Source organism: Triturus cristatus, chromosome 8, assembly GCF_964204655.1.
Source record: "Triturus cristatus chromosome 8, aTriCri1.1, whole genome shotgun sequence".
NCBI classification, from domain to species: domain Eukaryota; kingdom Metazoa; phylum Chordata; class Amphibia; order Caudata; family Salamandridae; genus Triturus; species Triturus cristatus.
The window spans coordinates 1,156,059,608-1,156,131,696 of record NC_140591.1 but is presented as its reverse complement, the minus strand read 5'-3'; positions in this window follow the sequence as shown (position 1 = coordinate 1,156,131,696).

Sequence of the window (72,089 nt, the reverse complement as noted above, 5' to 3'; positions counted from 1 at the left end):
GGTGCATAAAGAGGCAAGAAAGGTGCATAAAAAGAAAGAAAGGTGCAGAACAAGGCAATAAAAGTGTAAAAAAAAGGGAGGTGCAGTCAGAGAAAGAGAGGTGCAGAAGAAAGAAGCAAGAGGTGCAGAAAGAAGTAAGAGAGATAAAGAAAGAAGGGAGATGCAGAATTTGGAAGAGAGGTGCAGAAAGAAGTAAGAGAGGTACAGAAAGAAGGGAGGTATAGAAAGAGAGGTACAGAAAGAGGCAAGCGAGGTACAAAAAGTGACAATTTTAGAAAGAAGGGAGATGTAGAAAGAGCAAGAGAGGTGCAAAAGAATGAAGCAAGAGGTGCATAAATAAGCAAAAAAGTGGCTGAAAGAAGAGAGGTGCAGAATGAGAAAGAGAGGTGGAGAAAGAAGTAAGAGAGGTGCAGAAAGAAGGGAGGTGCATAAAGAGGTAGGAAGGTGCAGAAAGAGGCGAGAGGGGTGCAGAAAGAGGAAGAAAGATGCAGAAAGAGGCAATAGAGGTACAGAAGGAAGACGAAAGGCACATAAAAAAGCCATAAATGTACAGAAAGAAGCAAGAGAGGTGCATAAAGAGGGAAGTGAGGTGCAGAAAAATATAAGAGAAATGCAGAAAGAGGCATGAGAGGTGCAGAAAGAGGCAAGAGAGGTGCAGGATCAGGCATGAGAGGAGCAGAAAGAAGAAGAAAGGGGCAAAAAGAAGAAAGTGAGGTGCAGAAAGAGACAAGAGAAGTGCAGAAAGAGGCACGAGAAGCGCAGAAAGAGGCAAGAGAGATGCAGAAAGAAGAAGGAAGGTGCAGAAAAAGGCAAGGGAGGAGCAGAAAGAGACAAGAGAGGTGCAGAAAGAGGAATAAAGTTGTACAAAGAGGCCAGAAAGAAGATAATAGTGTGCAGAAAGAAGCAAGAGAAGTACAGATTGAGGAAAGAGAGGTGCAGAAAGAGGCATTAGAGCTGCAGAAAAAGGAAGAAGGGGCAGAAATAAGGATGAAAAGTGCAGAAAGAAGCTGTGAGAAGTTGGCCTGGCATATGCTGGTCACTAGTTAAAGTGACTAAATAATATAGTGCGTGCACAATGCTGATTTAATCTCTTGGTTTATGCAGTTCTCCGTGCTCCTGGGTATCACTCTCCGAAAGTGGAGTGTAAAAATTAGAATTGTATTTGCATCCCCATATTCGTGGGGTCTGTCCCCTGGGCACTGTTAATGGTCTCTAGGTTGAGACTTTCTTCAGGTAAACAAAATTTGGTTACACTCCTTGGTATTTTTTCAATGATGTTTATTCCATTCTGAGGAAATTACAGTTCATTTCCCTTTATGTTACAGTTCAATGAGCATTCCCCGTAACTTTCCCATATCAAAATGCATTTTGGCCAACAGCGGCCTTCATCTGGGGAATTTCTATAAATGTAAGAAAAATGCCACTCATTGTCTGAAGGCCACTTCATACTGGGTGCTTATATAAGGATCATAAACGTGATAAGTGCCAGATGGTCATTATAGTGTGAAAGCGATCATTTTTAATAAGAGACTCGTGGGTGATTTTAATGGTTTGGTTAGTAGCATTCGTCTGTATTAGAGCGTGGGTGTATAAGAATCGTGATCAGTGTCAAGTAGTTGCTATTTTGGGAAATCATAATGAATAAGAAAATATTCGTGGATGATTTTAGCGGTTTGGTTAGTAACTAACATTCGTCTGTGTTAGAGCGTCTGTATTAGATTTTGAGACTCGCCCTAGTGTTTGTTAATGTATCCTGTGAATAAGCCTGTACGCTTGAGTTTCAAATATACGCGTCAGTGTTTGGAGTGCATCGATTTTGGTGAAAAACTCACAATATATATATCGGGCGTTCGTGAATATATCATGCATTTCTTCGCTTTCATGCGATGTTAAGAGGCAACTCAAATCTTATATTCCGACGATGCGCGCATGGTTTCGGCATTTACTTGGCGAAAGCGTGAGTCAGTTCGTGTAGTGAGCATGAAACGCGGGTTCGTGTAGTGAGCATGAAACATGGAAGTTCTGTTGTGTGTGTTAAAGTGGTTACGCTTGGTGACGGTGTGTGGTAATCAAAATAGGACTGGGACGTTTGTATGCTAGTCTCAAATAAAAACTACAATCATGGAGTAAAGATTGCGGACTTCTAGAAAAGTGATTAGAAAATGAATTACACTCAATGGGACAGACTATAAAAAATGTTAAGAATCTAAATATCATGCGTTATAATGATCAAAAAAAGGTAGAGACACTGTAAATCACAATAGGTATCCTATATAGACAAACTAATGTTCACAGTTCTTACATGTGCATTAGCATGTAGTTGTCAACACTGAAATTCTCTTTGTGATAGATGATAATTATTCGGGACATAGTGCTCAAGAAAAAAGGGGGATCAATCAGAGATAACATAATCATGAGTAGTAATCAAGTCAACTTAAAGGAATCATTCAAAGATAACATTGATATTCCATGCGATCGTTCATTCCCAATGGTTTCATCGAATTTAGTAAGCGTATCCAATGATTTTCACGGTGTAACAGTGTATTATGGTTGTTTTGGCCTTCATTCCTGATGATAACTTCAAGTATGCAAAATTTAAGTTGACTGATGTTGTGTCCAGCTTCGATGAAATGGTTAGCGACGGTTGATTTAGAGTTTCTGGTTCTTATATTACTTTTGTGTTCATTAATGCAAATTTAAATTTTTCTTTCAGTCTGTCCTATGTATATTTTTCCACAAGGACACTTTAACATGTATATTACATTAGATGTATCACATGCTGCTGTGACTTTCAGGTTGATTTTATGGCCTTTCATGGGATGTGTGATGTATGAACCTGTGATGATGTTGTTGCAGTTGTTGCAATTCCAGCAGGCTATTGTTCCTTGGTATGTTGTGTTGCTTTGCGTGGTTGTCAGATATTTGATCTTTTCTCCCAAATTTTTGGCTCTAGTATAAGCAAAAACGAGTTCCTGTTCAAAAATATGATTGAAGTCTGGTTCCAGTTGTAATATTGGCCAATATTTTTTTATTATCCTTTTGTAGTTATCACTCTTGGTGGAGTACTTCGAGACTACAGTTATGCGATCTTGTATGTTTTTTTCTTTGGGTGTAAATAATGCGTCTCTGTTAATTGTTCTGCTGCGGTTATTGGCTTCTATCAAGACATTTTCTGGATAGCCTCTATCTCTGAATCTTTGTAGCATTTCTTGAATACATTGTTCTCTCATGTTTGGATCAGATACTAGCCTGGTGACTCTCAGTAATTGGGTGTAAGGCATATCGTTTTTTGGTGATGGTTTATGAAAGCTACAGTAGAGGAGGGTATTATTTCTGTCCGTTGTTTTTCTGTATAAATCTGTCACAAATCCTTCTTCTGTTTTTGTTATTCTGACATCCAGGTAATTGATCGTTTGTGTTTGAATTTCGAGAGTGAAGTGGATTCTTTCATCTATCTGATTTAATTTTATTATTTGATCAACCAGTTCTGTTGATGTTCCTTTCCACAATATGAAGATGTCATCTATGTATCTTACAAATAATTTCAAGTTATGTTGCCATTCTGGTATTGATAGTATATGTTGTTCCTCAAAATTTCCCATGAAGATATTCGCGTATGTGGGTGTGGTACAATTACCCATGGAAGTACCAGTCTTTTGAAGGAACCAATTGGATTTCCATTGAAAATAACTGTGGAGTAGGGTGTATTCTAGTAATTCCATTAGGAACACTTTAAGGTCTTCATCATAGTCACTTTGTAGTAAGTCTTGTTCCATGGTTTCAATACCCAGTTGATGAGGTATGGATGTATAAAATGATTTTACATCGATTTTGCACAGTAGTATATTTTCATCCTTGGCATGGGTTGTTCCTTTGATTTTAAGCAACCCTTGAGGACATTCTAGTGTTGTGCAGTGATGTACTACCTACACTAGTTTGTGGCCTACTGATCCTAGCTTGAGCTGTAGCAAGGGGTGTGCTATCCCTACACTCACAGCTCTAAGTTCAGTAGAACTTGTTGATACTAAGCTTGACTTTATATGTACCTTGAGTACCTTTAGTGGTTTTCAGTTAGTAATTCAAATAAAGATTTTTCTGGTAAAACAATGGCAAGCTGGAATCCCACACGCTGCCCACCAATGTGAGAAGTTGGCCTGGCATATGCTGGTCACTAGTTAAAGTGACCACCTTGCACCAGCCCAATTCGACTCTTATGGTAGATAAGTTTAATACAACCTTTTAAAGAAAGCTATCCTAGTGGTAGCTGTGAAGAGCAGCCTTCAGGCTAAGTCTCTGAGGAATGTAAAGCAGCTTGTTTTACCTTATAATCTCTTGAATTACCAAATGAAAGGACACCACACAGGTATATAAATAAAATATATATGAATTTATTACTAGACACACTCTACTAATCTCTTTATGAGATTAGAAGTCAGGAACATATGCACAAATCAATGTTTCACAACAAATTAAGCACTTATATGGCTGGGGTCCTAGGGGTGTACCAGACCATATACAAAAAAGAGGTATAAGAAGAACGACTTGAGAAGGGAGAAGGCCTAAGGTCTTCAGAAGTGCCGGGGCCTAACTAATCCACCCAAGGCAGGTAAATAAAGGACCCACGGGAGACGCATGCAGTGTGAGAACACAGCCGCGGATCCCAATAGACTTCAATGGAGCAAGTCGTGGTTGGAATTTTAAAGTTCTACGGTACTTCAGGAGAGTCTACAAGCAAGTCACTTACAGGGTAAGTAGTTCTAGAGCCAACACACACAGGAGCACCGGAGTGCACGAGTTGCCTCATCTAGGGAAGCGGGGTGCATAGGTGTCTTTTGGTGTCGGGTCGCAGCGTCGTTTTCAATGGGAGCCATAGAAGACTTGCTGCATGTGAAAACAGGAGAAGTGTCTGGTGGAATCCAAGGATGGACTCTGAAGAAAGAAGACCTGAAAGCAGAGGAGACAGTGTTCAAAGTCACTTACCAGTGACCCGGGCCCAGGAAGATGGATGCCCACAGTCGTCGGTTGATTTCAGGTGATCACGGGTGTCTTGACTCTTCAGCCACGAGGTCCAGGAGACATTGATGACAACCAGGAGCTAGATTCGGAGTGTCCCACAATGTCTGCAGCTTACTGAGGTGTCGGCAACTGGATTGGAGCAAAAAGGTGCTAAAAGAGGAAGAAAGGTGCTAAAAGAGGAAGAAAGGTGCAGAAATAAGGAAGGAAAATGCAGAAAGAAGCAAAAAAGGTACAGAAATAATCAAGATAGGTACAGAAAGATGAAAGAGAAGTGCAGAATGAGGCAAGGGAATTTCTGAGAGTGTCAGGAGAGGTGCAGAAAGAGGTAGGAGAAGTGTAGAAAAAGGCAAGGGAGATGTAGAGAGGCAAGAGAGGTATACAAAAATGCAAGCAAGGTTCCAAAAGAGGCAAGAGAGGTGTGGGAAGAGGCAAGAGAGATAAAGAAAGAGGCTAGAGAGGTGCAGAAAGAGGCATGAGAGGTGTAGAAAGATGCAAGAGAGGCACAGAAAGAGGCAAGAGATGTGCAGAAAGAGGTAAGAGAGGTACAGGATCAGGCATGAGAGAAGCAGAAAGAGGAAGAAAGGTACGGAAAGAGGCAAGAGAGGTACATAAAGAAGAGAGTGAGGTACAGAAAGAAGCAAGAGAGGTACAAAAAGGGGCAAGTGATGTGCAGAAACATGAAGAAAGGTACAGAAAGAGTCAAGAAAACTGCAGAAAGAGGAAGAAAGGTGCAGAAAGAGGCAAGAGAGTTGCAAAAAGAAGAGAGTGAGGTGCAGAAAGAGGGAAGAGACATGCAGAAAGAGGCAAGGAAGGTACAGAAAGTTGCAAGAGATGTGCAGAAACAGGAAGACAGGTTCAGAAAGTAGGAAGAGAGGAGCAAAAAGAGGCAAGAGAAGTGCAGAAAGAAGCAAGAGAGGTGCAGAAAGAAAAGAATGAGGTGCAGCATGAGGTAACAGAGGTACAGAAAGAAGAAACAGAGGTGCAGAGAGAGGCAAGAGAAGTGCAGAAAGGAAGAACGGTGCAGGAAGAGGCAAGAAAAGTGTAGAAAGATGGGGGTGCAAAAAGAGCCAGAGAGGTGCAAAAGAAAAAAACAAGAGGTGCAGAAAGAAGCAAAAAAGAGGCTGAAAGAAGGGAGGTTCAGAATGAGGAAGAGAGGTGCAGAAAGAATGGAGGTGCAGAAAGAGGAAGGAAGGTGCAGGAAGAGGCAAGAGAGGTGCAAAAACAGGAAGACATATGCAGAAAGAGGCAATAGAGGTACAGAAGGAGGAAGAAAGGCACAGAAATAAGCAAGAAAAGTGCAGAAAGAAGAAGGAGAGGTGCAGTGAGAAGCAAGAGAAGTGCAGAAATAAGAGAGTGAGGTGCAGAAAGATGCATGAGAGGTGCATAAAGAGGCAAACGGGGTACAGAAAGATTCAAGAGAATTGCAGAAAGAGGCAAGAGAGGTGCTCTTAGAGGCCTTAGAGGTGCAGAAAGATGCAAGAGAGGTACAGAAAGAGGCAAGAGATGTGGAGAAAGGGGTTAGAGAGGTGGGGAATCAGGCATGAGAGGAGCAGAAAGAGGAAGAAAGGGGCAGGAAGAAGGAAGGGGGATGCAGAAACAGACAAGAGAAGTGCAGAAAGAGGCATGAGACTATGTGTCTGAAATTGGGGATTATCTTATTTGATAGAGTTCGCCCTCTTGCATTTTGCACTTTACTTAATGTTATGTGCTGTAGGTATAGCGGGACTTGGTCCTTTGACTGACACCAGGAATGCTACAAATGTGGACTATCTCATTTTGAATCTGCTCTTTTCTGCACTTTTGCACTTTATAAAATGTGCCTGAATTATATGCATCCCAAGGCTTGATTTCTTAAGCTGACTACTGAAACAACATAAATGAAGTATCTGCACTTGATTATGTTTTGCCTGTGAGAAGTTGACCTGATATATGCTGTCCACTAGTTATAGTGGGCACCTTGTATCAGTCCAAACAACCCCTTATGGTTATAGGTTAAAGACAACCTTTATTGAAAGCTATCCTAGTGGTAGCTATGGAGAGCAGCCTTCAGGCTAAGTCTTGAAGGAATGTAAAGCAGCTTCTTTTACCAGTCTATAATCTCTTGAGTCACTAAATGAAAGATATCCACACCATGTATATATATATAAAATATATGTATTTATTACTAAACACACCCTCCTAGTCTCTTTATGAGACTAGAGGTCAAAACACATACATTACACTTCAATAATCACAGAAAAATACCACAAATACATGTCAGACCCTAAGGGCGAGCCAAACCATATACTAAAATAGTGACATAAGAACCACGACCAGGAACATGGCGGCAGCAGGCTAGCTGCCGCGGTACTCCGCCCCTAAACCTCCGGAGTGAGGAATATTGCATCGGCGTTTTTTTACGGTTCCTCCGTGCTAAACAGTGTGGAAAGAATAGTTCTACCTGATTCTTTTCTAGTCACGCTCTTTTTTTTTCCTCCATGTGTCTGCTGCTTGTGGGCGCCGAGGAATCCGAGGAATCTGTGCTGGCGTTCTCGAGTTGGCAGAGGCGGAACATTGCGCCTGGAGTCCGGCGCTGGAGTGAAGCGGCTCTGGAGCTACGGCATGGAAAGCGAAGTCAGTGGCGGGGAAGGCGAAATCAGTTGCCGTTAGCTTCTCCGTCCGGTTCCAGTGGTGGTTTGATTCTCTCCAGCGCCGAGGTGGCGGCTCCCGTAGCACTCACAGCATCAGAGGAGACGGCGCCTGACGGCGAAGTCAGCTCATCGGCTTCGGGAGTTGCTACGAGAACAAAATCCGCATTAGAGAAGCGAAGGCCTCAGGTGAAGGGGTGCAAGTCAGGGGGAGGCTTGAACAAATTGCCTGAGGGAGAGGAGCTGGGTGGTCTGCCGGGGTGTCAGCCTGGAGCCTTGGAGGTTTTGTCTTCGGAGAGCAGTCGTACAGGCGGGAATAAGTGTCAAGGAAAGGAAGGTTGGGAGGACAAGTGTGCAAAGGGCCACCCGCCTCCTGAAAGCAACGTGTCTAGTAGGGGTGTGAAGATACAAAAGACCCCAAAGCCTTATCAGTCTACAAAAAACTTGCCACTAAGGTCACAATACACAGTTAAAGCTTCTTCTTTCCTAGCGAATGAGGTGAAGGGTAAGAGAGCTTATAAGGCTGATAGGGTTGTAAGGTCAGGAAAGTCAGGAAAGTCTGTTCTAGATTCGAATTCAAAGATTACACCCTCATTGCGCTCTTACTTCAAAGCGGTCCCCCAACTGCTTAACATTGGGAAAAGCCCTGATACACTATTTGCCACTACCCTCCAACCTGAAGGTGAGGACATCCACGTGGGTAGTCAAGATTATTCTTCAGCACCGTCACCGTCACTAGAGCCTATTCCCGTTTCAGTCTCCGACCTTTCTTCTCCGCCCCCTAATAACCAGACAAATTCTACTCCCGTCTCTCCTCCAATTCTCCTGCAATTTTCCTCCCCGCAGCCTATAATGGGTGATTTGGTCTATACTCCCTGCCCTGGTCCCTTGCCCTCTGTCCCTGTACATGCCCCTACACTTTCCCCTGAGCTTATGAGGTCCTTCATCTCTGAATCGCAGATTCTGTCTGTTGACTCGACTTGCTTGGGAGCTCCCCCATTATCCTGTGTCACCTCATCTGGTAACATTGGATCTGCCTTAGTTCCCGTCCCCCCCTTATTGTCAGAGCACGGGGGGTCAGGCGGTGAACTTCAAGGACCCCCTGGAGTAGTGGGTGATGGGCAGCCCCCGCATCAAACACATACAGTCCTACCGGCTCAGGTGCAGAGCCCGTCTCGGGGGGGGGCTAGAAGTAACACTGATTGGCAGCCATCAACAGGCCTCGCATGTTTTGGGAGCCGGACCACCTCAAGAGTCCCCAGTTGTCCTTGCCTCATCTCTACCTTTTTTACCTGCTCCCTCTCTGGAGCAAATGTTTCGGTCTCTCTCAGCTGATATTAAACGTGGCTTTGAAGAATCAGCTGCAATTCAGAGAGAGATCAAAAGCTATTGTGAGGCATTGGCTAGTAAAGTTGATGGGCTCACCACGAGAACTATTGCGCTAGAAGAAGCGGTTGGCGGCTTATCTTTGAATCTAGATATTGCGAGGGATGAGATAGTGAGTCTCAAGAAGGAAGACGTTTCAATTGCTGAGAGGATGGAGACTTTGGAAAACCATGCCAGGCGTAACAACATCCGGCTTTTGAATATTCCTGAGGGAATTGAAGGTTCTGACGTCAAAGGTTTCATTGTTCCCCTGTTAGTTTCTTCTTTATCGCTGGGGCTATCTGAAGAAGAAATAGCTAATGATATTCAACGGGTCCATAGGGATCCTTTTAACCGAAATGCCCAAAGATCAAAACCGAGGCGGATCCTTGTGAATTTCCACACATACACTATAAAGGAGCAGATTCTTAGTGCAGCTTTAAAGCTGAAGTCCCTGGTCTATAAGGGTTTCACATTTCAGGTACGATCTGACTTATCTAGAGTGACACTTGAAAAGCAGTGGGAGTTGGGCAAAAGGATGGATGCATTTCGGAAACATGGTGCCACCGTTCAGCTAAGTTTTCCTGCGCTATTGAAGGTCATGTTGAATAACAAAATGTACAATATCCACACTGCGCAGGCTGCTGATGAATTGTTATCTACCCTCCAAAGTGACAGGGGCGCAACGGGTGGCCCTTCCTGAGCACATATCTATAGTTGATCTCCTTCTGATTTGTAATATAATATAACCCACTACCAGGAAAATAATAAAAAGAGATAAATGGAAGGTTAAATAAAAAAATAAAATAAATAAATAAATAAATAAATAAAAGGGAGGTGAGAGAGAAAAGAAAAAGGGAGAGGGAAGGAATGAGAGAAGAAGAGATAAATTAAAAAGAGCGGGTAAATAAAGGGTTTAAACTTATGGAGGGGGGAGGAAAAAAAAAAAAAAAAAAAAAAATTCTTCTCTATTAAAGATATAGCACAATTCGCACGTATGGAATCACGTTTTGTGCGCTCACTCCGTGGGGTGGGGTTGGGTAAGGGGTACCACAAACCGGTCTCCGGTTGGTCCTTACAAGGGTTCCTCAGGGGGCGGGGGGGTGAGGTTAGGTCACAGGGGTGTAGGGGATAGGTTAAGGGTGTGGGTTGGTGTTATTGGAAAAATTTCCTCATTTTCAGTCTGGTCTCAGATTCAGTGGTGTAAATTTATATGTAGTCACGTTTTTTCTTTTTGTGTTAGACAGGACGATTACTTTAGGAGCATGTTTAGGTTCCTGGTTCTTGAGCTTAAATTTCACCTTACTCTCTCTAATGTGAATTTGACCCATGAGTAATCTTAGGATTCTCTCTTGGAATGTCAATGGTCTGCGCACCAAACCAAGGGCTAATAGAATTTTACAGTATCTTCGTGATATTGATGCGCAGATCATTGTACTCCAGGAGACTCATCTCATTGAGGAGGAGATGCTCGATTTGGTGAAAAGGAATAGGTGGATCGATCTTTCGGTATCCACCTCCCAGTCGCTTAATATGAGGGGTGTTTCTATCTTGTTCAAAAAATCCATCAATACAAGAATTTTAACTCAGCAGGTCGACCAGGGAGGTAGGTGGGCGATCACCTTGGTGGTTATTGGTGGGGTAAAACTAACATTGGCAGGTTTTTATGGTCCTAACCTGGACGATTCATCTCCCTTAGAGTCTCTCTTTTCAAGTCTGTTGCACTTTCCAGATCCCATAATTCTTACAGGGGATTTTAATATAGTGCTGGATCCAATGTTAGATAAGACCCCCCGTAGTAGACAGTTGACCCCCTCTAAAGCTAGAGCTTTTTTATTGAGTTCCATTAAGCAATATGGGTTCACCGACATTTGGCGGGCAAGAGCAGGTACAAAACCAGGTTTTTCATTTCACAATTATAAGTACCACCATCAATCTAGAATTGATTACTTCCTGATAAGTCACGCCTTGGTTGATTCTGTTAAAGATATTTCTTACTATCCATCACACCTTTCAGATCATTCTGCTGTTCTTCTTGAGATAGTCGGGGTTATTAAACCTCTTACAACTTCCTGGTCATTTGACAGATCTCTACTGTCTTGTCCCCAAGATGTCCTGTCTATTAGAGCTGACACTCTTGAGTTTATGCGTATCAATTTTGGATCTCCAGACCCTCCGGTCATTTGGGACGCATTCAAGTGTTGTCTTCGAGGATTAATTAAAAATAAGGTAGTATATCGAAGGAGGCAATACACGCAGAAAATATCATCCATTGAAGCTGCACTTCTTCAAGTGCAAGCGGAAATTAATTTTACTAGTCAAGACTCTACAGATAGATGTCTTGCTCTCCATGAGAAACTTGCTTCCCTTAAAGCTGATCTGGCATCTGTATTAAACGAACGTATTTTGCAAAAATGGGAAGCGAGTAAATTATCGCACTTTGAATATGGAGAAGGGGCAGGCAAGCTGTTGGCCTGGAAGACCAAATCTGATAGGGCGCGTAATATAATAACCGCTGTAACATCTCCCCAGGGCACTGTCTTCTCGGATTTGGAGATTAGAACCACTTTTAAAAACTTCTTCCAGAACATCTATCAGGAGGATAATAACATAGACTTATCAGCTATTGAGAGTTGGTTAGCGGGTATTTCTCTTCCGAGATTATCGGATCTGCAATCTGAAATACTGGAAAGGGAGATAACCAGGGAAGAGGTAGAGGAGGCTGTGCGAGCTGCCAAGGCAGGGAAAGCTGCTGGTCCGGATGGTTTACTGGTAGAGCTATATAAGATCCTAGTTGAAGAAATTTCTCCTTCTCTTACATCATTGTTTAATCAAATCTTAGTAGGAGGGGTTACACCACCAGCAACTTGGAATGACGCTTCCATTACCCTTATATTAAAACCTGGCAAACCCCCTACCGATTGTGGCTCTTACCGCCCTATATCTATATTAAATGCTGATTATAACATTTTTGCCTCTCTGCTGGCAAGAAGGCTGGGTCGAGTCATTCCAACATTAGTACATCCCAACCAAAAGGGTTTCATTGCAGGCCGTCAGCTCTTCGAGCTAACATACGACCTAATAGGGGCTATCGACATGGCCACTTTGAGTGCAGCTCCACTGGCCATTTTAACACTCGACGCGACTAAGGCCTTCGACAGGGTCAATTGGTTGTACCTGTCGGGGGCCTTGACCAAGTTTGGTCTGGGAGGAAATTTTCGAAGGGCTGTACGTTTGCTATATAATCGCCCAACAGCTCGGGTACTTGTTAACGGAGGTCTTTCTGATGCATTTGTTATCTCCAGAGGGACCCGTCAGGGTTGTCCTCTTTCCCCCCTCCTATTTGATCTCTATATTGAGCCTCTCGCTCAAAAAATACGCGAAGAACACTCCATCATACCTTTCGCATGTAGGGGATGGGAGAAGAAGGTTGCGTTATATGCGGATGATCTCATGGTTATGACCTCTGACATCGATTCTGCCTTCCCGGCTGTCATTGGGCTGGCTGTGGAATTTGGAAATGTTTCTGGTTATGAGGTAAACGCAGCCAAAACAGAAACAATGGTGTGGAACGATGTCGGTAGCAGCTTTGGTAATGGCTCAAATAAGACTCTTCGTTATTTGGGCTTAAACATTACTAAGGATATCTCTCAGATCGTCCCTACCAACTTTGCTAGAATTGCAAAAGAATGTCGCAAATTGATGAGAGCTTGGCTACACCTTCCCCTTACTGTAATTGGTAGAGTTAACCTGGTGAAAATGTCTATTCTCCCTAGGGTTTCTTTCTTGTTTAATACAATTCCTCTTTACTTTGAACCCGTTTTGTTGGCTAAACTCCAGAGCGAGATAAGCTCTTTTATTTGGTGTAATAAAAACCCAAGGATAGCCTGGAAAAAGATAAGGCGTCGGAGAGAGAAGGGGGGCTTGGCCGGGCCTGACCTACAGGTTTATCTCTGGGCATTCCAGCTTTCCCACTCACGTATGCTCTTAAAAACACCTTCTGGCGTCGGGATCGGCAATTTGTTTGCCACTCTGTTGAAGTGCGAAGGAGTTGGGCAGTCTGGTTTTCTGTTTAAATTCGGAGACCCCAAATTCTTCAAAAAGGTCAAGTTGAAGATCCTACAGGGTCTGGCAAGACCTTGGGCAAAAATAAAATCCTGTATTAACTTGGGGTGTTATTCTAGCAGAGCTCCTCTATGGGACCTCCCTGAGGCGCCAACCTGGCTAAATGACGCACTGGCTTTACCACTCAGGGAATCTGGGTTGGTTGTTTGGGGGGATCTCTTTGTGGAAGGGACTTTGCTCCCCTGGGAGGACCTAGTTCGTAAAGTTGGGCCCAATCTTTCGAGATTTAAATATCTACAAATAGCAAGTTGGGCCCAAGCGGTAAGAATGCGACCGACACGTTCTATTAAGTTCATTCTAGGGGGAGGAAGTCAGTTGGAAACCTTCTTAGATGATCAGCCTGCTGTAAAAAAAGAGGTCTCGCTATGGTACCCCTTAATAATGGATGAAATGGACGGCGATTTTCTTCTCCCGGAACAGCTGTGGAGTTCCCTGGTACCGACCCCCAATCTTGTAGATCTTTGGTTGTTTTCCTGTAAACTGCTTAGTGAAACCAGCTAGGCTACGCAGGAATCACTTGTTTACATTACATAGGGCTTACTACTCTCCACATAGACTTTCGAAATTCGCGGCTGGTGGTCTGGTGGCTTGTCCGAGATGTGGACTTATGGAGGCTACTGATGCTCACATGTTTTTTGAATGCCCTCACTTAACTCCATTTTGGGACGCAATTAGTAGCAAACTCTCGGCCTGGCTAGGTCGTCCGCTATTAATAGATCTGAAGCTAGTAATTTTTGGAACAGCAGATTGCACACGATCAACGGCTGGTAATCTTCTATTCTACGCAATGTTGGTGGCTCGTAGAGAAATCTGTAAACGTTGGAAAGAGCCCACTGTACCATCTTTCTTTGAGTGGCGTAGATCCCTGCTTCAGTTCTCTATATTAGATATCGCCAGGGCTGGTAATCGTGACAGGAGAAACTTTTGGAGGTTACTGGATGGCCTGGTTTGAATTTGTTGTGCTGGCTGGGTTTTTTTTTTTTTTTTTTTTCCCCCAGCTCCGATGATTATCCTGCCTTGGTACTATCTTGCTGTTCTTCTCTTTTACCGATGGTCCAGGCTCGTAGGTCTCTACGGCAACAGCACATATAACCTTAAAGTTGGTTAACTTCTGTCTGTTGACTAGTAAGGGTTGGGCTGCTGGGGTGACCATGGCAGCTGTAGGGCTCCTGTATTTGACTTGTCACCTACTGCCCTTCCAGCATCAGCTGTGACAGCGCATTGGTACACTCGCAACTTTCGCCACCCATACAGTTGGCTCTCAGTAGTCTGGAACCATGGCAGTAAATGAGGAACAAAAAAAAAAAAAAGAACCACGACTTAACTAGACACAAGGCCTAGAGCCTGTAGAATCTCTGGGACACCCAAGGTAGTGACACAGGGGACCCACGGGGGCCATGTGCAGTGTGTGAACACAGCTGCAAGTTCCTGTTAGCTTCTATGGGGAAAGTAGCGGTTAGATTTTTAAAGATTAGGGACACTTAGAACTGAGTCAGGACCGAACCCTTTTGGACTTAGAAAGTTCTAGGGCTAACACTAGGGGTGGGCAGAATTTGCATAGTTGCGAAACGGTAAAAAATCTCCGCGAACACGCAGAAATTCCGCAAACACGCGAAATTGCTTGTTCGCAATGCTTTTTTCCTGTTCACGGTCGCTGTTTGCGTGCTCAGGGGGATATATCTCCTGAACACACATTTTGAGAATGCAAACAAATGCAGAATGCAGAATTTTGAGTAATTCCGCGTTCTCAGCGGAACGCAAAATTACCCAAATTCTGCAAATTCCACGAGCGGAACGGAATTTACCGCCCAGGCCTAGCTAACACCCACAGGAGCACCGGAGTACTTGTGTTACCTCACCCAGGGAAGACGGGGGCATAGGGGTCTTTTGGTGTCGGGTCGCATCATCAATTTCAATGGGAGCTGGCAAAGAAGTGCTGCTGCCATGAAGATGCGAAGTGTCTGAAGAGAACCGAGCCTGGATTGAAGATGAGAAGAACCTGAAAGCAGAGGGGACAGAGTCTGGGTCAGTAGCCAGTGACCAGGAAGGCGATGAACAGATGCCCACCGATGTCGGGTGATTTCAGGTGAAAGAGGTGAAGCTTGACTCTTCAGCCACGAGGACCAGGATGCGTCGAGGATGACCAGGAGCTGGATTTGAGCTGTCCCACAAAGGATGTCAAGTGCTGCAGGATCGGTGACTGGATTGGACACAACAAGCCTTGGCAACAGCAACCCACGCAGAAACGAGAAAGATGCTTTGGTGCAGACCAGCAAGGTCTGAGGGATTCACCACTTGATAGGGAGTTGGGGCACATCTGAAGCAACCAGGGACGCCCAAGTAAATTCAAAGTTACCCCCTCAAGGACCTACCAGTCAACGGACCAGAAATCGCTAAGGGACCTCGAGACGAACACAAAATGGTGGCCCACGGGTCACTCGGAATGACCAGGCTGACAATCTACAGTGGATTTAGTACATGAGGTGGGGGCTACAAGTCTGCCCAAGCACATCTTCAGGAGACACCGAGAAGTCAATGCACTTGCATAAGTGCACGTGACCAGGAGTTCCTGTCCCACGCTACTCATGAGGGCTGTGGGTCTCAGTTTTGCTGGGGACTCGAGGCGGCCTCTGACATGTCTGGAAATCCTCTTCCTGGGCTGAAAATACTTTGGAGTCCGGTGGGAGCTTCAGACATGCAGACCGGCAAATTGCTTCCTTGGTGCCTGCCAAGCAGGGGAGTCACTCCTTGACCCCAAGGGAGATTTCATCAGTCCTCTGGTCTTTAGCAGAGAGTCAAAGGTCCAGGATTTGGCATCAGAGGTTCGTCCAGGGTAATCTAAAGTTCTGGTTACAGAGGTTCCTTACTTATACCTAAGGAAGGGGTTGGACTAGCTCTGGGGACCCACCTATGGGAGGGTTTGGAAAGAGGGGTGGCTACACCCATTTCCTTTGTCCAATTGCATGCCAGAGCAGGGGCTGGAAGCCCCTGAACTGGTTTGAGCTGGACTATGCACAGGGACACCAAATGTGCCCCCAGTGCAGGACTTCAAAGCACTCGGAGAGTGCTCCCACCCAGCTCCAATACATATAAGTCTGTCTGGGAGGTGGTTACACCTCCCTGTGATAGGAAACCTATTGTCCAGGCCTCCCCTGCCGGAGTTTCGGTCAGCAGCAGAAGGCAAGACCCGTGTCTGTGGCTGCAGCATCCATTTTGTGATGTCAGGGCTCTATTAAGGTTCTACTGGGTAACCGAGTACTGTCATGGCTCTCCCTCTAGAAGGGTGGGATCATACTCCCACACCAGTTACTGGTGTGGGGGTATGATTCCAAGGTGTTTGACACCAAACACATCATGTTTCCGTGCAGCCAGTCCAAAGTTAACATTTACCGTTTGGTTATAATGCACTTAAGAGTATATGGTCAGGTTGCACTACTGACAACCCCGGAGAAGAGATTCCAAAGGCTGCAGAGGGGGTCAGCTCATGCCTGGGCACCCCCTCACATATAACCAAGCACCCTGCCTTCAGGATTGATAAGGCCTGCCATAGGGGTGACTGATAGGTTTGTTTGTGCAGTATATTATGAGATATAGTGAACCAATATCTCAGTAAGGCATGCATGCATCAACTTACGCAGGCTGCAGTAGCAGACCTGTGGTGTCATTTTGGGTGGATTTCCAGTGTGGCAAAATACATGCTTAAGCCTCTGGTAGGACTCTGGAGTACCTATGCCTTGGGTACAGAGTATACCATATACTAGGGACTTATGAGGGCTCCTCAGATCCAATCTGTAATGTACCTAAAGTACATGGAATCATTTTAGAGAGGAAGCAGCTAGGCTGGGGCCCTGAATAGCAGGGTCCCGGCCAGACTAAAGTCAAAAAACAGTGAAACACCAGCAAAAAGTGGGGGTACACATGTGAAGCAGATCCTACTCTCCTACACAACACCCCCAAATGCAGGGACATTAAACTAACCTTGACCACTTGAGTCTTCATGTTCTAAGTGGAAATATCTGGAGAGTCCATCTGCATTGGCATGGTTACTCCCAGGTCTATGTTCCACTGTATAGCACCTCCCCTGTAAAAAAAATGGACCACCTGAGCAATTTGGAAATTTCACCCTTCATCTGTTTTAGCCATAAGAGGGGCTTATGGTCTGTCTGAACAATGAAGTGAGTACCAAATAAGGATGGCCTCAACTTCTTCAGAGCCCAAACCACAGCAAAGGCCTCCCTCTCAATGGCTGACCAATGTTTCTATCTTGGGGTCAACCTTCTGCTTATCAAAGCTACTGGTTAATCCTGACCTTCATCATTCAACTGTGACAGTACAGCCCCTACCACAAACTCAGATGCATCTGTTTGGACAATGAACTTTTTGGAGGAGTAAGGACTTTGCAGAATGGGAGCAGTGCACATGGCCTGCTTCAGGTTATCAAATGCCTTTTGACAGCTAACTGTCCACTGAACCTTTATGGGCATTTTCTTAGAGGTTAAGTCATTCAGGGGAGTCACTATTGATCCATACCCCTTGACAAATCTTCTATAGTACCCAGTCAGGCCTAAGAATGCTCTCAACTGAGTCTGGATAGTGGGAGCATCCCAGTTCATTATGGTCTGGATTTTGATCTGCAATGGTTGAACCTGGCCTCCACCTACAAGGTGGCCCAGGTATAGAACCTGACTCTGCCCTATCTAGCACTTAGTAGCCTTGATAGTTAGGCCTGCTTTTTGCAGGACCCCCAAAACATTCCTCAGGTAGACCAGGTGATCCTCCCAGGTCGAGCTAAAGACAGCAACGTCATCTAGATATGCTGCACTATAGTCTTCCAGGCCTGTAAGGACTTGATTCACCAACCTTTGGAAATTGGCAGGTGCATTCTTCAATCAAGCCAAAGGGCATTACCACAAATTAATAGTGTCCACTAGGGGTAGAAAATTCTGTCTTTGGCTTTGCATCATCAGCTAGTCTGATCTGCCAGTAGCCAGCTGTCAGGTAAAATGTGCTTAGAAACTTGGCTGAGTCCAAAGTATCTATTAGCTCATCTGCCCTGGGGATGGGATGGGCAAAAGTCCTAGTGACTGCATTAAGACCCCTGTAATCCACACAAAACCTCATCTCTCTCTTGCCATCTATGGTGTGAGGTGTAGGTACCAGGACTACTGGACTAGCCCAAGGGCTATCTGAGGGTTCAATAACTCCCAAATCCAACATCTTTTGGACCTCTGTCCTTATACAGTCCCTAACATGGTCTGGTTGCCTGTAGATCTTATTCTTTACAAGCAGACTGTCCCCAGTGTCCACTTCAGTAGTGCACCAGGTGCTCTGACTTGGAGTCAGAGAAAACATATGTCTGAACTGGCAGAGAAGTTTTCTGCAGTCAGTTTGCTGCTGGGCAGTGAGGCTGCGTCCCAAGGCTACAGCATCAACTGACCCATCATCGGGGTTCTGAAAAAGCAGGTCAGGGAGGGGGTCACTCTTTTCCTCCTGTCCTTCATCAGTAGCCATGAGCAAGCCCATGTCTGCCCTGTCAACATATGGTTTAAGTTTGTTGACATGAAGTACCCTGTGGGGACTCTTAGGGGTTCCAAGGTCTACCAAGTAGGTGACCTCCCCTTTCTGCTCAACAATTGTATGGGGGCCACTCCATTTTTCCTGGAGGGCTGCTGGGGCCACATGCTCTGACAACCACACTTTCTGTCCTGGTTGGTAAACAGTCAGTACAGCCTTTTGGTCATGCCACGTTATTTGTAATTCCTGGATAGCCTCAAGGTTTTTGGTTGCCTTTATCATGCACTCAGCCATCATGGAGCAGAGACCAAGTGCAAAGTCCACTATGTCCTGTTTGGGGGGCTTGAGAGGTAGCTCCCATCCTTCCTTCAACACACACAATGGACCCCTGACAGGGTGACCAAACAAAAGTTCAAAAGGGCTGTAGCCAACCCCTTTTTGAGGCACCTCCCTGTATGCAAATAAAAGGCAGGGCAAGAGTATGTTCCATATTCGCCTAAGCTTTTCTGGGAGTCCTTTAATCATGCCCTTTAAGGTTTTGTTGAACCTTTCAACTAAACCATTGCATTGTGGATGATAGGGTGTGGTGAACTTGTAGTTCACTCCACACTCCTTCCACATAGCAGTCAAGTAACTAGACATGAAGTTTCGACCCCTGTCAGATACTACCTACTTAGGAAAACCTACTCTTGACAATACACCCAAGTGAGCTCTTGCCACCACAGGTGCTGTGGTGGTCCTTAGGGGAATGGCTTCTCGGTACCTGGTGGCATGATTCACCACCACCAGTATAAATCTGTACCCAGATGCTGTTTGGGGATCCATGGGACCAACAATGTCAATCCCTACTCTTTCAAAGGGCACCCCATCACAGTTGTGGTATCAGGGGGACTTTTGTAGTGCCACCTGCTTTGCCACTGGCTTGGCAGGTTACACAGGAGCGACAAAACTCCTTAGTGTTTTCAGACATGTGGGGCCAGTGAAAGTGAGGGACAATTCTGTCCCAAGTCTTGTTCTGGCCCAGGTCTCCTGCTAGGGGAATAGCATGGGCTAGTGTCATTAGGAAGCCCCTAAACTTCAGAGGTATAACCAACCTCCTGGATGCACCAGGCATGGGGTCTCTACTCTCTGAGTAAAGGAATCCATCATCCCAATAAACTTTATGGGTGGCACTAGCATTCCCAGCAGCCTCATCAGCAGCTTGCTTTCTGAGGGGTTCAAGAGAGGGGCAGGTTGTCTGCTCCTGGCTCAGATCAGACCTGGAAGGGCCCCCTGTCCCCAAGAACTCAACCTGGTCAGGTTCAAGGTCCTATGGGACAGTTCCTTCTTCAGGCTCAAGATCATCTCCCTGAGGAGACTGATCAGCATTATTCTGAGTCAGGTGGGAAGGCTGGCCCTAATCCTACTGCTCCTCCTCTTGTGAAGCACCTGGTCCATTTTTCCAGAATCCAGGGCCTGTCCAGCTTTAGAAAATGTGGCCTGTGACCTAGTCACAGCAAAGACATGAGCAGGGATCCCTAAAATTTCTGCATGTGTCCTGAGCTCTACTTCAGCCCAAGCTGAAGTCTCTAGATCATTGCCAAGCAAGCACTGTACTGGTAGGTCTGCACTTACCACAACCTTTTTAAGGCCAGTTACCCCTCTCCAGGAGAAGTTAACAACTACCAGAAAATGGTCCGTTCTGACATTGCTAGCATTGGTCACTTGGTACATTTCACCAAGTATAATCTGCCCAGGATCCACAACATATTTTGTCACTATTGTGACACTTGCTCCTGTGTCCCTGAATGCCCAAGCGTCTACTCCATTTATCAAAGGCTGTTGTCTGTATTTGCACAGATTACTGAGACTCACAAAGGGGGACATATCCATGCCCCCATCACAGACTAGAACAGCCTGAGTTGGAACTCTGACTAGGCCAGAGTCCATCTCAGAACCCAGGGTCAACCCTACTACACCCTTACTCTGGACATTGCCACCACCTATTGTAGATGTACTAGGGGGAACAGTTGCCTTAGGGGAAATGGTGGCTGGAGTAGATTCTTTGGACTTGGTGCAGTCACTGGTCCAGTGAGTTTTCTGTTTACAGATTTTGCACCAAGGTTTCTTTTGGTCTTTTCCCTTGTTAGACTGTGACTCCCCATTTGAAGAAGATTTTTGGGGGCCTTGAGAAGACTTCTGTTCTTTTCCCTTGTCCCCAACCCTTGTCAGAGTTCTTGGAATCTTGCTTCTTTGGGTCACCAACTTGGTTCTGTACCCTCTGCCTCACCCTGGTTCTGACCCATTTGTCTACATTCTTTCCCAATTCTTGGGGAGAGGTCAGATCAGAGTCTACCAGGTACTGGTGCAACAGCTGATTTTGACAGTTATTAAGAATCTGCTCCCTCATTATCAGATTGTATAATCCTATGAAGTCACACACTGTACTGCCCAAGAACCAACCTTCCAGAGCCTTAGCAGCACAGTCAACAAAGTCAACCCAGTCTTGATTTTGTGCTTTTTGGGTGTCTCTGAACTTTAACCTGTATTGTTCAGTGGTTAGGCCAAACCCATCTATCAGTGCACTTTTCAAGACATGGTAATCATCAGCATCCTCCTCTCTTACAGTGAGGACCTTGTCTCTACCTTTGTCTGCAAAGGAGAGCCATAAGATTGCTGCCTGCTGACCTTGAGGGACCTTCTGTACCTTACAGGCCCTCTCCAAGGCAGTTATCCATTTGTGGATGTCATCCCCACTCTGGTAGGGAGGGACAATCCTACTTAGGTTTCTATGGTCATAAGACCTCTCCCTATCTCTAGGGAAATTGCTGCCACCAAGGGACTCTAGTCCCTCCTTTTTACTAGCTCTGTAGAGCTATAGGGCTTCCCTATCGAGGGCCATCTGCTGCTTTCTGAGGTGGAACTTGTCTTGCTCATACTTCAGCAGTCTCTCTCTCCTCTCCTGGGAGGTTGCCCTCCCTCTATGAGAAGAAACAGTGGTCCCTACAGATGAGGTAGACTGGACAGATCCCCTTGAGAGGGATCTATCAAATCTAGCCCTACTTTTAACTCTTCCAGGAGGAACAAAGAGGGGAGCATTGTTGTCATACTCCTCATCCTCTTCCAAGGGAGCTGGGTTCACCAGATCCTGATCATTGTCATCAGTCTGGTCAGCAGTAGAGGTGGGGTCAGGGGAGTTTCCACCCCTAGGCCCACTCTCAGCTGCTGCCCCACCCACTCTGCCAACCCCCCAAGCCCACTAGGCCCTGGGAGGTCATCCAGCTTGAGTATCTTTATGAGATCCTCATATCTATAGGGGAGAGGCTCACTGGCTTCTGGCAGAGACCCACTGGTTCCTGGCTGATTAGATATTACTAATGTGGTGTGGTGTATTGCACTACCTACACTAGAGTGGCCTACTAAACTCTCTGGAGTTGTAGAAAGGGTGTGCTATCCCTTGACACACATCTCTAAGTTCAGGAGAACTTACTGTATACTAAACTTGATATTATATGTACCTAAGGTACCTTTAGTGGTTTTCAGTTGATTAATTCAATTGAGATTATCTGGTAAAACAATAGCAAGCTGGAATCCCACATGCTGCGCACCAATGTGAGAAGTTGGCCTGATATATGCCGTCCACTAGTTATAGTGGGCACCTGGTATCAGTCCAAACAACCCCTTATGATGATAGGTTAAAGACAACTTTTATTGAAAGCTATCCTAGTGGTAGCTATGGAGAGCAGCCTTCAGGCTAAGTCTTGAAGGAATGTAAAGCAGCTTGTTTTACCAGTCTATAATATCTTGAATGACCAAAGGAAAGGACAGCCACACCAGGTATATATTTAAAATATATGTATTTAAGATAAAAACACACCCCTCTAGTCTCTTTATGAGGCTGGAGTTCAAAGTACTTAAGTTACAAGTCAGTATTCAACAGTAAAAGCACAAATACACGTTTGGACCCTAGGGGCGTACCACACCATATACCAATAAAGTGGTATAAGAACCACAACTAAACTAGACACAAGGCCTAGAGCCTGTGGAATAACTGGTACCCCAAGGAACCACCCAAGGTAGTGACACAGGAGACCCACGGGGGCCGTGTGCAGTGTGTAAACACAGCCGCGTGTTCCCGTTAGCTTCTATGGGCAATGTCGTGGTTGGAAATTTAGAGATTAGGGACACTTAGAAATTAGTCAGGACCAAACCCTTTTGGACTTAGGAAGTTCTAGGGCTAGCACCCATGGGAGCACCGGAGTACTCGTTTTACCTCACCCAGGGAAGCCGGGTGCATAGGTGTCTTTTGGTGTCGGGTCGCGTCATCGATTTCAGTGGAAGCTGGCGAAGACGTGCTGCTGCTGTGAAGAGGAGAAGTGTCCAAAGCAATCCAAGCCTGGATCTAGGATGGATGGAACCTGAAAGCAGAGGGGATGGAGACTGGGCCACTTACCAGTGACCAAGGGCATGATTGACCAATGCCCACAGATGTCGGGTGCTTCAGGTGAGTTGATGGGTGTCTTGACTCTTAAGCCACGAGGTCCAGGAGGAGTCGACAACAACCAGGAGCTGGATTCGAGCTGTCCCACAAAGTTTGTTGAGTTCTGCAGTATCGGGGACCAGATTAGACCCAACAAGCCTTGGCAAAGACAAGTCACTTGGAATCAGAGAAAGGATGGTGGTGCAGACCAGCAAGGTCTGGGAAACGTACCCATCAAGGGTAAGTTGGGGCACTTTTAAAGGAACCAGAAAAGCTCAATTAGAAGAGGAGTTTTCTTCATGGAGACCTACTAGCCAACAGGCTAGCGATCGCAAAGGAGCCTCAAGCGGTCAGACTGGAAACTGACCCACGGGTCACTCGTGGAGTGGAGGCCAGCAATCTTTGGTGCAGGAGTTGCTCAAGGCTGGAGCTACTTGGAGCCCAAAGCACAACTTCAAGGAAGACCAGGAAGGTGATGGAGCTGCAAAAGTTCACAGTGTCCAGGGGTCACGGTTCCACGTCACCCACGATAGCCACGGGCCTCAGCTTTTCTGTGAACTCAGGGTAGCCTCATGGAAGTCTGGAAAGCCTTGTCTGGTGATGCAAAGACTTCAGCGTCCGGCGGGAGCTTCAGCGATACAGACCAGACAGTTGCTTCTTTGGTGCCTGCCAAGCAGGGGAGTCACTCCTTGACCCCAAGGGAGATTTATTCAGTCTTCTAGTCGAAATAGAAAGTCGAAGGTCCAGGATATATGTTGCAGAGTTTTGTCCAGGGTAATCTAAAGTCGCAAGGACTGGGTTCCCATACTTATACTAAGTTTGGGGGTTGGACATACTCTAGGGACCCACCTATGGGAGGGTTTGGAAAGAGGGGTGGTTACACCCATTTCCTTTGTCTGGTTTCATACCAGAGCAGGGGCAGGTAGCCCCTGCAACCGGTTTGAACTGGACTATGCCCAGGGACACCAAGTGGACCCCCAGTACAGGACTTCAAAGCACCAGAGTGCTCCCGCCCAGTCCCAATACACATCTGCCTGTCTGGGGAGGTGGTTACACCTCCCTGGGACAGGAAACTTATTGTCCAGGACTCCCCCTGCCAGAGTTTAAGTCAACAGCAGGAGGCCAGACCCGTGTCTGTGGCACTGGCATCCATTTTGTGATGCCAGGGCTGTAGAAAGTCCTACCGGGTTAGACCAGTGTGAACATGTCTCACTCTCTAGAACGGTGGCATGCTACCCCCGCCACCAGCACTGGTGGGGGGGTAGTATTCCAAAGCGTTTGACACCAAACACGACATGTTTCCGTGCAGCCATCCCAGAGTTAACATTTACCGCGATGTTATAATGCACTTAGAGTATTTGGTCAGGCTGCACCACAAACAGCATCAGAGAAGGTACTCTGAACGCTGCAGAGGGGCTCTGCTCATGCAGGGGCACCCTCTCACATAATAACCAAGCACTCTGCCTTCAGGATTGTTAAGGCCTGCCATAGGAGTGACTTATATGTGTTATATATGTGTGCAATGGTAGTGATATAGGTAGTCTATACCACTGTAAGGGGTGCAAGCACCACCATACCCAGGCTGCAGTAGCAGACCTGTGGCATCATTTTGAAGTGCTTCCCAGGGGTGGCATAATACATGCTTCAGCCCCTGGTAGGCCTCTGAGGTACCTATGCCGTAGGTACAGAGTATACCATATACTAGGGGCTCATAAGGCACTCCAGAATCCAATTAGAAATTTACCTAATGTACATGGAAACCATTTTAGAGAGGAGGCAGCTAGGCTGGGGTCCTGATTAGAAGGGCCATAGTCAGACTAAGGTCGAAAAACAGTGAAACACCAGCAAAAAGTAGGGGTACCCTTGTGAAGCAGATACACATCTCCTACAGGCAGGTACTCTGCTCCTGGCTCAGATCAGATCTGGAAGGGCCCCCAGTCCCCAAGAACTCAACCAGGTCAGGTTCAAGCTCCTCTGTGACAGTTCCTTCTTCAGGCTCAAGATCATCTCTCTGAGGAGACTGATCTGCATTCTGAGTCAAGTGGGAAGGCACTGCCTTAACCCTACTGCTCCTCCTCTTGGGAGGCACCTGTTGCATTATTCCAGGATCCAGGGCCTGTCCAGTGTTATAGATTTTGGCCTGTGACCTAGTCACAGCAAAGACTTAAGCAGGGATCCCTACCATTTCTGCATGTGTCCTGAGCTCCAGTTCAGCTCAAGCTGAAGATTCTAGATCATTGCCAAGCAAGCACTGTACTGGTAGGTCTGCACTTACCACAACCTTCTTAAGGCCAGTTACCCCTCGCCAGGAGAAATTAACAACTGCCAGATAATAGTCTGTTATGACATTGCTAGCATTGGTCACTTGGTACATTTCACCAAGTATAATCTGCCCAGGATCCAAAAGATCTTTTGTCACCATTGTGACACTTGCTCATGTGTCCCTGAATGCCAAAGCCTCTATTCCATTTATTAAAGGCTGTTTTATGGATTTGCTCAGATTACTGGTGCTCAGAAAGTGGTACATATCCATGCCCCCATCACAGACTAGAACAACCTGAGTTGGAACTCTGACTAGGCCAGAGTCCATCTCAGAACCCAGGGTCAACCCTACTACACCCTTATTCTGAACATTACCACCACCAATTGTAGCTGTACTATGGGGAACAGTTGCCTTAGGGGCAATGGTGGCTGGAGTAGATTCTTTCGACTTGGTGCAATCACTGGTCCAATGAGTTTTCTGTTTGCAAATTTTGCACCATGGATTATTTTGGCCTTTTCCCTTGTTAGACTGTGAATGCCCACCTGAAGAAGATTTTTGAGGGCCTTGTGAAGACTTCTGGTCTTTATCCTTCTCCCAACCCTTGTCAGAGTTTTTAGGATCTTGTTTCTTGGGTTGACCACCTTGGTGCTGTACCTTCTGCCTCACCCTGGTTTTGACCCACTTGTCTGCCTTCTTTCCTAATTCTTGGGGAGAGGTCAGATCTGAGTCTACCAGGTACTGGTGCAACAGCTGATTCTGACAATTATTAAGGATCTGCTCCCTCATAATCAAATTGTACAATCCTTGATAGTCATGCACTTTGCTGCCAACTAACCATCCCTCCAGAGCCTTAGTAGCACAATCTACAAAGTCTACCCAGTCTTGATTCTGTGCCTTTTGGGTATCCCTGAACTTTAACCTGTATTGCTCAGTGGTTAGGCTAAACCCATCAATCAAGGCACTCTTCAGACTGTTTTAATCATCTGCCTTCTCCTCTCTAACAGTGAGGAGCTTATCTCTACCTTTGTCTGCAAAGGAGAGCCATAAGATTGTTGCCCACTGCTCCTTGGGGACCCTTTGTACTTTACAGGCCATTTCCAGTGCAGTTATCCATTTGCAGATGTCATCCCCACTCTGGTAGGGAGAGACAATCTTATTCAGGATTCTATGATCATGAGACCTCTCCCTATCTCTTGGAATGTTGCTGCCACCATGGGACTCTAGTCCTACCTTTTTTTCTGGCTCTGTGGAGTTCTAGGGCCTCCCTATCTAGGGCTACCTGCTTTCTTCTGATTTCAAGCTGAGCTTCCTCATACTTAAGCAGTCTCTCACTTCTCTCCTGAGAGGTTTCCCTCCTATGAGAGGAGATTGAGGTCCCTATAGATGAGGTAGAATGGTTAGACTCCACTGAGGGAGATCTTGCCCCTCTAGGCCCACCACCAACTCTCCCAGGAGGGAAAAAGAGGGGTCCATTGTGGTCCTCTCCATCAATGTCTAGGGGAATTGGATTTTCCAGGTCCAGACCATTGTTATCTGCCTGGCCAGCCTCAGAGGTCAGGTCATGGGGAGTTACACCCGTAGGACTTTCCTCGGGTGCTGTCCCACGTACTGTGCCTACCCCTTCAGATCCTAAAGATCTGCTAAGGTCATCTCGCCTGAGTACCTCTCTGAGATGCTGGGTGGTTGGACTTTTGCCTGTCTTCAGTTTCCTAGTTTTACATAATGCTCTCAATTCCATTAATGTGAGGCTATCATACTGGGAATCTTGAAGTACATTGGCTTCTGGCAAGGACCTACTGGTTCCTGGCCTTGAAGACATTATTAGTGTGGTGTGATGTATTGCACTACCTACTTTAGTGTGGCCTACTAAACTCTCTTGAGTTGTAGAAACGGTTTGCTAAGCCCTTAACACACAGCTCCAAGTTTAGAAGATCCTACTGTATTTTAAAGCTTGTATTATATGTACCCAGGGTATCTTTAGTGGTTTTCAGTTAGACACTCAATTGAGATTATCTGGTAAAACAATAGCAAGCTGGAATCCCACACGCTGCACACCAATGTGAGAAGTTGGCCTGATATATGCTGTCCACTAGTTATAGTGGGCAACCTGTATCAGTCCAAACAACCCCTTATTGGTTATAGGTTAAAGACAACCTTTATTAAAAGCTATCCCAGTGGTAGCTATGGAGGAGCAGCCTTGAGGCTAAGTCTTGAAGGAATGTAAAGCAGCTTGTCTTACCAGTCTATAATCTCTTGTGTTCCAAAATGAAAGATATCCACACCAGGTATATATATAAAATATATGTATTTATTACTAAACACACCCTCCTAGTCTCTTTATGAGACTAGAGGTGAAAACACATAAGTTACACTTCAATAATCACAATAAAATAGCACAAATACACATCAGGCACAGGGACGAGACAAACCATATACTAAAATAGTGGTATAAGAACCACGACTTAAATAGACACAAGGCCTAGAGCCTGTAGAATCGCTGGGACCCCAAGGAACCACCCAAGGTAGTGACACAGGGGATCCACGGGAGCCGTGTGCAATGTGTGAACACAGCCGCGAGCTCCCGTTAGCTTCTACGGGGAAAGTCGCGGTTAGATTTTCAAAGATTATGGACACTTAAAAATGAGTCAGGAACAAACCCTTTTGGACATAGGAAATTCTAGGGCTCATACCCATGGGAGCACCGGAATACTCGTGTTACCTCTCCCAGGGAAGCCAGGTGCATAGGTGTCTTTTGGTGTCGGGTCGCGTTGTTGATTTCAATGGGAGCTGGGGAAGAAGTGCTGCTGCCGTGAAGATGCGAAGTATCCGAAGAGATCCAAGCCTGGATTGAAGATGAGAAGAACCTGAAAGCAGAGGGGACAGAGTCTGGGTGACTAGCCATTGACCAGGAAGGCGATGAACAGATGCCCACCGATGTCGGGTGATTTCAAGTGAAAGAGGTGAAGCTTGACTCTTTATCCACGAGGACCAGGAGTCATCGAGGACAACCAGACGCTGGGTTCGAGCTGTCCCACAAAGGATTTCGAGTGCTACAGTGTCGGTTTCCGGATTGGACACAACAAGCCTTGGCAACAGCAACCCACGCAGAAATGAGAAAGAGGCTTCGGTCCATACCAGCAATGTCTGAGGGACTCACCACTTGGTAGGGAGTCGGGGTGCATCTGGAGCAATCAGGAAAACCCAAGGAAATTCAAAGTTACCCCCTCAGGGACCCACCAGTCAATGGACCAGGGATCGCTAAGGGACCTCAAGACTAACACAAAATGGCAGCCCACTGGTCACTCGGAATGACCAGGCCAACAATCTTCAGTGGATTCAGTGCTCGAGGTGGGGGCTACAAGTCAGCCCAAGAACAAATTCAGGAGATGTCGAGAAGTCTATACACTTGCAAAAGTGCAAGGTGACCAGGAGTTCCGATTCCATGCTACTCATGAGGGGTGCGGGTCTCAGCTTTGCTGGGGACTTGGGTTGGCCTCTGAGATGTCTGGAAATCCTCTTCCTGGGCTGCAAATACTTCAGAGTCCGGCAGGAGCTGCGGAAATGCAGACTGGCAGATTGCTTCGTTGGTGCCTGCCAAGCAGGGGAGTCACTCCTTGACCCCAAGGGAGATTTCTTCAGTCCTCTGGTCTTTAGCAGAGCATCGAAGGTCCAGGATTTGGTTTCAGAGTTTCATCCAGGGTAATCTAAATTTCTGGTTACAGATGTACCTTACTTATACCTAAGGAAGGGGTTGGACTAGCTCTGGGGACCCACCTATGGGAGGGTTTGGAAAGAGGGGTGGCTACACCCATTTCTTTTTTCCAGTTTCATGCCAGAGCAGTGGCTGGAAGCCCCTGAACCAGTTAGAGCTGGACTATGCACAGGGACACTTAAAAGCACTCAGAGAGTGCTCCCACCAAGCCCTAGTACACATAAGCCTGTCTGGGAGGTGGTTACACCTCCCTGTGACAGGAAACATTTTGTCCAGGCCTCCCCTGCCGGAGTTTCAGTCAGCAGCAGGAGGCCAGACCCATGTCCGTGGCTGCAGCATCCGTTTTGTGATGCCTGGGCTCTATTAAGGTTCTACCGGGGAACCCAGTACTGTCATGTCTCTCCCTCTAGAAGGGTGGGATCATCCTTCCAGACCAGTTACTGGTGTGGGGGTATGATTCCAAGGCGTTTGACACCAAACACAACATATTTCCGTGCAGCCAGTCCAAAGTTAGCATTTACCGTTTGGTTATAATGCACTTAAGAGTATATGGTCAGGGTGCACTACTGACAACCCCGGAGAAGAGATTCTGAAGGCTGCAGAGGGGCTCAGCTCATGCTTGGGCACCCCCTCACATATAACCAAGCACCCTGCCTTCAGGATTGATAAGGCCTGCCATAGGGGGTGACTGATAGGTTTGTATGTGCGGTATATGGTGAGATATAGTGAACCTATATCTCAGTAAGGGGTGCATGCACCACCTTACCCAGGCTGCAGTAGAAGACCTGTGGTGGCATTTTAGGTGGCTTTCCAGGGGTGGTATACTACATGCTTCAGCCCCTGGTAGGCCTCTGGGGTACCTATGCCCTGGGTACATAGTATACCATATACTAGGGACTTTTAATGGCACCTCAGATCCAATCTGTAATGTGCCTAAAGTATATGGAATCATTTTAGAGAGGAAGCAGCTAGGCTGGGGACCTGAATAGCAGGGTCCCGGCCAGACTAAAGTTAAAAAACAGTGAAACACCAGCAAACAGTGGGGGTATACGTGTGAAGCAGATCCTACTCTCCTACATTGCCTATCTGCACTTTGTCCTTATAAAAGGTTTCCGTGCCACATGTATTTTAAACTTTGGTTATCTGGTTGATATTAGGAATGTTTTTTAAAAAAAACTTTGATTTTTTTTTTTAAATGTGTTAATGAAATACATTGTTGTATGACATGTTTACTTTTATGACATTAATTTGTCAAATAAAGCATTCTTGACTGACTGACTTTAACAAGAGAAGTGCAGAAAGAGGCATGAGAAGTGCAGAAAGAGGCAAGAGAGAAGCAGAAAGTGTCCTTAGAGTTGCAGAAAGAAGCAAGAGAAATGCTGAAAGAGGCAGGTGAGGTAAAGAAAGAGGCAAGAGAGGTGCATAAAGAGGCGAGAGAGGTACAGAAAGTAGCAAGAGAGGTGCCGAAACATGAAAAAAGGTACAAACAGAGGCAAAAGAGGTTTAGAAAGAGGCAAGAGAGGTACAGAAAGGGGCAAGAGAGATGCCGAAAGAAGCAACAGAACTGCAGAAAGAGGAAGAAAGGTAGAGAAAGAGGCAAGAGAGATGCATAAAGAAGAGAGTGAGGTACAGAAAGAGGCAAGGGAGGTGCAGAAAGAAGAGAGTGAGGTGCAGAAAGAGGGAAGAGGCATGCAGAAAATGCAATAGAGGTAAAGATAGTAGAAAAAGAGGTGCAGAAACAGGAAGAAAGGTTCAGAAAGAAGGAAGTGAGAAGGAAGAGAGGTGCAAAAAGAACCAAAACAGGTGCAGAAAAAAGCAAGTTTGTATAGAAAGAGTCAAGAGAAGTGCAGAAAGAAGCAAGAGAGGTACAGAAATAAGAAACAGAGATGCAGGGAGAGGCAAGAGAGGTGCAGAAAGGAAGAAGGATGCTGAAAGAGGCAAGAAAATTTTAGAAAGAAGGGAGATGCAGAAAGAGCAAGAGAGGTGCAAAAGAAAGAAGCAAGAGGTGCAGAAATAAGCAAAAAAGGGGTTGAAAGAAGAGAGGTGCAGAATGAGGAAGAGAGGTGCAGAAGGAAGTAAGAGGGGTGTAGGAAGAAGGGAGGTGCATAAAGAGGAAGGAAGGTGCCGAAAGAGGCAAGAAAGGTGCAGAAACAGGAGAAAAGATGCAGAAAGAGGCAATAGAGGTACAGAAGGAGGCAGAAAGGCACATAAAAAACAATAAAAGTACATAAATATGCAAGAGTGGTACAGAAAGAAGCAAGAGAAGTTCATAAATAAGAGAGTGAGTTGCAGAAAGAGGCATGAGAGGTGCATATAGAGGCAAGTGAGGTACAGAAAAATGGAAAAGAAATGCAGAAAGAGGCAAGAGAGGTGCAGAAAGAAGCATGAGAGGTGCAGAAAGGTACAAGAGAGAAGTGCAGAAAGAGGCATGAGAAGTGCAGAAAGAGGTAAGAGAGATTCATAAAGAGGAAGGAAGGTGCAGAAAAAGGCGAGAGGGGAGCAGAAAGACACAAGAGAGGTGCAGAAAGAAAAAGCAAGCTATAGAAAGAAACCAAAGAGGCGCAGAAAGAAGAAAATAATGTGCAGAAAGAAGCAAGAGAAGTACAGCTTGTGGAAAGAGAGGTGCAGAAAGAGGCATTAGAGGTGCAGAAAGAGGAAGAAGGTGTAGGAGAGAAGGATCTGCATCCCATGGTTACCCCCACTTTTTGCTGCTGTAACACTGTTTTTCGACTTTAGTCTGGCTGGGACCCTGCTATTCAGGGCCCCAGCCTAGCTGCTTCCTCTCTAAATTGATTCCATGTACTTTAGGTACACTCCAGATTGGATTCTGGGGTACCCTTGAGAGTCCCTAGTACATTGTATAATATGTTCCCAGGGCATAGGTACACCAGAGGCCAGCAGGGGCTGAAGCATGTATTATACCACCCCTGGAAAGCCCTCCAAAATGACACTACAGGTCTGTTACTACAGCCTGGGTAAGGTGGTGCATGAACCACTTACTGAGGTATAGGTTCACTATACCTCACCTATCACTGCACATAGAAACCTATCAGTCACCCCTATGGCAGGCCTTATCACTCCTAAAGGCAGGGTGCCTGGTTATATGTGAGAGAATGCCCAAGCATGAGCTGAGCCCCTCTGCAGCCTTTGGAATCTCTTCTCCGGGGTTGTCAGTGGTGCAGCCTGACCATATTAGGCCTGGGCTAAAATTTCGTTCCGGTTGCGGAAATTGCGATAATTTGACATTTTCGCGTTCCGCGGAAAGCGCGAAAATGTTAAAATTTCCGCATTCCGCAGCTTAGCGATAATTTGTTTCTTGCTCGCGCTGTAAAATAATACATTCTCGCGATCGCCTTACCTGAATCCCTGCGTTCGCCAACAAGTTTTCCCGATCCGGTCGCGTTCTCCATGAGATGTTGGATTGTTGGTAGCCATTTGCGCTGTCTCGCGACAGTTCGCACCCGCAGTGACGTCATGCGTCGCGCGATCACGTCTTTCTTCTCGCGATCATGCACCGCGAGACAACTGAAAACAAGATGGCCGCGCCCGCGAGCAACCACATGGGTAAGTTGGCGACCCGCGACCATGCAAAAAATACCGCGAACGGGCGGGAAAAAAACTTCCGCATCTTCGCGATATTTCCGCGTGTTTGCGGAGATTTTTAACATTTTCGCGATAATTTGCGAAAATTAATTTCGCAAATTCCGCCCACCCCTAGACCATATACACTTAAGTGCATTATAACCCAATGGTAAATGCTAACTTTGGACTGGCTGCACTTAAACATGTCATGATTAGTGTCAAACACCTTGGAATAATACCCCCACACCAGTAATTGGTGTGAGAGTATGAGCCCACCCTTATAGAGAGAGAGACATGACAGCACTGGTATACCAGGTACCAACTTAAAAGAGCCCTGGCATCACAGAATGGATGCTGCAGTCACAGACACGGGTCTGGCCTCCTGCTGCTGACCAAAACTCTGGCAGGGGAGGCCTGGACAATAGGTTTCCTGTCACAGGGAGGTGTAATCACCTCCCAGACAGGCTGATGTGTATTGGGGCTGGGTGGGAGAACTCTCTGAGTGCTTTGAAGTTCTGCAATGGGGGCACATTTGGTATCCCTGTGCATAGTCCAGCTCAAACTGATTCAGGGACTACCAGACCCTGCTCTGGCACGAAACTGGACAAAGGCAATGGGTGTAGCCAGCCTTCTTTCCAAACCCTCCCATAGGTGGGTTCCCTGAGTTAGTCCAACCTCTTTCTTAGGTATAAGTAAGGAACCCCTGGCAACAGGACTTTAGATATCCCTGGACGAAACTCTGCAACTGAATCCTGGAACTTCAACGCTCTACTGAAGACTAGAGGACTGAAGAAATCTCCCTTGGGATCAAGGAGTGATACACCTGCTTGGCAGGCACCAACGAAGCATTTTGTGAATCTGCATCTCCGAAGCTCCCACCAGACTCTGAAGTATTTGCAGCCCAGGAAGAGGATTTCCAGACTTCTCAGAGGCCAACCCGAGTCCCTAGCAAAGCTGAGACCCGCAGCCCTCGTGAGTAATGTGGAACCGGGACTCCTGGTCACCTTGCACATTTGCGAGTGCATTGACTTCCTGATGTCTCTCGAAGTCGTGCTTTAGGTTACTTTTAGCCCACCCCCCGAGCACCATCTGCACTGAAGATTGTGGGTCTACACTCCATGAGTGTTCCATGAGCCCGCTTCTTGCATTTCAGATTGAGGCTCCTTTGCGATCCCTGGTCCGTCGACTGGTGGGTCCCTGTGAAGGCAAATTTAATTTTCCTTAGGCTTCCCTGGTTGCTCCAGACATGCCCTGACTCCCCACCACGTGGTGAGACCCTCAGACTATGCGGGACTGCACCGAAGCATCTTTCTCTTTTCTGCCTGGGTTGCTGTTGCCAAGGCTAGTTGTGTCCAATCCGGGCACCGATGCTGCAGCGCTTGACATCCTTTGTGGGACAACTCAAATCCAGCTCCTGGTTGTCCTCAACACCTCCTGATCCTCGTGGCTAAAGAGTCAAGCTTCGCCTTCCTCACCTGAAATCACCCGACTTCGGTGGGCATTCACCTATCATGCCCCTGGTCACTGGCTAGTGACCCAGACTCTGTCCCCTCTGCTTTCAGGTTCTTCTCAACTTTGATCCAGGCTTGGATCTCTTCGGACACTTCACATCTTTCCGGCAGCAGCACTTCTTTGCCAGCTCCAATTGAAAACGGCTAGGCGACCCAACACCATTTGACACCTATGCACCCTGCTTCCCTGGGTGAGGTAACTCGAGTACTCCGGTGCTCCCGTGGGTGTTGACCCTGGAACTTCCTAAGTCCAAAAGGGTTTGGTCCTAAGTCATCTCTAAGTGTCCCTAATCTTTAAAAATCTAACCGCGACTTTCCCCATAGAAGCTAACGGGAGCTCGCGGCTGTGTTTTCACACTGCACATGGCCCCCGTGGGTCACCTGTGTCACTACCTTGGGTGGTTCCTTGGGGTCCCAGTGATTCTACAGGCTCTAGGCCTTGTGTCTTTTTAAGTCACGGTTCTTATACCACTATTTTAGTATATGGTTTGGCTCGCCCCTAGGGCCTGACGTATATTTCTGCTATATTACTGTAACATTTGAAGTGTAACTTATGTGTTTAGACCTCTAGCCTCATAAAAAAACTCGTAGGGTGTTTTTAGAAATAAATACATATATTTTATATATGTACCTGGAGTGGTTGTCTTTCATTCAGCCATTCAAGAGAATATAGACTGGTAAAACAAGCTGCTTTAAATTCCTTCAAGAGTTAGCCTGAAGGCTGCTCTCCATAGCTACCAATAGGATAGCTTTCACTAAAGGTTGTCTTTAACCTACCATTAATAAGGGGTTGTTTGGACTGGTGTAAGGTGCCCGCTATAACTAGTGGACAGCACATACCAGGCCAACTTCTTTCATTGGTGTGCCGCGTGTGGGATTCCAGCTTGCTATTGTTTTACCAGATAATCTCAATTGAGTGACTAACTGAAAACCACTAAAGGTACCCTAGGTACATATAATACAAGCTTTAGAATACAGTAAGCTCTACTGAACTTAAAGTTGTGTGTTAATGGCTTATTACACCCTTTCTATAACTTAAGAGAGTTTCAGCAGGCCACACTAGAGTAGGTAGTGCAATATACCACACCTCACTAGTAATGTCTTCAAGGCCAGGAACCAGTGGGTCACTGCCAGAAGCCAATGGGCTTCTTACCTCCAAGTATGATAACCTCCCATTCTTGGAATTGAGAGCATTATGCACTACTAGGAGACTGAAGACAGGCAAAAGCCCAACCACCCAGCATCTCATAGAGGTACTCAGGCTGGATGATCTCAGAAGCCCTATAGGGTCTGAAGGGGTAGGCAGAGTGGGTGGGGCAGCACATGAGGAAGTGCCTAGGGGTGAAACTCACCATGAACTGACCTCTAATGCTGACCAGGAAGATGACAATGATCTTGACCTGGATAACCCAGCTCCCCTGGAAGGTGATAAAGATGGCCACAATTGTTGTCCCTTCTGGAAGAGTTGGTGGTGGGCCTACAAGGTCTAGATCACCCTAAGTGGAGTCTAACCATTCGGATTCATCTATGAGGAAGCCCGGCTTCAAATCAGAAAGCAGCAAATAGCCCTAGACAGGGAGGCCCTAGAGCTCTGCAGATCTAGAAAAATGTTGGGACTAGAGTCCCATGGTGGCAGCAACATCCCTAGAGATAGGGAGAGGTCTCATGACCATAGAAACCTGAATAAGATTGTCCCTCCCTACCAGAGAGGGGATGACATTCACAAATGGATACCTGTACTGGAGAGGGCCTGTAAAGTTCAAAGGGTCTCCCAGGTGCAGTGGGCAGCAATCTTATGGCTCTCCTTTGCAGACAAAGGTAGAGGTAAGCTCCTCACTGTTAGAGAGGAGGCTGCTGATGATTATACCAGTCTAAAAAGTGCATTGATTGAAGGGTTTGGCCTAACCACTGAGCAATACAGGTTAAAGTTCAGAGATACCCAAAAGGCACAGAATCAAGACTGGGTGGACTTTGTAGATTGTGCTACTAAGGCTCTGGGGGGTTGGTTACTTGGCAGAAAAGTGCATGACTTTCAAGGTTTGTACAATTTGAATATGAGGGAGCAGATCCTTAATAACTGTCAAAATCAACTGTTGCACCATTACCTGGTAGACTTTGATCTGACCTCTCCCCAAGAATTGGGAAAGAAGGCAGACAAATGGGTCAGAACCAGGGTGAGGCAGAAGGTTCAGAACCAAGGTGGTGACCAGAAGAAGCATGATCCTAAGAACTCTGACGAGGGTGGGGAGAAGGGTAAAGACCAGAAGTCTTCATAAGGTCCCCAAAAATCTTCTTCAGGGGTGAATCCCAATCTAATAAAGGTAAAAGCCAAAAGAAACCCTGGTGCAAAATATGTAATCAGAAGACTCACTGGACAAGTGATTGCGCCAAGTCCAAAGAATCAACTCCAGCCACCATTGCCCCTAAGGCAACTGTCCCCCCAGTGCAGCTTTAATTGATGGTGGTAATGTTAAGAATAAGGGTGTAGTAGGGTGACCCAGGGTGAGATGGAGCCTGGCCTAGTCAGAGTTCCAAATCAGGCTGGTCTGATATGTGATGGAGGCATGCATATGTCCTCCTTTGTGAGTCCCAGTAACTTGGGCAAATACAGAAAGCAGCCTTTGATTACTGGAAAAGAGGCTTTGGCATTCAGGGACACAGGAGCAAGTGTCACAATGGGGACAACAGATCTTGTGGATCCTCGGCAGATTATATAGCAGGACATCTGGGCAAGAACAAGACTTGGGATAGAATTGTCCCTCACTTTCACTGACCGCACATGCCTGAAGACACTAAGGAGTTTTGTCACTCCAAGCCAAGCCAGTAGCAAGGCAGGTGGAACCACAAAGGCCCCCCTGATACCACTAACTGTGGTTGGGGTTCCCTTTGAGAGGGTAGGGATTGAGATTGTTGGTCCCATGGATCCTCAAACTGCATCTGGGCACAGATTTATCCTGGTGGTGGTGGACCATGCCACTAGGTACCCAGAGTAAGCCTGGGCAAAGCACTACGCTGAGCTCACGTAGTTTGCGAAGTTTGCGCTACTTTGCACTATGTGAATTGCACGTCGCACAGTGCAAACACGCGTAGCGTAGTGCAGCGGTCATTTTTTGCTTGCTCGCGGTCCTCAACGTCAAGTTGTTGACAGCGAGCAAGCAAAATGACATCCCCGCGAGACTTTTTCCTCATTCGCGATCAGCAACATCAAGTTGCCGATTGCGAGCGTGAAAAATAAACCTTCCGGCGAGATTCTCAATGCGGGGAGGTCAAGTTTCTCATTGTGAGTGGTCACGTATGCTCGAAACCGCTCGCGATGAGAAACTTCCAGTCCGCGTTGAGAAAGCTGCCGCTCAAGTGTGGGTGTTGGAGCCTGTGGCCCCAGCAGCCCTCCTGGACAAATGGAGTGGACCCCACACAATTGTTGAACAGAAAGGGGAGGTAACCTACTTGGTAGACTTTGGTACCCCTAGGAGTCCCCATAGGGTACTTCATGTCAACAGACTAAAACCATATGTTGACAGTGCAACCATGGGCTTGCTCATGGCTACAGATGAGGGACAGGAGGAAGAGAGTGACCCACTCCCTGACATTCTCTCTCACAACCCTGATGATGGATCAGTAGATGGTGTAGCCTTTGCAGGCAGTCTCACTGTCCAGAAACAAACTGACTGCAGAAAACTACTCAGCCAGTTCAGACATATGTTTTCTCTGACTCCAAGTCAGACCACCTGGTAGGGACTGTACTGTCAAAGTTGAATGCTGAAGGTCAGAATCAACCAGTAGCTTTCATAGGCAGAAGGTTAATCCCCAGAGAAAAACATTGGTCAGCCATTGAGAGGGAGGCCTTTGCTGTGGTTTGGGCTCTGAAGAAGTTGAGGACATACTTGTTTGATACTCACTCCATTGTTCAGACAGACCATAAGCCCCTCTCATGGCTAAAACAGATGAAGGGTGAAAACCCCAAACTTCTCAGGCGGTCCATTTCCCTACAGGGGATGGACTATACAGTGGAACATAGACCTGGGAGTAACCATGCCAATGCAGATGGACTCTCCAGATATTTCCACTTAGAACATGAAGACTCAAATGGTTACGGTTAGTTTAATGTCCCTGTGGTTGGGAGGAGGTTGTGTAGGAAAGTAGGATCTGCTTCACATGGTTACCCCCACTTTTTGCTGGTGTTTCACTGTTTTTCAACCTTAGTCTGGCTGTGGCCCTGCTAATCAGGACCCAAGCCTAGCTGCTTCCTCTCTAAAATGGTTTCCATGTACATTAGGTACATATCTAATTGGATTCTGGAGTGCCGTATAAGCCCCTAGTATATGGTACACTGTGTACCTAGGGCATAGGTACCTCAGAGGCCTACCAGGGGCTGAAGCATGTATTATGCCACCCCTGGGAAGCACTCCAAAATGGCACCACAGGTCTGCTACTGCAGCCTGGGTAAGGGTGTGCTTGCACCCCTTACAGTGGTATAGGCTACCTATATCACTACCATTGCACACACATATAAGTCACTCCTATGGCAGGGCTTAACAATCCTGAAGGCAGAGTGCTTGTTTTTTATGTGAGAGGGTGCCCCTGCATGATCAGAGCCCCTCTGCAGCGTTTGCCCCTGCTCTGGCATGAAACTGGACAAAGGAAATGGGTGTAACCACCCCTCTTTCCAAACCATCCCATAGGTGGGTCCCTAGAGTATGTCCAACCCCCAAACTTAGTATAAGTATGGGATCCCAGTCCTTGCGACTTTAGATTACCCTGGACGAAACTCTGCAACATATATCCTGGACCTTCAACTTTCTATTTCGACTAAAAGACAGAAGAAATCTCCCTTGGGGTCAAGGGGTGACTCCCCTGCTTGGCAGGCACCAAAGAAGCAACTGTCCGGTCTGAAATTCTGAAGCTCCCGTTGAACGCTGAAGACTCTGCATCCCTAGAGGTGGATTTCCTGACTTCCCCATGGCTACCCTGTGCCCACAGTGAATCTGAGGCCCTTGGCTATCGTGGGTGATGAGGAACTGTGACCCCTGGACACCGTGTACTATTGCTGGTACATCAACTTCCTGTTTATCCTTGAAGTTCTGCTTTGGGCTCTGAGTAGCCCTAGCCTTGTGCACTGACTGCACTGCAGATCTCTGGCCTCCATTCCACGAGTGACCCGTGGGCCGGGTTCCAGTGCAACCACTCGAGGCTCCTTCGCGATCGCTAGCCCATTGGCCAGTGAGTCCCCCCGAAGACAACTCCTTTTATGCTTGTGCTTCCCAGGTTGCTCCATATGTGCCCTGAATTACCCTCATTGGGTGAGTCCCTCACACCTTGCTGGTCTGCACTGACGTCCTTCTTCTCTTTCCTCAAGACTTGCCATTGCAAGGCTTGTTGGGTCCATTCTGGTCGCCAACACCGCAGCACTCGACAGACTTTGTGGGACAGCTCAAATCCAGCTTGTGGACTTTGTCGATGCTTCCTGGACCTCATGGCTGAAGAGTCAAGACACTTGTCAACTCACCTGAAGCACCAACATCTGTGGGCATTGGTATATCGTGCCCCTGGCCACTGGCAAGTGACCCAAACTCTGTCCCCTCTGCTATCAGGTTCCTTCCATCCTAGATCCAGTTTTGGACACCTTTGGACACTTCTCCTCTTCAAGGCATCAGCAGTTCTTCTCCAGCTTCCATTGTAATTGACAAAAGACACCCATGTACCCGGCTTCCCTGGGTGAGGTAACACGAGTACTCCGGTACTCCCGTGGGTGCTAGCCCTAAAACTTCCTAAGTCCAAAAGGGTTTGGTCCTGACTCGATTCTAAGTGTCTCTAATCTTTAAATTTCCAACTGCGACATTGCCCATAGAAGCTAATGGGAACTCGCGGCTGTGTTTACACACTGCACACGTTCCCCGTGGGTCCCCTGTGTCACTACCTTGGGTGGTTCCTTGGGGTTCCAGTGATTCTGCAGGCTCTAGGTCTTGTGTCTAGTTTGGAGTAGTCAGGACTCTGCAGAATGTGAGCAGTGCACATGGCCTGGTTCAGGTCATCAAATGCCTTTTGACAGCTAGCTGTCCACTGAACCTTTTTGGGCATCTTTTTAGAAGTTAAGTCATTCAGGGGTGTCACTATTGATCCATACCCCTTGACAAATCTCCTATAGTACCCAGTCAGGCCTAAGAAGGCTCTCACCTGAGTCTGGGTAGTTGGAACAACCCAGTCCATTATGGTCTGGATTTTGCTCTGTAATGGTTGAACCTGGCCTCCACCTACAAGGTGGCCCAGGTACACAACCTGACTCTGCCCTATCTGGCACTTAGTAGCCTTGATAGTTAGGCCTGCTTTTTTGCAGGGCCTCTAAAACATTCCTCAGGTGGACCAGGTGATCCTCCCAGTCGGAGATAAAGACAGCAATATCATCTAGATATGCTGCCCTAAAGTCTTCCAGGCCTGTAAGAACTTGATGCACCAACCTTTGGAAAGTGGCAGGTGCATTCTTCAAACCAAAGGACATTACCACAAATTGATAGTGCCAACTAGGGGTAGAAAATGCTGTCTTTGCATCATCAGCTAGTCTGATCTGCCAGTAGCCAGCTGTCAGGTCAAATGTGATCAGAAACTTGGCTGAAGCCAAAGTATCTATCAGCTCATCTGCCCTGGGGATGAGATGGGCATCAGGCCTAGTGACTGCATTGAGAAACCTGTAGTCTGCACAAAACCTCATTTCTCTGTTGCCAACTGTGGTGGGAGGTTTAGGTACTAGGACTACTGGACTAGCCCAAGGGCTAACTGAGGGTTCAATCACACCCAAATCCAACATCTTTTGGACTTCTGTACTTATACAGTCCCTGACATGGTCAGGTTGCCTGTAGATCTTATTCTTCACAGGTAGACTGTCCCCAGTGTCCACTTCATGAATGCACCAGGTGGTCTGACTTGGAGACAGAGAAAACATATGTCTGAACTGGCTGAGAAGGTTTCTGTAGTCAGTTTGATGCTGGACAGTGAGGCTGCCTGCCAAGGCTACACCATCAACTGACCCATCATCAGGGTTCTGAGAAAGCAGGTCAGGGAGTGGGTCACTCTCTTCCTCTTGTCCTTCATCAGTAGCCATGAGCAAGCCCATGTCTGCCCTGTCAACATATTGTTTAAGACTGTTGACATGGACTACCCTGTGGGGACTCCTAGGGGTTCTAAGGTCTACCAAGTAGGTAACCTCCCCTTTCTGTTCAACAATTGTATGGGGCCCACTCCATTTGTCCTAGAGGGCTGCTGGGGCCACAGGCTCCAACACCCACACTTTCTGTCCTGGCTGGTAAACAGTCAGTACAGCCTTTTGGTCATGCCAGGCTTTTTGCAGTTCCTGGCAAGCCTCAAGGTTTTTGTTTGCCTTTTTCATGTCCTCAGCCATCCTGGAGCGGAGACCAAGTACATAGTCCCCTATGTCTTGATTTGGGGCTTGAGAGGTAACTCCCATCCTTCCTTCAATAAACACAATGGACCTCTGACAGGGTGACCAAACAAAAGTTCTAATGGGCTGTAACCAACCTCCTTTTGAGGCACCACCATGTATGCAAATAAAAGGCAGGGCAAGAGTAGGCCCCATTTTTGCCTAAGCTTCGCTGGGAGTCTTTTAATTAACCCCGGGCGTAGCACTACGCTTCGCCCACGTAGTGTACGTAGCGCTGCCTGCTTCGCACTTTCCGAAGTAGGCGAAGCAGGGCAGCGCTACGCACACGCCGAGGGCGAAGCGTAGCTGCTTGCCACCCGCCACCCACCTCCCGCCCGCCCTTCTTTTAAATAATATGAGCAATGAAAAATAAAGTAAAGTAAGTCGACTTACCCGTAAGCGCGGCGTCTCCGGGGCTCCCTCTTTCTGTTTCTAATTTCTTCTGGCAAATGCGCATGCGCGGACACCCGCGCATGCGCATTTCTCGCGAGAAATGCGCATGCGCGGGCGTCCGCGCATGCGCATTTGCCAGAAGAAATTAGAAACTGAAAGAGGGAGCCCCGGAGACGCCGCGCTTACGGGTAAGTCGACTTACTTTACTTTATTTTTCATTGCTTATATTATTTAAAAGAATGGCGGGTGGGAGGTGGGTGGCACGTAGTGGGGCTACGCGAAGCGCGTAGTGTGCGTAGATTTGGGCACACTACGTGCTGCTTCACGTAGCCCCACTACGCCCACTACGCCCACCCTTACTTTTAATCAGGCTCTTTAAGGTGTTGTTGAATCTTTCAACTAAACAATTGCATTGTGGGTGATAGGATGTGGTGAACTTGTAGTTCACTCCACACTCCTTCCACAGCAGTCAAGTAACTAGACATGAAGTTTGCATCCCTGTCAGATACTACTTCTTTTGGAAAGCCTACTCTTGAGAATACACTCAAGAGAGCTCTTGCCACCACAGGTTCTGTAGTGGTCCTTAGGGGAATTGCCTCTAGGTACCTGGTGGCATGATCCACCACCACCAGTATAAATCTGTGCCCAGATGCTGTTTGGGGATCCATGGGACTAACAATGTCAATCCCTACGCTTTCAAGGGTCACCTCCACCACAGGTAGGGGTATCAGGGGGGCCTTTGTAGTGCCACCTGCCTTGCCACTGGCTTGGCAGGTTACACAGGAGCTACAAAACCCCTTTGTGTCTTCAGACATGTGGGGCCAGTGAAACTGAGGGGCAATTCTGTCCCAAGTCTTGTTCTGGCCGTTTTCCTGCTAGGGGAATATCATGGGCTAGTGTCAATAGGAAGCCCCTAAACTTCAGAGGTATAACCAACCTCCTGGATGCACCAGGCTTGGGGTCTCTACTCTCTGAGTAAAGGAGTCCATCATCCCAATAAACTTTATGGGTGCCACTAGCATTGCCAGCAGCCTCATCAGCCGCTTGCTTTCTGAGGGGTTCAAGAGAGGGGCAGGTTTTCTGCTCCTGGCTCAGATCAGACCTGGAAGGGCCCCCTGTCCCCAAGAACTCAACCTGGTCAGGTTCATGCTCCTCTGGGACAGTTCCTACTTCAGGCTCAAGATCATCTCCCTGAGGAGACTGATCAGCATTCTGAGTCAGGTGGGAAGGCTCTGCCTTAACCCTACTGCTCCTCCTCTTGTGAGGCACCTGGTCCATTTTTCCAGAATCCAGGGCCTGTCCCGCTTTAGACATTTTGGCCTGTGACCTAGTCACAGCAAATACATGAGCAGGGATCTCTAACATTTCTGCATGTGTCCTGAGCTCCAGTTCAGCCCAAGCTGAAGTCTCTAGATCATTGCCAAGCAAGCACTATACTGGTAGGTCTGCACTTATCACAACCTTCTTAAGGCCATTTACCCCTCCCCAGGAGAGGTTAACAACTGCCAGAAAATGGTCCGTTCTGACATTGCTAGCATTGGTCACTTGGTACATTTCACCAAGTATAATCTGCCCAGGATCCACAACATCTTTTGTCACCATTGTGACACTTGCTCCTGTGTCCCTGAATGCCCAAGCGTCTACTCCATTTATCAAAGGCTGTTGTCTGTATTTGCACAGATTACTGAGACTCACAAAGGGGGGCATATCCATGCCCCCATCACAGACTAGAACAGCCTGAGTTGGAACTCTGACTAGGCCAGAGTCCATCTCAGAACCCAGGGTCAACCCTACTACACCCTTATTCTGAATATTGCCACCACCTATTGTAGCTATACTAGGGTGAACAGTTGCCTTAGGGGCAATGGTGGCTGGCGTAGATTCTTTGGACGTGGTGCAGTCACTGGTCCAGTGAGTTTTCAGTTTACAGATTTTGCACCAAGGTTTCTTTTGACCTTTACCATTACTTGACTGTGACTCCCCATTAGAAGAAGATTTTTGGTCTTTACCCGTGTCCCCACCCTTGTCAGAGTTCTTGGAATCTTGCTTCTTTGGGTCACCACCTTGGTTCTGTACCCTCTGCCTCACCCTGGTTCTGACCCATTTGTCTGCCTTCTTTCCCAATTCTTGGGGAGAGGTCAGATCAGAGTCTACCAGGTACTGGTGCAACGGCTGATTTTGACAGTTATTAGGAATCTGTTCCCTCATTATCAGATTGTATAAGCGTATAAAGTCACACACTTTACTGCCCAATAACCAACCTTCCAGAGCCTTAGCAGCACAGTCGACAAAGTCAACCCAGTCTTGATTTTGTGCTTTTTGGGTGTCTCTGAACTTTAACCCGTATTGTTCAGTGGTTAGACCAAACCCATCTATCAGTGCACTTTACAGGACCTGGTAATCATCAGCATCTTCTTCTCTTACAGTGAGGAGCTTGTCTCTAACTTTGTCTGCAAAGGAGAGCCATAAGATTGCTGCCCACTGTCCTTGAGGGACCTTCTGTACTTTACAGGCCCTCTCGTAGTCAGTTATCCATTTTTGGATGTCATCCCCACTCTGGTAGGGAGGGACAATCTTACTTAGGTTTCTATGGTCATAAGACCTCTCCCTATCTCTAGGAAAAATTGCAGCCACCAAGGGACTCTAGTCCCTCCTGTTTACTAACTCTGTAGAGCTCTAAGGCTTCCCTATCTAAGGCCATCTGCTGCTTTCTGAGGTTTAAATTGTCTTGCTCATACTACAGCAGTCTCTCTCCTCTCCTGGGAGGTTTCCTTCCCTCTATGAGAAGAAACAGAGGTCCCTATAGAGGAGTTAGACTGGACAGATCCCCTTGAAAGAGAACTATCCCTTCTAGCCCTACTTTCAACTCTTCCTGGAGGAACAAAGAGGGGAGCATTATTGTCATCCTCATCATTCTCAACCAGGGGAGCTGGGTTCACCAGTTTCTGATCATTGACATCAGTCTGCTCAGCATTAGAGGTAGGGTCAGGGGAATTTCTACCCCTAGGCCCACCCTCACCTGCTGCCCCACCCACACTGCCTACCACATCAGGCCCACTAGGCCCTGAGATATCATCCAGCCTAAGTATGTTTATTAGATGCTGGGTGGTTGGGCTTTTGCCTGTCTTCAGCTTCCTAATGGAACATAAGTGTAGGAGAGTAGGATCTGCACTTATGTTGCCCCCACTTTTTTTCTGATGATAACACTGGTTTCTGGCTATAGTCTGGCTGGGTCCCTGCTAATCAGGGCCCCAGCCCCTCTGCTCTCTCTAAACAACTTGGAGTGCATATTAGATGCGCTAGTGATTGGATACTGTGATACCTTAGGAGCCCCTAGTATATGGTACCTTAGGTACCCAGGACATAGGTACTTCACAGGCCTACCAGGGGCTGAAGCATGTATTATGCCACCCCTGGGAAGCGGACTAAATCCGACACCACAGGTCTGCTACTGCAGCCTGGGTGAGGTAGTGTTAGAACTCCTCACAGAGGTATAGGTTCCCTATATCTCACCTTACACACACATATAAACATATCAGTTACCCCTAAGGCAGGTCCTATCAATCCTGAGTGCAGGTTACTTGGTTTACAGGTGAGTGGGTGCCTCTGCCTGAGCAGGGCCCCTCTGCAGCCCCCAGAGTCTATTCTCTGTGGCTGTTTGTGGATGCGTTTAACCATATACTCTTAAGTGCATTATAACTTACCGGTAAATGCTAACTTTGGAATGACTGCATCAAAACATGTTGTGTTTGTTGTCAAACAACTTGGAATCATACCCCCACACCAGTAACTGGTGTGGGGGTATGAGCCCACCCTTCTAGAGGGAACAACATGAACCCACTGTGGAAACACGGTAGAATCCTAAGGAGCCCTGGCATCACAAAATGGATGCCACCAGCACAGACACTGGGCTGCCCTCCTGCTGCTGACTGAAACTCGCAGTGGAGGAGGCCCAACAATAGGCATCCTGTCACAGGGAGGTGTCACCACCTTCCAGACAGGATTTAGTGTATTGGGGCTTGGTGGGTGCACTCCTAGAGTGCTTTGAAGTCCTGCACTGGGGGAGCAGTAGGCTCCTCTGTGCATATGCCAGCTCAAACCGGTTCAGGGGCTACCTGCCCCTGCTCTGGCATGAAACTTGATAAAGGGAAGTGGGTGTAACCACCCACTCACCTGACCCTCCCATAGGAGTGGTCATAGATCTAGTCCCTCCAATTCCTTTAGTATAAGACAGGGAACCCTTGCCATTGCAAACTAGATATCCCTGGATGATGCTCTACAAGAAGAATCCTGGCCCTTTGACATTCCACTACCTTTGGAAGACTGAAGAATCTCCCTTGGAGTCAAGGAGTGACTCCCCTGCTTGGCAGGCACCAAAAACTTGAATCAACGGTTGCAAACTTTCCCGCTCCCACTAGAGTCCGAAGTCCCTGCAGCCCCAGAAGGGGATTTCCTGACTTCTTGACGGCCATTATGAGTCCCCAGCAGAGCTGAGGCGAGTGGACCCCACGAGTGACGAGGAACAGCAATACCCAGATACCATGCACTATTTTCGAGTGCAATACCTTCACGATGTTCTACGAAGTTGTGCATTGGACCACGTGTGGTCTAAGCCTCCAGCAGGATTTTCACTGAAGATCAGAGCCTTCCTTGTCCCGAGTGACCGTGGGCTCCTGTGATGCGAATCCTCACAAGGCGCCTTCGTGATCCATTGCCCATTGGCTTGTGGGTCCCCTGAAGACTCTCTCATCAAACCAAAGGGCTCCCCTGGTTGCTGCAGACCTGCCCTGACTTACCCTTGCTGAGTGTGTCCTTCAGACCTTGCTGGTCTGCACCGCTGACTTTCTTCACTTTCCATGAGACTTGCTGTTGCCAAGGCTTGTTGGCTCCAATCCGGTTGCCGACACCTCAGTAAGCTGCAGATTTTGTGGGACACTCCGAATCCAGCTCCTGTTTATCGTTGATGCCTCCTGGACCTCGTGGCTGAAGAGTCAATACACCCATGATCACCTGAAATCACCCGACGACTGTGGGCATCCATCTTCCTGGGCCCGGGTCACTGGCAAGTGACTTTGAAAACTGTCTCCTCTGCTTTCAGGTCTTCTTTCTTTTGAATCCTGCCTTGAATTCCACCGGACACTTCTCCAGTCTTCACAAGCAGCAAATCTTCTTCGGCTTCCATTGAAAACTACGCCGTGACCCGACACCAAAAGGCACCTATGCTCCCGGCTTCCCTGGGTGAGGTAACTCATGCATTCCGGTGCTCCTGTGTGTGTTGGTCCTCGAATTACCTACCTTGTAAGTGTCTTGCTTGTAGACTCTCCCGAAGTACCTTAGAACTTTAAAAATCCAACCGCGACTTGCTCCATTGAAATCAATTGGGAACCCGCGGCTGTGTTCTCACACTGCACGCGTCTCCCGTGGGTCCTTTAGTTACCTGCCTTGGGTGGATTAGTGAGGCCCCAGCGAGTCTAAAGACCCCAGGCCTTGTCCCCTTGCAAGTCGACATTCCTAAACCTCTTTTGGAGTATATGGTCTGGTACGCCCCTAGGGCCCGGCCATATTTGTGCTTAACTTATTGTGAAACGTTGATCTTTGCATATGTAAGAGATTAGTAGAGTGTGTCTAGTAATAAATACATATATTTTTATATATATACCTGTGTGGTGTACTTTCATTTGGTAATTCAAGAGATTATAAGATAAAACAAGCTGCTTTACATTCCTCTGAGACTTAGCCTGAAGGCTGCTCTCCACAGCTACCACTAGGATAGCTTTCTTTAAAAGGTTGTCTTAAACCTATCTACCATAAGCGTCGAATTGGACTGGTGCAAGGTGGCCACTTTAACTAGTGACCAGCATATGCCAGGCCAACTTCTCACAATAAGGCCCTAAGCTGTGCAAAGGAGAGAGCCTACATTTATAGGGGAGAAGCCCACTAGCTTCTTGCAGGGACCCACTGGTTCCTGGCTGATTAGACATTACTAATGTGGTGTGGTGTACTGCACTACCTACACTAGTGTGGCCTACTAAACTCTCTTGTGTTGTAGAAAGGGTGTGCTATCCCTTAACACACAACTCTACGTTCAGTAGAACTTACTGTATACTAAACTTGATATTATATGTACCTAAGGTACCTTTAGTGGTTTTCAGTTCAATTCAGATTATCTGGTAAAACTATAGCAAGCTGGAATCCCATATGCTGCACACCAATGTGAGAAGTTGGACTGATATATGCTGTCCATTACTTATAGTGGGCACCTTGTATCAGTCCAAACAACCCCTTATGGTGAATAGGTTAAAGACAACCTTTATTGAAAGGTATCCTAGTGGTAGCTATGGATATCCAGTCTATAATCTTTTGAATGATCAAATGAAAGGACAACCACACCAGGTATATATTTAAAATATATGTATTTAAGATAAAACTCACCCCTCTAGTCTCTTTATGAGACTGGAGTTCGAAGTACTTAGTTTACAAGTTAGCAATCAACAGTAATAGCACAAATGCACGTTTGGCCCTAGGGGCGTACCAAACCATATACCAATAAAGTGGTATAAGAAATACGACTGAACTAGACACAAGGCCTAGAGCCTGTAGAATCGCTGGGACCCCAAGGAACCACCCAAGGTAGTGACACAGGGGACCCACGGGGACCGTGTGCAGTGTGTAAACACAGCCACGAGTTCCCGTTAGCTTCTATGGGCAACGTCGCGGTTCAAAATTTAAAGATTAGGGACACTTAGAATTGAGTCAGGACCAAACCCTTTTGGACTTAGGAAGTTCTAGGGCTAGCACCACGGGAGCTTCGAAGTACTCGTGTTACCTCATCCAGGGAAGCCGGGTGCATAGGTGTCTTTTGGTGTCGGTATCGCGTCTTCGATTACAATGGAAGCTGGTGAAGAAATGATGCTGCCGTGAAGAGGAGAAGTGTCCGAAGGGACCCAAGCCTGGATTTAGGATGGAAGGAACCTGAAAGCAGAGGAGATAGAGTCTGGGTCACTTGCCAGTGACCAGGGCCACGATGGACCAATGCCCACAGATGTCAGGTGCTTCAGGTGAGTTGACGAGTGTCTTGACTCTTCAGCCACAAGGTCCAAGTGGTGTTGACGAAGTCCACAAGCTGGATTCGAGCTGTCACACAAAGTCTGTCAAGTGCTGTGGTGTCGGCGACCAGAATGGACTCAACAAGCCTTGGCAACAGCAAGTCTTATGGAAAGAGAAGAAGGACGAAGAAAGAAGGACGTCGGTGCATACCAGCAAGATCTGAGGGACTCACCCAGTGAGATGGTAAGTCAGGGCACGTCTGGAGCAACCAGGAAAGCCCAAGCAGAAGAGGAGTTGCCATCGGGGGGACCCACTAGCCAACAGGCTAGCGATCACGAAGGAGCCTCGAGCGGTCGCACTGGAACCTGGCCCACGGGTCACTCGTGGAATGGAGGCCAGAGATCTTTGGAGCAGTCAGTGCTCAAAGCTGGGGCTACTCGTAGCCCAAAGCAGAACTTCAAGGATTAACAGGAAGTTGATGTACCAGCAATAGTACGCGGTGTCCAGGGGTCATGGTTCCTCGTCACCCAGGATAGCCACAGGCCTCAACTTTGCTGTGGACTCAGGGTAGCCTCAGGGAAGTCAGGAAATCCTCCTCTGGGGATGCAGAGACTTCGGCATCCAACGGGAGCTTCGGAATTGCAGACCGGAGAGTTGCTTCTTTGGTGCCTGCCAAGCAGGGGAGTCACTCATTGACCCCAAGGGAGTTTTCTTCAGTCTTTTAGTCTAAATAGAAAGCCGAAGGTCCAGGATATATGTTGCAGAGTTTCGTCCAGGGTAATCTAAAGTCGCAAGGACTGGGTTCCCATACTTATTCTAAGTTTGGACATACTCTAGGGACCCACCTATGGGGGGGTTTGGAAAGAGGGGTGGTTACACCCATTTCCTTTGTCCAGTTTCATGCCAGAGCAGGGGCAGGTAGCCCCGCAACCGGTTTGGACTGGACTATGCACAGGGACACCAAGTGTGGCCCAAGTGAAGGACTTCAAAGCACCAGAGTGTGCTCCCGCCCAGCCCCAATACACATCTGCCTGTCCGGGGAGGAGGTTACACCTCCCTGGGACAGGAAACCTATTATCCAAGACTCCCCTGACGGAGTTTCGGTCAGCAGCAGGAGGCCAGACCCGAGTCTGTGGCAGAGGCATCCATTTTGTGATGCCAGGGCTGCAGAAAGTCCTACCGGGTTAGACCAGTGTGGACATGTCTCTCCCTCTAGAAGGGTGGAATGCGACCCCCACTGCCAGAACTGGTGAGGGGGTAGTATTCCAAAGCGTTTGACAACAAACACGACATGTTTCCGTGCAGCCATCCCAAAGTTAGAATTTACCACAAGGTTATAATGCAATTATGGTCAGGCTGCACCACAAACAGCATCAGAAGAGGTACTCTGAACACTGGAGAGCGGCTCTGCTCATGCAGGGGCACCCTCTCACATAAAAAACAAGCACTCTGCCTTCAGGATTGTTAAGGCCTGCCATAGGAGTGACTTATAGGTTTTATATGTGTGTGCAATGTTAGTGATATAGGTATCCTATACCACTGTAAGGGGTGCAAGCACACCCTTACCCAGGCTGCAGTAGCAAACCTGTGGTGCCATTTTGGAGTGCTTCCCAGGGGTGGCATAATTCATGCTTTAGCCCCTGGTAGGCCTCTGAGATACCTATGCCCTATGTACATAGTATACCATAGACTAGGGGCTTATAAGGCACTCCAGAATCTAATTAGATATGTGCCTAATTTACATGGAAACCATTTTAGAGAGGAAGCAGCTAGGCTGGGGTCCTAATTAGCAGGGCCACAGCCAGACTAAGGTAAAAAAGAACGAGTTACTTACCTTCGGTAACGATGTATCTGTAAGAAACATTAGTTAGTTAGATTACTCACCTTAGAATATCCCCAGGCGTCAGACTGGATCCGGAAGATTTTTCGTCAGCAATACCCCTTGCGCGTCGCTAGGCGTCGTCTGCGGCTCCGCGTCCGTCGTCGGTGTCGTGCGCCAGAATGACGTCGTCGGAGTACTTAGACGCCGCCCTCGCGCGCTGACGTCAGTTCTTGTACATAGCCTTCCGCACCAGGAACGCAGAGCCATGCAGGATACCGACACTGGTGCCAAAAAATTCTAGGGCCCTGAAAGGGATAGCCTTAACCCTAGATGTCAGTTCGCAGAACGGGGAGGATGGGTGGGTTGGTTAGGAATCTAACTAACTAATGTTTCTAACAGATACATCATTACCGAAGGTAAGTAACTCGTTCATCTGAAAGAAACACGTTAGTTAGATTCCTCACCTTAGAATAGATACCCAAGCAATACCATCCCCGGCCGTGGGTCTGCGAACCAAGATCACACCAGAGGACAGAACGGCCAAAGAAGCCATCCCTCCGGACTTGGCTGTCTAGGCAATAATGCCTGGCAAACGTGTGTAGCGAAGCCCACGTAGCCGCTTGACAGATGTCCTGCAACGGGACTCCCCGTCCCAAAGCAGTAGTAGCCGCTGTAGCCCGAGTGGAATGGGCGCGCAGCCCAACAGGAGGGTCCTTTTTCGCCAAGGAGTAACAGATTTTGATGCACAAAACGACCCACCGGGAGATGGTCCGTTTGTGCACAGCTTTTCCCTTCTTAGCACCCACGTATCCAACGAAAAGTTGGTCGTCCACCCGGAACTGTTTTGTGCGGTCCAAATAAAAAGAGAGCGCACGCTTTGAGTCCAGACGGTGGAGCCTCTCTTCCTCTTTGGAAGGATGCGGAGGCGGAAAGAAGGTGGGCAAGGTGACAGACTGCCCAAGATGAAAGGGAGTCACCACTTTCGGTAGAAAAGAAGGACGAGGCCGAAGGACAACCTTGTCCGGATGAACAGAGAGAAAAGGAGGCTTGGACGATAGAGCCTGGAGCTCACTCACCCATCTAGCTGAGGTGATGGCTACCAGGAAAGCAGTCTTAAGCGTCAGAAGACGAAGAGGACAATTGTGAAGAGGCTCAAAGGGAGCGCACATCAGAAATGTGAGAACAAGATTCAAGTCCCACTGAGGCATTACGAAAGGAACAGGAGGGAACGTATGAGTAATGCCTTTAAGAAAGCGTTGAACCACAGGGGACTTGAAAAGAGAAGGCTGATCAGGAAGCCGTAAGAAGGCAGAGAGGGCAGCAAGATAACCTTTCAAGGTGCCCAGGGCAGAGCACTGCCGGGCCAAAGAAAGAAGAAAGAGGAGAACCTCAGAAAGAGGGGCGGAAAGGGGATCCACAGCCTTTGCTGTACACCATGCCACAAATCTGTTCCACCGGCAGGCGTATACCGTCTTTGTGGAGGGACGCCTGGCTGCCAGAATGATATCACAGACTTCAGGAGGCAAGTCAAATGGCATCAACTGCCGCCGCTCAATCTCCACGCATGGAGGTGGAGGCTGGACAGGTTCGGGTGGAGGACCGTCCCCTGCTGCTGCGACAGAAGATCCTCCCGAAGGGGCAGACGTATCGGAGGATCGGTCAACATACTGAGTAGCTCGGGATACCAGTACCTTCGTGCCCAATCCGGGGCCACCAAGATGACTTGGGCCCGGTCGTGCCTGATCTTCTTCAGCACTCTGGGCAGAAGTGGTATATGCGGAAAGGCGAACAACAGACCGGAACTCCACTCGTGACGAAAAGCGTCGCCGAGCGAGTGCCGCCTTGGAAATTCCAACGCGCAGAACTGCTGACATTGCGCGTTCTCTTCGGTGGCGAATAGATCTAACCAAGACTCTCCCCACTGCTGAAAGAGACCTTGTGCCACTTCGGAGTTCAGACGCCATTCGTGATCCATCATGCACCGGCGGCTGAGTTCGTCTGCTCTGGCGTTCAGAGAGCCCGCCAGATGTTGAACCACTAGGGTGACGCCCTGGTGTTCCAGCCACGTCCAGAGGCGCAGAGCCTCCTGACAAAGGGTCCACGACCCCACCCCGCCCTGTTTGTTGCAATACCACATGGCGGTGGTGTTGTCCGTGAACACCTGCACGACACTTCCCCTGACAGAGGGAAGGAAGGCTTTCAGTGCAAGTCGGATCGCTCTCAACTTCAACAGGTTGATGTGGAGGCGAGACTCCGCCGGAGACCAGAGGCCTCTGATCTCCGCCTCTCCCATATGGCCACCCCATCCCAGGAGGGACGCATACGTCACTACGACATGCTCCGGTTGGGGAAGGGAGAGGCTCTTGCCCGTGACCCAATCGCGGTCCGTGAGCCACCACTGCAACTGCTGTGCAGTGCCCTCCGAGATCAAGACATGGTCGGACAGGTTGCCGTGATGCTGGGCCCACTGAAACTTCAGGTCCCACTGCAGAGCCCGCATGCGCCGCCTGGCGTGATGCACTAGTAGGATGCATGAGGCCATCAGCCCCAGAAGCCGCAACACTAGCCTGACCGAAACCCAGGATAGAGGCCAAAAGATGGGAATCAGGGCCTGAATATCCCGGACCCGCTGTTCCGGCGGATAGACCCGGAACTGCGCCGAATCGAGAACCGCTCCGATGAAGAGGAGCTTCTGAGAGGGACTCAGGTGAGACTTCGGCACGTTGATGGAAAACCCCAGCAAATGCAGGAGATCCACCGTAGTCTGGAGGTGGGAGATGACTGCCTGGGGCGAGCCCGCCTTCAACAACCAGTCGTCGAGATAGGGGAAGACTGGAACCCCTGATCTGCGCAGATGAGCTGCGACCACCGCCATCACTTTCGTGAACACCCGAGGGGCACTGGTGAGGCCGAAGGGGAGCACGGTGAACTGAAAATGCTCCTGGCCCACCGTGAACCGCAGGTAACGCCGGTGGGCCGGCAGGACGGGGATGTGGAAATATGCGTCCTGCAAGTCCAACGCTACCATCCAGTCTCCAGGGTCGAGGGCAGCTAGAACCTGAGCCAAAGTCAACATTTTGAACCGTTCCTTCCGGAGGAAGGCATTGACGTTCCTGAGGTCCAAGATAGGGCGTAGGCCCCCTTTGCCCTTCTTGGGAACCAGAAAGTAGTGGGAATAACAACCACGACCTACTTCTGGGCTCGGAACGCACTCGACGGCCTCTTTGGCCAAGAGGGCCGAAACTTCCTCTCGCAGAAGATTCAAATGATCCTCCGAGATACGGTGGTGCTGCGGTGGCATGGCTGGAGGGGTCGTCTCGAAGGGGAGGGAGTAGCCCCTTCGGACGATTTGCAGCACCCACCTGTCCGAAGTGATGGTACGCCAGTGGAGCAGGTGATGGCGAACTCTGCCGCCCACTGGCAAGGAATGGGCCAGAAAGCTCGGACTAGGAAGGCTTGGAGGCGGATGCTGCCGGGGTGGATGTGGGCTGACCGCGTCGTCCTCCAGAACCGCCTCGGCGGAAACCTGTCCCCGACCGCGCGCAGGTTGGTTCTGCGGCAGGTGGCTAGGCGGACGTGAGGAGGCACCCCTTCCTTGGCCACGAAAGGGGCGAAAGGCGGAAGTTTGCGACTGCGGGGCCGAGAGGCCCAAGGACTTGGCCGTAGCCCGGGAGTCCTTAAAGCGATTCAGCGCACTGTCTGCTTTCTCACCAAAAAGGTGAGTGCCATCAAAGGGCATGTCCATGAGAGTGCTCTGGACATCCCCTGAAAAGGACGTGGACCGCAGCCAGGCGTGACGCCTAAGCGCCACCGTGGTAGAAATCGCCCTACCCAGCGAGTCCGTAGTGTCAAGCCCACATTGGATTGCATGTCGTGATGCATCCCTCCCATCGGCCAGAGCCTGGGTAAGTCGTGTCCGGGCCTCCTCCGGGCACAGGGGCAGCACGTCCTCCACCGTATCCCACAGAGAGTGGGAATAACGGTCCAAAAGACAGGCGGTGTTCAAGGACCGCAGACCCAAACTAAGGGAGGAGAACAGCTTTTTGCCAAACTGTTCCAGTCTCTTGGAATCCCGGTCCGGCGGAGCGGTCGGGAAGGAGGATTGGCAGGTAGAAGCCTGGATAACCAGGCTCTCGGGGGTGGGGTGTTGGGACAGAAAACTGGGGTCGCCCGGAGCAGGGCGGTGGCGCCTGGCGACGTTCCTGTCGGTAAATGGACATAATATCGAAAAAATAATATCGAACAACAAGAATATCGAAGGTAAAATATCGAGATAACATTAATATCGAAGTGTAGAATATCGAGGTAAGTAATATCGTGTTTTAAGTGTTTAGTAAAATATCGAAGTATGAAATATCGATGTAGTAATATCGTCTGAAGATAATATCGATTGAATAGTTTTGTGAGAAATATCGAAATATAATATATATATTGTTTAAAATGTGTATTTCATGTATATTGAATAAGTAAATTGTTTAATCATATTTGTATAAATACTTTATTATTGTTTAAAATATAATTAATAGTGTTAAGTAATTTATTGTATGATATGTTTTAGGTTATTAGGGGATAAGGGTGGGGAGTGTTTTAAAAATATTAGTGTAAAATCAGATAATAATTTAAAATTATTAAATAATAAATAATTATGAATAGTAAATTGTAATGAAATTTCTAAATTAAATATTAGTAATTTAGAAAAAATAAAGAAATTATATAAATTTTTTAGGAGCGGGATGTTGGGTTATTAGGGGATAAGGGTGGGGAGTGTTTTAAAAATGTTATAGTAAAATCAGATAATAATGTAAAAATTAGGAATATTTTAGATTTCGAAATTTAACAATTTCTATACAAATTCGAAATAAAATATTTTAAAATTAAAATGGAATATTATTTTTTTTTTATGAGTGGGATGTATGGTTATTAGGGGATAATGGTGGGGAGTGTTTTAAAAATATTAGTGTAAAATCAGATAATAATTTAAAATTATTAAATAATAAATAATTATGAATAGTAAATTGTAATGAAATTTCTAAATTAAATATTAGTAATTTAGAAAAAATAAAGAAATTATATAAATTTTTTAGGAGCGGGATGTTGGGTTATTAGGGGATAAGGGTGGGGAGTGTTTTAAAAATGTTATAGTAAAATCAGATAATAATGTAAAAATTAGGAATATTTTAGATTTCGAAATTTAACAATTTCTATACAAATTCGAAATTAAATATTTAAAAATTAAAATGAAATATAATTTTTTTTTTATGAGTGGGATGTATGGTTATTAGTGTATAAGGGTGGGGTGTGTATTAAAAAGATTAGTGTAAAATCAGATAATAATTTATAAATATTACATAAAAAATAATTATGAATAGTAAATTGTAAAGAAAATTCCAAATTAAATATTTATAATTTAGAAATTCAAAAAAAAATTATATATATTTTTTAGGAGCGGGATGTTGGGTTATTAGGGGATAAGGGTGAGGAGTGTTTTAAAAATGTTATAGTAAAATCAGATAAAAATGTAAAATTTTGTAATATTTAAGATTTCGAAATTTAAACATTTCTATAAAAATTATAAAGTAGATTTTGTAAAAATCTAATGAAATATTTTTTTTTATTTATGAGTGGGATGTATGGTTATTAGTGTATAAGGGTGGGGAGTGTATTACAAAGATTAGTGTAAAATCAGATAAAAATTTAAAATATTACATAATAAATAATTATGAATAGGAAATTGTAAAGAAAATTATAAATTAAATATTTATAATTTTGAAATTTAAAATTATATTATATATATTTTTTAGGAGCGGGATGTGGGGTTATTAGGGGATAAGGGTGGGGAGTGTTTTAAAAATTTTATAGTAAAATCAGATAATAATGTAAAAATTTGTAAATTTTTAGATTTCGCAATTTAAAAATTTCTATAAAATTACGAAATTGTATATTTTCAAATTCTAATGAAATATTAATTTTGTTTTAGGAGTGGGATGTAGGGTTATTAGTGTATAAGGGTGGGGAGTGTATTAAAAAGATTACTCTAAAATTGGATAATAAGTTATAAATATTATTACTAAAGAATTAGACATGTTAAAATTTTAATTTCATTTTGACAATGTTTAAAAAATATTTTCAAAATAATTTCGACATTATTTTTTTGTTTCATGGTAGGGAATTTGGGTTTTAAGGGTGTAAGGGTGTGGATTGTATTTTAATGATTGTTACAAAATTATAGAGTAATAAATAAATATTTAATTGGGAATAATTGTAATATGTGAACATTTTGGGACTAATGTAGGTAAATAAATTTTACCTGTTCTTAAATACCCAGCCATACCTAATCGGTACATTAGAATCTGTAAGTTATATGTAGGTAACAATTCGGTAACAGTTACCTATTCGGTAACATTAGGTAATCACGAATCGGAATTCACCTAATCGGTAAATACCCAGGTGGTATTTACCCAATCGGTAAATACCCAGGTGGTATTTACCCAATCGGTAAATACCGAGGTGGTATTTAGCTATTCGGAAAATACCAAGGTGGTATTTAGCGATTCCTAAAATACAAAGGAAAATACCACCTTCCCTTAACTAAGTAGCTAATATCATAATGATGTTATAATAGAAGGTCTCTTAGGCTTGAATAGGGGACCCCATACCTCAAAAATAAGCTCAGTGAAATCACATCTCAGGAGCATCAGGAGCCGTCTCGCAGGAAGGCTCGTCTTCAGTCTGAATAATAAACCGGATGTCTGTGACATGAAAAGCAACAACTTTCAGGTATTTGCAGCTGCGCGTGTGTCATGGCTAAAGAGTGGGTCGAACAACCTAGAGTGGAACACATGCATTGTGTAAAATTCCAGACTGTGTGTCACAGCATGTACAGACCAAGGTCGCTGCGCAGAGCTTGGGATGGAAACAACAGAATGCACTCGTCTGAAGGAAGTCTCGAGTAAGCAGTTTATTCAAGACAGAACATGTAAACCCAGTGTCGTGTGCAAAGACAAAAATATGGCTACATAACATTCAACGTGGTTATGCCAACTGAACAATGTATGCACGTATTCAGGGAGAACTCACTACACGCCCCCTTGAGCGAAGCAATATGTAATAGGCAAGAAAAGAGAGAACGCAGAGTTCAGTTTCGTCAGAGCAGAACAAGGCGTAACCAATGCAGCGCCAAAGTCCTAAAGTCCAATTAATTGCAGCATAAAATTCAAAAAAACACAATGCAAGTATAGTAAAAAACTCAAGCCGACCATCAGGAAGAGAAAAAAGAGAAATAAAAGAAATAAATGTTGCGCCAGGGTGCTGTCCAGTAGTACAGGCGCAATGGACGACAATCCAGTTAATCCATGAATGTATAGGCAGCATATGTGGCCACGGCTTCCAACAAAAATTCGTTTGCAGGGCCACTAAAAGTCTCAGCCATCCAATTAAGTAAAGAAAAGGAACATACGTGTTCTCCAACCAACGGAGCCTCTAGCACAATCAGAGGGCACCCGGAATGTTCCTCCAAATAGCTCATGGACAAGAAGTCGGAGGCTGCCGCTGAGATGTCCCAATTACCCAGGATACCATGCGCCGCCCCACACGCCATGATCCGGACACCAGAACAGGCCAACTCGTGAGACACTAAGGGCCTCATTAGTCGATCGAAATCCGGCACCTGAGACACTATGGTGCCGATTAGGATCCTGGAAAAAATTTCCCCAACCGAATTGAATCTGGACTTTTTTCCTTACAAATGGTAAAAGCGCCGTACAAACTGCCAATTACGATTCGTATGGGAAAAAGTCCCTACAAATCGCATTGGGAAAATTCCACCACACGTCCTCGGGTCGGGAAAAGTCTCCGACACGTCCCCGGACATTTTTACGTACAAATGGGAAAACTGAAGTCCCAATGCGCAATTACGATCCGTCCCATCCGTCCGATTGTACAACTGTATGGAAAAAAGACCGTCCGGAGCGAACTCCCATAGCAACCATGGAGATGTCCAAACAAGTGCCTGGTACGCGCCGTACTCCCCCCCGTCCCCCGTATGTTCGCGCCGTACCCCCAGCCCCCCCCGCGGATGGGCGCGCCGTACCCCCAGCCCCCCGTATGTATGGAGCGTACCCCCACCCCCACCCCATATGTACGGAGCGTACCCCCCAGCCCCCCGTATGTACGGAGCGTACCCCCACCCCCATATGTACGGAGCGTACCCCCCAGCCCCCCGTATGTACGGAGCGTACCCCCACCCCCACCCCCATATGTACGGTGCGGACCCCCAGCGCGTAGCGCTGGGGGTCCACACCGTACATACGGGGGTGGGGGTACGCTCCGTACATACGGGGGGCTGGGGGGTACGGGGGTACGCTCCATACATATGGGGGGCTGGGGGGTTTGCTCCGTACATACGGGGGGCTGGGGGGTACGGGGGTACGCTCCATACATATGGGGGGCTGGGGGGTACGCTCCGTACATACGGGGGGTACGGGGGTACGCTCCGTACATATGGGGGGCTGGGGGGTACGCTCCATACATACGGGGGGCTGGGGGGTACGCTCCGTACATATGGGGGTGGGGGTACGCTCCGTACATATGGGGGTGGGAGTACGCTCCGTACATACGGGGGGCGGGGGGGGGTACGGCGCGTACCGGGCCCCCTAATCAGCTCGCATCGCTGCGTACTTAGCTTTTCCGGCACTTTTTAGGTGCCGTAAAAATTTTCCCATCCGGACTGCAGTCGGTGCGAATCGTAATTGCTGGTACGTAAAAACATGCCTAACTCCGTCCGGACGTCACGTCCGCGGTGTCCCAGATCACATTTGTATGTATTTTTCTGTCGGTTGGTCTTTTTTCCGAATCGTACGGGAATGGTGTTTCCGAACGAATCGTAATTGCATGTTTGTAAAGTTTTACAACCCGGTACGAGTCGGACGGAGAAAAAGCTCCGACCCACGGTTTGTACCGGGTTTTTCCAGGATCGTAATCGGCCCCTATGTTGGTCAAGCACAAATCCAGAGGCCATTCAAAGGGACAATCCAGGCAGTGTAATACAGGTTGTACGCAGGTGAAGTTGGAATACCTGAAGGATAATCCATAAGCCAGACTCAAAGTCGCCAATGGCAAAGTACCATAGAAGTCAAGCATCCGATCACGAAGAAGATGCAGACGGGACAGGTGCTCGTGTGGCATAGAAGGAGTAGCCATTCCGGAATATGGAAAGGAAAAGCAGCACACCTGCCACTAGCGCCAGGAGCAGCGGGACACCTCCAAAGATGATCTAGAACAGTGAATGAACAAATGCCGGTATTACACCAAAAATAGTTTGGGAAGAGGTCACGAGACCCGAGCCCACATGTTTAAAAAAATGAGCCAGGCCGGTGGTGGACGAGGCATTGATAATAGTTTGGATCAAAGAGCCCAAATGCAGGGGGAGGTCAGTATTCAGAGGCGCCTGTATCTCATTGCGCGTATGAGCAACGTGAAGGACAAATGTTTCACTAGAGGAAGTCAAAGGCACTTCTTTGTGGGACAATGGCTCTCTATTCGGCTCAACTTGTTGAACTCTGCTTTCAAGGTTGGAATCGAAGGCCAGATGGAAACATCCCGCCGCACATGCGGGGGTGGAAAAAGAACAGTATTGCAGCAGACAACTTAATGCGAGACAGTTATGTACTGGATTCCCACTCACATCCAGCAGCAAGCTTCATTATTCAACATTAAATGAATAGCGTTTGCTAGCAGAGTGAAAGAAGGTGTAATCACAGGCACTGGGATACCTCGTAGGACGCACGCCAGAATCTGGGCTTGTACATAGCATGCGCCGTGTACTTGCATGTGCCTATTGTCTCATGTATGGATCATAGAAGAGAGTGTGCTAAAGCTTTTATCTATAACGGCTAAGGCCTTCTCCATGTTTGCTTGGTCAATAGCTCTCAATCTGGAAGCCGCCTCACTGTGCAACAACTTGCAGACTTCGTTGTAAATAGCATACGCCCACCTTTTGGTTATGCCACCCACAGGACCATTCACAAAATCACTCAATTCGGTATGCACATTGATGGAGTGGGTGGACTTCCTGATCCTGTAGATGTGCTCTGTGTCAGCTGGTGGACAGATTGGGATGTGTGTACCATAAATGCAGCCAATGAAATGGGGGAACTGTGCCATGTGAGAAATGTCTGTTTTTGTTTACTGCAGTGCAGCCTGTGTGTTGTGGAAGCTGATGTAGTGGTGCATTCTCTGCATCATGGCATCCAGGAAATTCAAGAAGGAACGGGACAGCCAACTCTGGGATACACCACCCACCGCAGCTGTCACCACCTGATAACCGCCGGATGCCAACACATGTGGGCTGCAGAGTACCTGCACATGTGGGGGTATGGCGTGCGCCCTTCTTATTGGCTGGTCCAGGAGTGGGTGCAGGTCCCTGATTAAGTCCATGATGGTTTCGGGGTGTAGCTTGGACCTCTCATGTATCTCTGCATCAGTCAGCTGGAATAGTGTGATGCGCTGTCTGTAGATGCGTTCCTCCCGTCGCCAAACCCTCAGTCCTGCTGCCTGTACATGTAGGCGCCTTGCAATGACGTACATAGCGGGCATGTTGTCCACGCTGTTGCATTTTGGGATTGCTTATCTGCACTGTTGATTGTTACCACCTGCTTTCAATCCGTGTTAATTACCTACTCTTATTTACCCATTGTCTTGGATTTCTTAATTAACTAGTGCTCCTACATGTCATTTTCATTTTTACCACTTCATATTTACCACTTCATATTTACCTATTCGTTAATTATGTATTCGGTTACTCTGAATCCGTATTTAGGAATTCTGTGAATATGAATCGGTATTTACCCCCTCATATTTACCTAAAAGTGGTTTTTGGACTCCTACATCTCACTTGTTTGAATATCCGTCGGTAACGGCATATTTACCTAAAATCCGCCGTTACCCACCTGTCTTTGGCTACCTACATGAGGCCCCTTATGTCGAAATTGAATTATGTAATTTTAATAGGAAAATCTAATTTCAATATTTATGTAGTGTTTATGGGTGGGATGTGGGTATATTAGGGGAGAAGGGTGGGGAGTAATTTTTAAAAATAATAGTGTAAATATAGATTATACAAAAATTCACATTATTTGTAAATATTGTGAAATCAAAAATTAACAAATATAAATATAATTAAATAATTGTATAGTTGATGGAAAAGATATTGTACATATTTTTTTTTAAATTATGGTGATTATGGGATAGGGGTGGGTATTGCAACTATAGTTTTTTAATTTTTAATAGTTTATAAATTATATCTCATAGTTAATACATGTAGCTCATTAATATTTTAAGTGATCTTATAACCAGCACCTTCTCTCAGTTTGATCTTTCTGGAGTGGGAATATTAAATTATATAGGGTTACTGTCCAGCACCTTTCCTGACTTAATGTTAACTGGAGTGGGAATAGTAAATTATATAGGGTTACTGTCCAGCACCTTTCTTGAGTTTATGTTAACTGGAGTGGGAATAGTAAATTATATAGGGTTACTGTCCAGCACCTTTCCTGACTTAATGTTAACTGGAGTGGGAATAGTAAATTATATACAGTTAGTGTCCAGCATCTTCTCTGAGTTTATGATATCTGGAGTGGGAATATTAAATTATTTAGGGATAGTGTCCAGCACCTTTCCTGACTTTATGTTAACTGGAGTGGGAATAGTAAATTATATAGGGTTACTGTCCAGCACTTTTATTGAGTTTATGTTAACTGGAGTGGGAATAGTAAATTATATAGGGTTAGTGTCCAGCAGTTTTCCTGACTTTAATGTAAGTGAAATGGGAATAGTAATTTGTATAGGGTTAGTGTGCTGAATGTATATGTATTGTGTTAATGAAGTATGCTTTTGGATGTAATTGAGGATAAAAAATGTGATTTTTACATTTTAAAAAAAAAAAATTAGCTACATTATATATGTGAGAGTTATAAATTAGGAAATCCAATGACACATTTTATCTTTTTATATAATCTTTATTTTTTTTAAAGAAACTAGTCAGATGATTTTTTTTTTTATTTACAGAATGGAGTATACATTAGTAGAGATACAGGAAATATGCTTTCATTTGTGTCTTTTTCAAATGTTTAAATTAAAATAAAATGTATTCATATTATTACATTTCATAACAGAAGTATTGATAATAACAAAAAAACATACATAACATTTATTACTTTTTAACATTGTTAGCAAAAAAACATTCTTACAGTATTCATATAATAATGTTTTGGTTGGCTATATACATAAAAAATATCATTGCATATTTAATTTCTGAAGAATATTGTTTCATTTTGATTTTGTTGTTGTACATAATTAGTACATGATAAAAATTATGTTTTTATGCAATGTATTTTTAATGATTATTAATAATATTATTGTAGGAAATGTTAATATTATTAATTTTTATATTTTATAATTATATGAAAACTAATTTTTGTAACATGTACATTTTGTTAATAAATGTTAAATAATATAAACATTTTCTTAGTGTTTGTACAGTTGTGAAAATAAATTACTGTATTATAATCATAATAATAATGTTTTTATAATTATTATGAATATAATTTTTAAAGGTATTATTTATTAGAAAATAATTTTCAAAAAATGTTGATACATTTATGTGATATTTTTATATGATTATAATGTGTTCAATTTATTTACACTGATTTAAGCAGGGATTTTCATTTGAATGGGATTATTTTGTAACCTGTTCATGTTATTTTGGGTCATTTTGGAATGAGGAAGCTCGCGGTTGGAAGCTGCTTCGCGTTGAGCAAGGTAAGGGGTGTTTTAAGTATTAAGTGTTATTAAATACTTATGTTTAGGGTAGTTAGGATGTTTATAGTGTATTGATAGATAATTTAAAATGTTTTGGGTGTTTTTGACGTGTTAGTAATGATTTAGTTACGTCTGTTTGTTTACTGGTAGTGACGTAGTTTTCGAAGTAAATATTGTGATTAAATATGTGTTGTTTTTAAATGATGTAATTGTATTTATTAAATGTATTTGGGTGTGATTGTGTGGGTGGGTATGTTTTCTTCTGTTTTTCAGGTAAATGTTGATCGATGTGTTTTTCGAAGACCAACACGCGTTTTTTTTTTTTTAAAGCGTGTGTTACTTGATTTAATTAATATTGTTAACACACTTTTTAAGTTTTTACGGGATTTCATGGAGCGTTTATTTTGATTTTTAAATTGTTTTCGGGTTTTTGAGGGTTTGGATATTATGATGAAAAGAGAGACGTTTGTTTTTTTTTTTTTTAAAGTGTGTTTTAGTTAATGGAACAAATAAAGTTATCACACTGTTTTTTTTAACCCGGATTTCCTGGAGCGTTTGTTACAATTTTGACCTTTTTTTCGGATTTTTGAATGTTTCACGTTTTTGGATTGGCCGAGGATGGATTTACATTGGATGTGTTTATTTTTTCTTTTTACTTGGTGGAATTCATCTTGTATGGGTACATCAATGGTAAGTTATATTTTGTGAACATTTGGGTGGGAAATGTTATTATAGTTTATTGTTATATATATTACATTTACAGAATTAATATTTAATTGTACATATATATTTCTTCTAAGAAAATGAAATGTTTCTGACAATTATATATTATTTCTGAAAAAATAGTATTAATTTATGATTGCAATAGTTTATTGTATTGACCTATTTCATTTATTAGCTGTGTGTATGTTAATTATAAAATGCTTTTGGCTATTAGTGATAGGTAGTCTAGTCCACTTGTTGATGGGTATAGGTTTACTTGACTTTGTAGTAGATCAAACATTTGTTTGGTTTGTTTTGTTAATTTAGGACCTATTTGAGTCACAGATTGTTGCATCCGTAATTCTTGGTAGCTTTGTTCTTTTTGTAGAGATTCCAGCAGTTTTTGTAGGGTAGGTTTCCCTCTGCTTGTAGTTGCTTGGAAGGCATTATGCCATCCTTCAACACTATTGTTTGTTTTGGATTGTTTATTTAAGGTACTCAGGTATACATTCCACCAAGGAATGTGGAACTTTGGTTGTCTTCTATGTCCTGATCTATGTAATCTTCCCACCCAGGTGTCCTCAAAGTAGTCTAGAAGTTGGCTTAATTTGTCTTCGTTCTTTTTGTAATAGGGACTTTCAATGAGAATATTATAGTGTTCTGCTACATCTGTTACAGGTACGTATGCTAGTGCTATTAGTTTTTTAACCTGGTAGGCAAAAGTACTATCTGTAGCATATTGTACACTTAGGGTGGACTTTTGCAGATGTCTCCATAGACTCTGGTTAAAATGATAATAGCAACCTTGGATTGCTGTGTGTGGATAATTTTTTAGTATTGAATTGATCATGGCTCATTCGAAATCAATAATTATTTTTTGTGGGAAATAATTATTGGTTTCTTCTTGAATTTTGGTTAATATTTCTATGTATGTTGTTTGCTGTTTATTTGGTAAGAGGGCATAGATGAATGGAATGTTAGAATGGTGGTACAATCCATGCACTGTGTACAGCTGGTAAAATGGTTTTGGACAAACTTTAAAAGTTCCATCCATCATCCAAGTGTCACATTGTTGTAATTTCACTAAATTGTTTGCAGTAGCAAACATAATTATTCTTTTATCAGGAGATTTGTTGTCAAAAAAAATAAATGGTTCATTACTGTGAGTTAAGCTTAATTCTGGGGGAATAATTACTGTCTCAAATGTTTTAGGGGTAGGTAAAGTTTTGGTAGTTAGTTTTTTTTGTCTAGCTATAGTTCTTTTTAAACAATCAATTGGGGGTAATTGTGCTGATGCATGGTGTGGTATTTTAATTAATTGTTCTTTGAGTATTTGGGTGGTGGGTTTATCAGTGCTAGTACTTGCTTCTTTAATGTTTTCAAGAGCATTTCTAACTTCTATCTCTGTAATATTGGGGGGGTGATTATGTTCTTTTACAGAAAGAACAGTGATTTCTTTTGTAATAGCTCTACCATAGCATTTGTTTGAGTAGTATTTGCTACATTTCCAAAACATTTTCAGACCACTTTGTTTTTCTTGTGTATATACATAACCCATATAACATAACAACATTTTATTTTTTTGAGATGTTATAAATTCTGCACCTTCAGTCATGTTGTTCTGTATTATGCTAGGGGAGATGAAAAAATATTTTGTAAATATAAACAATGTTATAGATATTTTAAATATATTTACATTTTAGTGAATATACTTACAATGTTTAATTTGATGTGTTGAAAGATGTTAATTAGCTGACTTCAAGCTTTCAGTTTAATCTTGGAGATAGATTATCTGTTGATAAGAAAAAAAAATATTGTTAATAGTTGGATACATTATTTTGAATGTGCTACTGTTTTAAGGGGGAAAGTAACATTCTGGATGCGTATTTTAGGCTGTTTAATGATTGAGGTTTATATACTTACTTATGTGTTTGGTCCAGTAGGTGATTGCGTAGAAGGTAGTTTTGGATGGTTCAGTGGTTTTCTGTAGAGGCGAGAAATAAGGAAAAAATAATTTTTAGAATAATTTTTTGTAATTAATAGTTGTAGGTCGGTAGGAAAAAGTAAAACAATACTTACATTGATTAATATTAGAGTTGTGGGGGTGTCCAAAATATTTCGGTAATTTTAGGAGGTATCTATAGAGGAGAAATGAATGTAATTAAATCAAGTGTAGTACATTCATTAATAGAAATAGTTTCAGCTGTAGAATTGTAGATTCGTTGCTTTATAAATAGAGTAAAACTTACTTTCTGTAGTTGTTAAATTTTCTTTAGGATTGTAATTCTTCTTTCAGGAAATAGTTGAGTAGAGTTTCGTCTTATTTCTTCTTTTCAGTTTGTAGTGTGAAAGAGATGTTGAAATGTAGTGGTTTTATAGTGTGCAATTAATTAGTTGCTTCATTTCATTGGTTTAATTTGAAATGTGAGCATCTCATTGGTCCACCTGAATTTTTTTTTTATCTACTGGCTGTTTGTTTCCTTGTAAGGAAAACGCTAATTAGCAACTTATTAGTAGTAAGTAATTGTTTATTTGTATTATTACATGCTTTAAATATATTTTTAAATTTGGTTTAATGGATGTATAATAATTATAAAATTATTTATGTCGTGAAATGTATTCATATTGTTTATGGAATGTTTATTTTTAAATGTATATGTTAGAAGGAAAATTTTAATGTTATTTAGGTGTTTTATTATGTATTACAATGTTAATGTATGTGTTGGGCTTAAAGTATATTATCTAAATATTTTTTTAGATAGTCGATATAGCGAAATTAACTATATTTTGGTTGTCTATATTTTTGTTTTCGATAATTTTAACATTTACATAGTAATTTAAGAGTAGACGATAATGTTGTTAACTATATTTTTAACTTCGATATAATCATATACGATAATTTGTAAAGACGATATTGTGTACTCGATAATTTAGTATTTTCTTAAATAAGTATGGTGAGTCGATAATATTGTAGTCGATAATTTGGCAACGATATTTTAAGTACTCGATATTTTGGTAATCGATATTATGTCAGTGATCCGTTCCTGTCCACAGGAGGAACTGTGGAGGGCTTGGACCAGGTGCCCTGCAGAACGTCAATGAGGGCCTCATTGAATTGCAGCAGAGGCTCAGTGGAGCTTGCTGCAGACTGAAGCACCTCAGTGAGGACGTTAGTCTTCACAGCCACGGCAGGCAGCTCGAGCCCAAGGGCTGCGGCCGCCTTGCGCAGCACCACAGAGAAAGCAGCACCCTCCTCCGAAGCCACAGTCGGAGGAGAGATGAATCCAGTGTCTGGTGAGGTATCCAGACCACTGGCCTCCCCCAGTTCATCTGCCCAGTCCTGTGACAGCTGAGCCTGAACGGCCATAGGATCCTCAGACCCCTCCCATTCGCCCCCGTCATCTGATTCCTGGTAAACAGGAGGAAGGAGCGGAGCCGGACGATAGACATAATGTGTCTCTTACGGCGCCGTACGCGGCGTCCATCGACGCCGCAACGGCGCCGGATCCGGAGCGGGGCTGAACTGGGGCTCGACGCCGAGCGGAGCCGGCGTGGGGGGGGAACCGGTGTCGATGCCGGCGTGACGAGGTCGACCGGCGTCGGCGGGGTCTCGGGGGCGAGTCCCTCGGGAACCTGCAGCGTCAGGGCCGGAGCCGGCGACGGCGCCGGGGCCGGAGCCGCCGGCATGCAAGGTTGCCCAGTCGAGTCCGCGGGGCCCGAAGGCGCGCCAGCGGGCGTCGACGGCGGAGCCAGGCTCCTCATGGCCGAGAGGAAGGCACTGACTTCCGCCGGCGTCGCGTCAGTCCCAGGGACCGGCGGGTATGGGGACTTGCGTGGCGCCTGCGGCTCCGCTGGAGCCGCGGGGGTGGAACCACCCTGACCCTCGGCCGAGTCGCGCGACCGGCGAGGGGAGTCCGAAGAGCGGTGTCGCCTCTTGGACTTCTTGGAGTGCTTCGACTTACCCGAAGACTTGGAGCCAGACGAGCGATGATGACGTCGGCTGCGGCTCCGCGAACGATCCTTGGACCTCCTCCTGGACCGGGATCGAGAGGGTCGCGGAGCCAAGTGGCGAATCTCAAGCGAATCTCAAGGAGCTTACGGGACCGCTCCCGTCTAGCCTTCGAGGTCAGGGCCTTGCAGTCCGAACACGACTCCGCGTCGTGGTCGAGGCCCAAACAGTAAAGGCACCGGCGGTGATGATCCGTAACCGACATCAAGCGGTTACAGTCAGCACAGGCTTTGAAACCAGGCATCCTACCGGCACCGGAGTCGAGACAAGATCAAAAAGGATCAAAAAAACTTAGTCAAAAAAGACTAAAAGGGGTAACTGTCCCGGATCTGCGCTTACTGGCGCGGAAAAAAGAAGAACTGACGTCAGCGCGCGAGGGCGGCGTCTAAGTACTCTGACGACGTCATTCCGGCGCACGACGCCGACGACGGACGCGGAGCTGCAGACGACGCCTAGCGACGCGCAAGGGGTATTGCTGACGAAAAATCTTCCGGATCCAGTCTGACGCCTGGGGATATTCTAAGGTGAGGAATCTAACTAACGTGTTTCTTTCAGATACAGTGATACACCAGTAAAAAGTGGGGGTTCCCATATGAAGCAGATCCTACTCTCCTACAAGGGTGCCCTAGCATGAGCTGAGCCCCTCTACAGCCTTTGAAACCTCTTCTCTGGGGTTGTCAGTGGTACAGCCTGACCATTTACTCTTAAGTATATTATAACCCAACGGTAAATGCTAACTTTGGACTGGATGCACGGAAACATGTCTTGTTTGGTGTCAAACACCTTGGAATCATACCCCCACACCAGTAACTGTTGTGGGAGTATGATCCCACCCTTCTAGAGGGAGAGACATGACAGCACTGGTATACCCGGTACCAACTTAAAAGAGCCCTGGCATCACAAAATGGATGCTGCAGCCACAGACATGGGTCTGGCCTCCTGCTGCTGACCGAAACTCCGGCAGGGGTTGCCTGGACAATAGGTTTCCTGTCACAGGGAGGTGTAACCACCTCCCAGACAGGCTGATGTGTACTGGGGCTGGGTGGGAGCACTCTCAGAGTGCTTTGAAGTCCTGCACCGGGGGCACATTTTGTTTTCCTGTGCATAGTGCAGCTCAAACCGGTTCAGTGGCTACCAGCCCCTGCTCTGACGTGAAACTGGGCAAAGGAAATGAGTGTAGCCACCCCTCCTTCCAAACCCTCCCATAGGTGGGTCCCCTGAGTTAGTCCAACCCCTTTCTAAGTTATAAGTAAGGAACCCCTGGCAACAGGACTTTAGATATCTATGGATGAAACTCTGCAACTGAATCTTGGAACTTCGACGCTTTACTGAAGACTAGAGGACTGAAGAAATCTCCCTTGGGGTCAAGGAATGACTCCCCTGCTTGACAGGCACCAATGAAGCATTTTGCCGGTCTGCATCTCTGAAGTTCCTGCCGGACTCTGAAGTATTTGCAGCCCAGGTAGAGGATTTCCAGACTGCTCAGAGGCCGTCCCGAGTCTCCAGCAAAGCTGAGACCCAGACCCCTTGTGAGTAACGTGGAAACGGAACTCATGGTCACCGTGCACATTTGCAAGTGCAGTGACTTCCCGACGTCTCTTGAAGTCGTGCTTTATATTACTTGTAGCCCATGCCCTGAGCACCAACTGCACCAAAGATTGTTGGCCTACACTCTATGAGTGTTCCGTGAGCTCGCTTCTTGCATTTCAGCTCAAGGCTCCTTCGCGATCCCTGGTCCGTCGACTGGTGAAACACTGAGCAAGGCAACTTTGATTTTCTTTGGGCTTCCCTGGTTGCTCCAGACGAGCCCTGACTCTCCACCCCGTGGTGAGTTCCTCAGACGTTGAGGGTCTGCACCGAAGCATCTTTCTTCTTTCTGCGTGGGTTGTTGCTGCCAAGGCTTGTTGTGTCTAATCTGGGCACTGACGCTGCAGCACTCAACATCCTTTGTGGGACAGCTCGAATCCAGCTTCTGGTCATACTCAACGCCTCCTGGTCCTCGTGGCTGAAGAGTCAAGCTTCACCATCTTCACCTGAAATCACCCGACTTCGGTGGGCATTCGCCTATCGTGCCCCTGGTCACTGGCTAGTGACCCAGACTCTGTCCCCTCTGCTTTCAGGTCCTTCTTGACTTTGATCCAGGCTTGGATCTCTTCGGACACTTCGCATCTTCCCGGCAGTAGCACTTCTTCGCCAGCTCTCATTGAAAATGACGACGCAACCTGACACCATTTGACACCTATGCACCCAGCTTCCCTGGGTGAGGTAACTCAAGTACTCCAGTGCTCTTGTGGGTGTTGAACCTAGAACTTCCTAAGTCCAAAATGGTTTGGTCCTAAGTCATCTCTAAGTGTCCCTAAGCTTTAAAAATCTAACCGCTACTTTCCCCTTAGAAGCTAATGGGAGCTCGCGGCTGTGTTCTCACACTGCACACGGCCCCAGTGGGTCCCCTGTGTCAAAACCTTGGGTGGTTCCTTGGGGTCCCAGCGATTCTACATGCTCTAGGCCTTGTGTCTAGTTAAGTTGTAGTTCTTATACAACTTTTTTAGTATATGGTTTGGCTCGCCCCTCGGGCCTGATGTGTATTTGTGCTATATTACTGTAACATTTGAAGTGTATCTTATGTGTTTAGACCTCTAGCCTCATAAAGAGACTAGTAGGGCTTGTTTACCAATAAATACATATATTTTATATATATCTGGTGTGGTTGTCTTTCATTTAGCCATTCATGAGATTATAGACTGGTAAAACCAGCTGCTTTACATTCCTTCAAGACTTAGCCTGAAGGCTGCTCTCCATAGCTACCACTAGGATAGCTTTCAATAAAGGTTGTCTTTAACCTACCATCAATAAGGGGTTGTTTGAACTAGTGCAAGGTGCCCACTATAACTATTGAACAGCATATACCAGACCAACGTCTCACAGAAGGGAGCATAAATAAGGAAGAAAAGTGCAGAAAGAAGAAAAAAAAGGTACAGAAAGAGGTAAGAGCAGTGCATAAAGAGGCCAGAGAGGTCCAGAAATAGGATGGAAGGTGCAGAAAGAGGCAAAAAAGTGCTAAAACAGGATGAAAGGTGCAGAAAGAGGCAAGGGAAATGCTGAGAGAGGCAGGGGAAATACAGAAAGAGGCAAGAGAAGTATAGAAAGAGGCAAGGGAATTTCAGAGAGGCAAGAGAGGTATGGAAAAATGCCAGCAAGGTTCCAAAAGAGTCAAGAGAGATTTGGAAAGAGGCAAGAGAGGTACAGAAAGAAGCAAGGGAGATGCAGAAAGAGGCTAGAGAGGTGCAGAAAGAGGCATGAGAGGTGTAGAAAGATGCAAGAGAGGTACAGAAAGAGGCAAGATAGGTGCAGAAAGAGGAGGAAAGAGGTGAATAAAGGCAATAGAGGTGCAGAAAGAAGAAAAAATGTGCAGAAAAAAGCAAGAGAGGTACAGAAAGAGGCAAGAGATGTGCAGAACGAGGAAGACAGGTGTAAAAAGAGGCAAAAGAGATACAGAAAGAAGAACAAATGTGCAGAAATAAGTAAGAGAAGCACAGATTTAGGAAAGAGAGGTGTAGAAAGAGTCATTAGAGGTGCAGAAAGAGGAAGAAGGAGGCAGAAATAAGGAACAAAAGTGCAGAAAGAAGCAAAAAAGGTACAGAAAGAATTAGGAGAGGTGCGGAAAGAGGCACAAGAAGTGCAGGAAGAGGCAAAG